This window comes from Puma concolor, chromosome D1 (genome assembly GCF_028749965.1).
Source record: "Puma concolor isolate L17-30 chromosome D1, mPumCon1.1.hap2, whole genome shotgun sequence".
NCBI lineage: Eukaryota > Metazoa > Chordata > Mammalia > Carnivora > Felidae > Puma > Puma concolor.
The window spans coordinates 14,383,114-14,455,202 of NC_141676.1; the positions used below are offsets into that span (position 1 = coordinate 14,383,114).

A 72,089-nucleotide genomic window follows, 5' to 3' on the forward strand; every position below is an offset into this window, starting at 1 on the left:
TTGCATTCATTTTGCCAGGTCTTCCGGGTTAAGAAAGATGATACTTGAAAAGAGAATCGTTATGGTGTCTAAGCAAATAGCAAGACGTTACCATTAAGAAAACCAAGTTTAGTTTGTTTCTTTGATTGATTGTATTCCTTCAAATGTTTCCCAATAAATACCAGCAACTCATTTTGATCAATTTTCAATAGTACTGGATTAAGTGATGAGTAAGGCTTTTTAAATATCTCTGTCTCTCCTTTAATATAATACTTGTTTGAACTGTTTTTGACACACCTTAATTTATCCATCTGGGTCTTTTAAAATAAAATCTAAATAGGTATGATTCTAGAAATACCATCTTACGAAAACAACATAAATGAGTGAAGACAATAATTTAAGAGCTCAGAATGTTAAAAGATAGTAACTGATTGTCAAATGTCTATACATGGTGCCAACCTAGAGAAATAATGGAAGAAAAGCTACCAAGAAAGTGGGTTGGGCATCCAGCTCTTTATTTCTGCTCAGGTCGATTCCAGAGTCCTCAGATCGAGCCCCACACATGGCTCCATGCTGAGCATGGGAGTACTTGGGATTCTCTCTCTCTCTCTCTCTCTCTCTCTCTCTCTCTCTCTCTCTGCCCCTCTCTTGCTCATGCACTCTCATGCATGTACACTCTCTTCTCTCAAAATAAATAAACTTAAAAAAAAAGAAAGTGGGTTTTGTAACAATTATGAAATGCCTCTGTTCCAGTATTCCAGTGCTACATAAAAAATTACTCCAGACCTTTTAACTTGGAATAACATAACTTTATGGTTTCTCATAAATGTATTGGGTCAAGAATTCAGGTAGGTCCTATCTAGGTGATTATTTTGTCTCATGAGGTATTGACTGTGGCCACTCAGGGATATTCAGAGGGTTATAAGCCTAACCCTAGAATGCATAAAATGACTTGACAAAAATCCAGCTTTGTGTAGCTTTTATTCTATTGTGGAAAAAAGTTAAAATTAGAAAAACACATTTGTTAAGATATTTAAGATAAAGTCATGAAACACATCAAATGCAATCTTGTGTGCAAGATTGTACTTGCAATATTGGGCTGGTCTTTAATTGGATAATCAGAAGTTAAAAAAATATTTTTCATCAGAACTGGCACTTTGCCTGTCATTTATCTCACCAATGAAACTTTTACCTAGAGAACAGAATTTTACATGTAACTACATTTTTTAAAAGGAAAAGAAAAAAAAAAGATAATTAAAAGAGGGGAAGCAACATTCTATTTTTGACATGAGAAATTGATCCCAAGCCAGGATTTTTTTGAGAGAGAGAGAGAGTGAGTGAGTGGTAGAAAGAGAGGGAGAGAAAGAAAATCCCAAAGTGGGGCTCAAGTTCATCTGATGTGGGGCTTGAAGTCACCAACCGTGAGACCACAACCAGAGCCAAAGTCAGATGCTTAACCAATTGAGTCACCCACGCACACCTCAAGCCAGGATTCTTAAACAACCTCAGTTTTGGAAACCTTTGTCTTTTCCAGAATGAAAGCCTAAAAGACACCAACTCTCTTCCTGGCATCTTTCCCACTCCCTCAGTTAGAAAATTTAAATAATTTATTATCCTACAACATGTTTGGTAGTGTTTCCACTTAAAAGTGGGTTCACACTTGAAAAGAAATTAGGGAAAGATGTCAAATGTTGTACTAGAAAGATATTCCCCCTATCAATACTCATATTGGTTCCAAAATTAATTTTTTAAACCAGGTGTAATACAGCCAACATCTAGCTCTCAGCCTGCCTTGGTGCTTGTGAAAAAAGTCAATAAATTATCAGTGTTATATGTTAAAATATTATTTGTCATCAGGACATTTATGATTATTACATAGGCAGAACGCTAAATATAGATGAAAGGATCTACTATAGCCAAGAGTCTTAAAAAATGGTTCAAAAAAAGAGTGATGGGAGCTAGTTTAATAGAAACAGAAGCTCAGGATGGAGTGTTCCTAGTAGAGTAGGAGTTGGCTGTGTGTCAATTTTGGATGATCCCAAATGATATTGCTCAGCACCATGTTCATAGGTAAGAAATAAGATGTGTTACACACTCTATTCCATAGAGAGGTTGAAGAGAAAGCGTTTTGGGCAGGGTGAGAGTTTTTGGAAAAAAAAATAAATGTAATAAATCACATAATGCCAAAGTGATGCTTTTAAACTAAAACTTTAAAAGTGTCTGCTTGGAGAGATCCAACAGGGTAAACACAACTTTTACTTAAGGAGCATTTTATTTCAGAAAGAACAGAACAATTGAAAAGTAGTTGAATGTCTTTGATGGAATAAGTGATTTCACCTAAAGTAATATAAATATTGAAAACCCTCTACAGTGAGAAAAAAAAATCAGCATCATCCTAAATGAGAAAGGTAAATATGTGCTATTTCATATTTTTATAAGTTTTAGTTCATCATATACTCAAATTTAAAACCTAATATTTAATATATGATAGCAAATGTGTCATATTAAAACAACTATTATATAGATTATATAGTTCTGATATTAAATATAATTTACAGTTGAATAATAATATTAAATAGTAATATTAAATCTCTTTGAAATACTGAAAACTTCAATAACTAATATATAAGTATGGTAAATAAATAATAGAGAAAACTTCATTTTGAACCAAGAGCTAGTAAGGAGTACACATTTATTCTACAAGTTTTGTCTTAGGAATATTTTAATAAGACTTAAAATAAAACAATCCAGGGGCATCTGGGTAGCTAAGTCAATTTCCATACTGACAGCATGGAGCCTGCTTGGGATTCTTTCTCTCCCTCTCTCTCTCTCTCTGTCTCTCTCTCTGCCCTTCCCCTACTTATGCACACATTCTCTCAACCCCACAAAATAAAATAACCATTTAAAATAAATAAATAAATTGGGGCATCCAGGTGGCTCAGTCGGTTAAACATCCGAGTTCGGTTCAAGTCATGATCTCGCGGTTCATGAGTTCGAGCACCGCATTGGGCTCTGTGTTGACAGCCTGGAGCCTGGAGCCTGCTTCAGATTCTGTGTCTCCTTCTCTCTCTGCCACACCGAGCTTGAGCTCTGTCTCTGTCTCTCAAAAATGAATAAATGTTAAAAAAAAAAGTAAATAAATAAATAAGTAAAACAATCCAGTTAATAAAATTACAACTTTAGAGGAATCCATAAAATAAAGAAACATAAATGTTTTTAAAATTAATTACAAGGTTTAAGCTGCTAATTAATATTAAATATACAAACATAACTGAAGAAGGTATGAAAATGTTGATATGACCAATATCAAACTGATTTAGAATAATATCACCCAGTCTCTTAATCATTTGGATTTTTCCAGGGAACAGAGGCTTGAGTTTTTAAAAAATAGCTGTATTAGAACATTTTTATTTTTCTTGTGTAAATACTTAAATATTTACAAGAAAGAAGAATAATATAGATAATTTTGTGAGAGCACACAGAGTGAAAATTTGCTCTTTCTACTTTGTTCCTTTATGAGAATAACATGAGCAAATCCTACATGTTTCATCTTTTACCTTGATGACTGTCAAAAAGTTGGGTTTGTTCAACTAGAAATTATGTTTTATTCAGCACTGGAGGGTGTGACATTGAAGTCATTAGAGTGAAATTATTTAAACTAAATACTGTCATTCTTAAAAGTGATACATAAACCTTAGACTCGTTTGTTCTTTCTTGTACTAATTCTCCCTACCGCCCCCCCCCCCCTTTAAAACTGATTGTTCCATTTAGAATCAGTTCATTGTCGAATCAAATGATGAGCCCTATGTTAGGTATATTGTATTTTTGTTAGATCGATATGGATCCCAAGTAAGAAAATAATTACAGCCCTTACTGCTCACATAATTTAGTGTCAGTGAAGGAAAGAAAACGAAAGGAATTTAGCAAATTACATAAGAGACATTAAGTCTTGAACAGCGATGTGTCCTGTAGGTAAAAATAATAGTACAAAAAAATATATATTGGCAGAGAATTCACGGAGCGTTTACAACTTGAGTGTTGAATGGTTTGAGATTTTTATAATATTTGATGACTGCTTTAAAATCTCATCGTGTTTGGGGGCGCCTGGGTGGCGCAGTCGGTTAAGCATCCGACTTCAGCCAGGTCACGATCTCGCGGTCCGTGAGTTCGAGCCCCGCGTCGGGCTCTGCGCTGATGGCTCAGAGCCTGGAGCCTGTTTCCGATTCTGTGTCTCTCTCTCTGCCCCTCCCCCGTTCATGCTCTGTCTCTCTCTGTCCCAAAAATAAATAAACGTTGAAAAAAAAAATTTAAAAAAAAAAAAAAAAAAAAATCTCATCGTGTTTGTATAATAATTGTGTGATAATAGAGAAGGTATTCACAAGGTATTTCTTCAAGTTGTGCAGAACTCGGAGTAAAATTCAGTAGAATAAAACTTTGTTTTTAATTATAAAAATCATCACTAGCACTTGTGTAAACTTGTAAAAATACCCAAAACTTGTATAAATGTATAAATGTGTAAACTTGTATAAAACTGCTTAAAGTTTTTGCATATATGAAATGATTTGATTCGCACAACCTGAAGCATTGGGAAAGCAACTGCCTCACTTTTAGCTGAGAGAACTGAGTAACTGGCCTGAGGTCACACAAGTAACTGTGGTGAGGCCATGATTCAATCCCTTCCATCTGCAGAGGACTGTACTCCTTACCTACATCATTGCCCTGATGCTAAATTTGGTAGGTAATGTCCAGTCCCATTAGGATGGAGACATGAGAACGGGCTGGGTGGGACTCGAGGTGAGCCAACAGACACGGGGGTATGATACCCAAGGAGACACTCACATGAGATATATCTATACAAGCTCAGGGTCATACCTGAGTATGATGGATCCCCTCTTAAATTCACTCTCTAGAGCCTCCTTCTCTTCACTAGTCCTGGCTCCAATGAAAGAGAAGAATGGACAAACGTGACCACCAACAAAGGGACACAATAACGCTATTACATATCATTTTGCTAGGCAATGCACTATAACCCTGGAGAGTACAAAGAACAAAATATAATCATAATTGTAATCATTTAATCCTAGTTAATAAGTGATCAGTGTGAGTTGATAGGTAATAACGTTATCAATATTGTCCCATTCATTTCTTTAAAAATGAAGCAGCAAAAATTAGAAAGTTTAAATAATTGTTTAATATCACGCAGATAATAAGTCATGGAGGGCACCTGGGTGGCTCAGTTGGTTAAGCATCTGACTCTTGATTTGTGCACTGGTCAAGATCTCAGTCCCTGAGATGAAGCGCCATGTCAGGCTCTGTACTGAAAGCATGGATCCTGCTTGGGATTCTCTCTCTCTCTCTCTCTCTCTCTCTCTCTCTCTCCTGCTCTCAAATAAGTAAATAAACTTTAAAAAGTTTCATGAAAATAGCATTCAGACATAAAAAAAAATTGCTAGCTTGCAATCACAAACATTTGTATAATTGGTCAACTATCTACCTTTTCTGAGATTTGATAGCCTTATCGTTAAAGAATGGTGAGTTTAAAAACAGTGATTGAAGAGTATGTTTTGGAGGAACAACAAAGAGAGTGGAGGGTAAAACTAGACAGACAGCCAACATCTTTTCTCTCTGCGCCCACACACCTTGCATACTACAGGTAATGAACACACTCTTGGTTGTCCCGATTTCCCAGGGTCAACCTGCTTTAGAGTTTTGTTTTGTTTTGTTAATCTGAATCAATGTTCTCAAGTTAATTTTTCTGAATAAAATCCTCTCACGTTTTCCACATAGTAACCTTCTACAGGATATTCTTATGGGCACGATAACAATTCTAACATATCTTTAAAAACCATTTAGTGATTTGGACTGAATAATAGGGACATTTATGCTCAAAATCAGCAAATAAGGACAGAGTAGTGAAAACCTGAAAAAGGTAGCTGAAAATATATGTGAAAAGACGCTTTAAGATAAAGTGCTACTGCATGGAGAATTCGTAGAATGTACAATAGGGTTGTGAAGAAGTGCAGTTAAGTAGAAAACCAAATGTCAAAGTAATAGGTCTGTCCTCAGTGTAGTCAATGTTCCAGAGCCTGTGCTGAGTGGGGTATAATTTTTTTATCCTGGGCTGTGTTCAGAAAGTATCATGGAATGGCCCTGAAGCAAATTTCAAGGGAGTTTGACAGTGATAAGCCACAGGATCTAAACTGGAAGAATGGGACACATATCAATGGTAGCATCCTTAAATTGATAACAACGGCAATGATCATGAAAGCCCATCTGGACATTTTGAGCCAGTCTAAAGAACAAGCAATGTCAAGGCAGGTACAGTAAAAAGCACAGGCTAGATTTCTCCTTCCACAGGTGAAACACCAGGAAAAATGCCCAGACAAAAAATCTAACCAAATTAATGGAATGTGTTCTCTTGGATTTTGCAGCTATCCCCATCTCCAGTGGTTTCTATTTGGATTGTACTTGGTTGTCTACATCATTATGCTGATGGGCAATGTCACCTTAGTTCTGACAGAATTGGACCCTGATCTCAACTCCCATGTAGCATTATATTTGCTTGGCAGTTTTTCCTTCTTGGAAATCTGCTATACAGTGTTATCTATTACCTTCCCCGAATGCTTATGAATCTTAGGACCCAAATAGAACTTTTTTTTTATAGTTTAGTCATGCAGATCTTTGATCCTAAGTACCTCCATCTATAATACACCATGAAGAAATCAACACTCAATTCAAGAAGATTATTTTAGACTAAATGGGAAATCTTATTGCAAGCACTTGATCAACACAATGATAACTTAGTCAAAATCATTTTTGTCTTTTGTTTTTCCAGACATTATGTAATGGTATAATTGCCTTTTTTTGTTTAAATTTCTATATTGTCCCCCTATATCTCAATACATGAATAGATAATTGAGTCTCTGTAGGTCTCATTAATTCCTCATGATCACAATGTACTTGCTCACTTGCTAGCTAAAATATATATTCTCTGCCTTTGATGTTTCTGGAAACTGTCTCACAATGATATTGTATAATAATCTATAGTGTTCTTTTTTTTTTTTTTTTTTTTTAATTTTTTTTCAACGTTTTTATTTATTTTTTTTGGGACAGAGAGAGACAGAGCATGAATGGGGGAGGGGCAGAGAGAGAGGGAGACACAGAATCGGAAACAGGCTCCAGGCTCTGAGCCATCAGCCCAGAGCCCGACGCGGGGCTCGAACTCCCAGACCGCGAGATCGTGACCTGGCTGAAGTCGGACGCTTAACCGACTGCGCCACCCAGGCGCCCCAATAATCTATAGTGTTCTATTATGATTTTTGTTTTTCAGTTCCGATATGTTATTAAAATGAGAATTTTTCAATGAAAGTGACCAATGGCAGTGAGAAGTCATTTGAGGATAAATTTGCTAGGCAGAGTTTCAGAAATCAAATTATCCATGTAATTCCTTCAATATTGCCATTATTAATAAGGAATAGTTCAGAAAGCATTTATCAAATATCTACTACATGTTTGTACAAGATAAAGAAAAGATCTTGCATTATAACATCTGATGACCATGTTGTTTATTTTATATTGATAAATAAATGAAACCAGAATGGTTTCAAATAAAGTGCATACACAAACAGTAAGAGCTACAGCTGTGAGGTATGGAATGGAAGGCAAGCTTGTACTTATAAAAAGCCACATGGGGGCATCTAAGTGGCTCAGTTAGTTAAGCGACTTACTCTTGACTTTGCCTCTGGTCATGATCTCACAGTCTTGAGATAGAGCCCTGCCTGGGTCTCCACGTTGGAGCATGGAGCCCACTTAAGATTCTCTTTCTCTTTCCCTTGGTCCCTCCCTGCTCATGCTCTCTCTCTCTCTGTCTCTCTAAAAAAAAAAAAAAAAAAAAAAAAAAAAAAAAGGCTTCCTGGAAGAATTGAGAAGTAACAAAAAAATATATCTCAAAATTTGGTGGTAACATACCACAAGGAAAAAGTGATGTAAAGGTTTCTGTCTCAGGATTCTGTTTGTCAACATATAAAGGATAAAATGGATTAATTTTCTCTGGACACAAACATACAAAAATTGAAAATTAACAATTCTACAACACATCATTTTCAGTCAAATTCTAACCTTGTATTACATATTAACTATGTTGATATATTTCGAATTTCTCCATTAGTTGTGTTCTTTATGCCCAGGATATGAAAAGCTGGAAATTAGTAAACAATAGAAATTTTATGTACTAATTTCCCCTAAGTTCCTTTTGTCCATAAAATTAGAAAACAGCCCCCAAAAGATAAATAACTAATTTCACTATTTTCACAGATGGAGAAAAAAACAGCAGAAGTAAATCTCACTTCAGTGACGGAATTTGTTCTTTTGGGATTTTCTGATATTCCCAATCTTCAAATGTTTCTTTTTGTAATATTTTTCTTTGTCTATGTGATAATTCTGATGGGAAATGGCATCATTGTTCTCATAGTCAGGGTTGACCAGGCTCTTCAGACGCCCATGTATTTTTTCCTTAGTAATTTTTCCTTCTTGGAAATCTGTTTTGTATCTGTCACTCTTCCCAGAATGCTCACAAACCTTTGGACTCAGAAAAGAAATATTTCTTTGTTTGCCTGTGCAACACAAATGAGTTTTGTCCTTACGCTTGGAAACATAGAGTGCCTCCTTCTGACAGTGATGGCCTATGACCGCTACGTGGCCATTTGTAACCCTCTGCACTATCCTTTAGTTATGAACCACAAGGTCTGTGTCCAGATGGTAGTGGCCTGCTGGATCACTGGAGTTCCAGTGGAGACAGGACAGACATACCAAATTTTCTCTCTGCCATTTTGTGGGTCTAACCAAATCAATCACTTTTTCTGTGACATCCCTCCACTACTCAAGTTGGCCTGTGGGGACACATTCCTGAATGAGATGTTAGTCTTTACAGTCGCTGTGCTGTTTGTTACGATCCCCTTTCTGTTGATACTTGGATCCTACATCAAAATCATCTCCACCATTCTCAGGTTGCCATCAGCAACAGGACGAACCAAAGCTTTCTCCACCTGCTCGTCTCATATCACAGTTGTTGTGATGTTCTTTGGATCTGCAATCATCACATATTTACGGCCCAAGTCTAAACATTCTTCCAGAGCAGACAAGTTTCTCTCTCTTTTCTATACCATTGTCACCCCAATGTTTAATCCTATGATATACACTCTGAGAAATAAGGATGCCATGATGGCCTTGAGAAAATTGTTACCTTAATGTTTAATGTATTAGCTTCCGATTTGAGCTCATTTTCTGTTTTCTTATTTAAGTCTGCCATATTGTAATCGAAAATTAATGTTCAGTTTGCTTTCCTACATTACTATACATTGATTATGTTTACTCATTGCTGAGTTTGTTTTATGCTGGACTCTCTGATATCAGGATTGTATCCACATGGTTGCCCTGCTGATAAGAAATTAAGAAGCTAAGTATCCATCCAGCCAATCCCACCAGGCACCACTTTACTTCTCCCCCAAAGTTACTAGTGATGGCACTTTATATTTTTCTATAGCTGACTTGAGCAGTAGTTATAGGATGTTTGCTTTGTAAGGACTCACATGGCTGATAATTTATAAATTTTTCTGCAGGCATAGGATTTAAATCAAACACAACTATGTTTAAAAAGATGGAAGAAATACATCAAAATGTTCACACATGAGAGACAGTTTTGTTGTTTTAGTTTTTTTCCTCTTTTGTCTAAATTTTCTTTAGTGAACACATTTTGCTGGTAATGAAAGCAAAAAAAAAAAAAAATACTGTTCTTTATTCTTTTAATGTCATCCTTCTGTTTTAACCTGAAAGCAAGCCAGTAAAATCAATCGCCCTTTGCTTCAAAAAATCATAATTGACCAAAAATCGTGTGATCCAACACTGGAGATACCACTGAATTGTTTTGGATAAATGACTCAAACAAGTATAATGGACATACTTAAAACACAGTCACATATGATTTCCAACATTTAAAACAAATAAAAAATAATCTCCATTTCTGGTGATAATGTACATGGTCACAGCAAGCCCATTTTCCTGATGAAACCACTAAAAAAATTTGGGTAAACTGTAAAAGTCCTCTTTGGAATGCATCAGATAGCTGTGGAAGGAAAGAAGAATAGATGACAATATCAAAATGAAGGCTCATTAAGTCAGAGTGAGATAACCCACATGATCCCATTTAGTTGGCTTTCTTTTGCAAGCACAATGGTGTTATCAAATTCAAAACTGCCTAAACTCAGGGCACCTGGGTGGCTCAGTCAGGTGTCTTCCCTGGCCCAGTTTATGATCTCAGAGTTGGTGGGTTTGAGCCCCACATTGGGCTCTGTGAAGAAAGCTGGAAGCCTGCCTGGGATTCTCTGTCTCTCTGTCTCTGTCTCTGTCTCTCTCTGCCCCTCCCCTGCTTGCACTCTGTCTCTCTCTGTCTCTCTCTCTCAAAACTAAAATAAACATTACTTTTTTTAAACTGCATAAACTCATACACATTCAAGCTGGTTTGATTCACCATGAACACAACTGAGTTAGGGGTCAATGGCTGGTTCCTATCCACAGGACTTGTGCATTTCACCTGTACAATCAGTATAAATAATGTGTTGTCCTAATTGACTGCATAAAACTGTCAAAAAAATTTTTTAATAAACTGAATCTCTACAGTTTGGTTTTTTTTTCCTTTTTCATAAACAAATTTGACCACCTTCTTATACGGTTAGAAGACGTTTCTTCATCTAGTTGGCCCATTTTTTCTTTTCTGCTGTTTTTTTTTTTTTTTTTACTTCTTGATATTTGAAACACTGAAAACTTGAATACTTGATGAATTTTTGTCAAATAGTAAATAATGAAAGAGGAAAACTTCATTCGGAGCCAAGATTGTAACAAATAAGCATGATATTTATTCATTTTCCTCTTAATGATATTTCAAGAAGAGACCTAAAATAAAACAATCCAGGGGTGCCTCGGTGGCTCAGTCGGTCTGGCTCTTGGTTTTGACTCAGATCATAATCCCAGGGTCGTGGGCTCAAGCCCCATGATTTACTCTACACTAAGCATGGAGTCTGCTTAAGATTCTCTCTCTCCCTCTGCCCCTCTCCTTTGCTTGGAATCTTTCTCTGTCTCTCTCTAAAATAAAAAATAAATTAATCAAAATAAAATAAGACAATCCAGCTAATAAAATCACCAACTCTTAAGAAATCCAAGAAGCATTTATAAAAAGAAAATAAAATATTTTATAAAGTTAAAGTTGTGTAAAATAGCGAAAGTGAGTTTTCAGTGTAATGTTGGTTTTGAAATAAATTCCGAGGTTTCAGTAGCTAATTTATATTAAGTATACATCTTCATGGCTGAAGATTAGGTCCAGATGTGGATAGTGACTAGTATCTAACTGATTTAGAATATTGTTACACATTCTGTTAATTATTTGAGTTTTCCCAGTAATTGATGCTTGAATTTAAAATAGAAATATTAGCTTACTAAATTTTATTTTCCTAGATTAATAAGGACTTCAACATTCAAAAGAAAGAATAGTAATATAGAAAACTTTGTGGCAGCACTCAGGATAAGTTTGCTTTTTCCACCTCATCTTCATGTGGAGAAAAAAATACACAAATCTTATGTATTTCATGTCATACATTAATAATTTGATTACCCAAAACTGGATACAATTACATTTCATTTAAATATTTTTTCTTTCTCTCTCTCTTAAAGAGAGTGAGAGAGAGAGCAAGCAGGCAGAGGGGCAGAGGGAGAGGGGGAGATAGAATCTCAAGCAGGCTTCATGCTATCACCAGAGCCCAAAGTGGGGCTCAATCCCACAAACCGTGAGATCATGACCTGAGCTGAAATTAAGAGCCAGATGGTTAGCTGACTAAGCCACCCAGACATCCCACAATTACATATTATTTAGCATCAAGCACTATTTTATTTAATTAATGAGTGAAACTATTTATCTTAAATGCTACCATTCCTAAAGGTGATCCATCAATACGATTTTTTCTTTTGAATATTAATTTTTTTCCCTTTTAAGAACCAGGATTATCAATTTAAGAGACTTTTATTTTAACTCACTTCAGAATCAACCTGAGCATTGTATTAGGTGAAAACATTCACCATATGTACTTTTGACAAGGAATTTGTATCCATAATACGTAAAGAATACTTGCTATCCAATAATACTGACAACCAAGGAGCGGGGAGAAGAGCAAATGGACTGAATGAGCACTTCATCAAAGAAAACCTACAAACAGTCAATAAGAACATAAAAATAGGCACATACTTAGTCACAAGAGAAATGCAAATCAAAACCATAACGAAAGACCACAACCCATCCATTAGTATGGCAAAAAGTGAAAACTTTAATGATGCCAAATGTTGGGGAAGGTCAAGCTATTATCCTTACCCCACACTGCTGGTGGAAGTGCAAAATGTTGTAACTATTTTGGAAAATATCTTTACAGTTTCTTAAAAGACAACATCACACCTACAACCCAACCCAACCATTTCACTCTCATTTACCCCAAATGGAAATATACGCCCTACTCCAAACTTGTTCAGAAATATGCACAACAATCTATGTGATAGAAACAACTAAAATCCCATCCCCAGATGAATGGATGAACACACTGAAGTGTATTTATCCAAGGGGAATTCAATTCTGCAGTGAAAATCAATGTGATATACACAATACAGATGAATTGAATCTTAAAGTTTTACACTAAGCAAAGACTCCAGTAAAAAACAGAGGACATTCGAATTGATTATGAATGATCAAAAGCTACAGAAATCTGATCAGTGGTTCCCTGGAGTTGGAGGTGAAAGGAAAACAGATTGTGAAGCTGCACAATGGAATGTTTCAAGATGATGTGAATGTTCTGTATCTTGATTGTGGTAAGAGTTTCACAAGAGTATATGCTCATCAGATTTCATCAAATTTCAAATGTCATTGAATGTATTTTAGAAGTTGTACTTTATTTTATGTAAACTATGCCCCAATAATGTTGCTAATTTAAGAATGAAATTGGGGTGCTGGGGTAGATCAGTTGATTAAGCATCCGACTTATGATTTCGGCTCTGATCATGATCCCATGGTCCCTGAGATTGAACATAGAGTCTGCTTGGGATTCTTTCCCTCCCTCTTCCTCTAACCCTGCTCCACACTTTCTCTCTCTTTCTCTAACTCACTCATTATCAAAATAAATGAATAAACGTTGGAAACAAAGAATAAAATAATATTATATTGGATTAGACATAAAATATATCTTTTTAAAAAGGTAAAATATAGATATGTACCACCAATAATTACTGTTATGTAAATGTCATGCTAGAACTTCAGTCTAAAAGCTTACATATGGAGGTATCTGGGTGGTTCAGTTGGTTAAGCATCAGACTCTTGATTTTTAGCTCATGTCATGATCTCAGGGTTGTGAGATCAAGCCACACTTTGGGCTCCACACTGAGTGTGGAACCTGTTTAAAATTCTGTCCCTCTCCTTCTGCCTCTTCCCCCTGACTTGCATGTGTGCACTCTCTCTCTCTCCCTAAAATAAAAAAAAAATATATTAAAGGTTTACAAGTTATAGCATGATACAGCACATTGTTAGTGTGAACACTGTGGCAGAGCCTGGCTTATTGCTTTCCAAATATATTCCCATTTCTTTGATATATGATAAACAGTATTCCCTAGCCCTCTCATATCTACATTAGACCATGTGATTAGTTTCTACAATAGTACAAGGAGAGAGGTGATGCGATTATTCTGTGTTGAGACTCTTAAGAGTTTATTTGTTTCCTTATTTTCTGTATATCTTTAATTCTCAGCTGTGTGAATACTGAAGATCCAATAGGGAACTCCAAAGATAAACAAATTAGGGGAAAATGGGATTCTTAGATAAAAGGAACCAGCTTCTTTTTATTTTAAGTGTATTTATTTTGAGGGAGAGAGAGAGAGAGAGAATGAGCAAGTGCATGAACAGGGGAGGGGCAGAGAGAGAGGGAGAGAGAAAATCTCAAGCAGACTCCATGCTGTCAGTACAGAGCCCAATGTGGGGCTCAACCTCAGGAACCATGAGATCATGACATGAGCTGAAATCAAGAATCACATGATTAACCAACTGAGCCACCCAGGTGCCTTGAGGAACCAGAGTTCCTTAATTCCTGACCACAAAATTGTACTGTGGTAAGAGTGGAAGATGCTTCTTTATTTTGTTAAGCCACAGACATATCTAAGGCATTGTTTCAGTTTTAAATTAAATTTTTTTGTGTGTGTGATGATGATATTTAGTTGAATAAAAAAGCCCTCAATTCTCTGTCTTAAGAATAAGACAGGATAGGGATTAAATTGGTCTACTCCAATAGGAAACACAGATTCAATTCGTCCCAGCCTATAAGTAACTGACATCTTATTTGAGGCAAATCATGAATGGACGTCCTATTTGTATATAAACATGAAGTCCCTCAGCTATACCAAATCAGTTACAATAATAGGTACAGAGGGCTACTGTATAAGAAGCATGCCATAGTGAAGATAAGCAGGCTTACAATACAGAAATGAAATGCAGTTTTGGAAACGTACTATTTTGACAAATAGAAAAGCACTATTTTGACACATAGTCAAAAAGCTCCGAAAAGGAAGAAACAAACGTAATTGCAAGTACAAGTAGATATTGGATTTGCAACTTTATGCATGATAATTGTATTGTAATGCCTACCTAAAAGTAGGTGAAATAAGAAAACGATTTTGACAGGAAATTTTGATTTTTGTTCTCTTTCTTTCCTAAATAATTTAGTTGAAAATGATTATTTTTGAGGTGGATCCCATTTGGAAGTAGCCAGATACTTTCCCTGATGTCTGAGTGGACACCATAATATGAATAGAACCATCTAGATTTTTGTCACCAGACAGGACACGCTTCAGTTTCCACAAAACTTAATCCAGGAACCGAGCTCTTCACTCCTGAAAAGGGATCGCACCACCTAATGTATTTAAGAACCAAGCATACCATGGTCATGTGATAAAATATATGACAGATTTTTCTAAGGCTGTGGATGATCCAGATTTGAGTTAGTTATGGGAATAAAGGTAAGAAAAGCAAACCCACACCAATTATGAAGGATCCGAAATGCAATAGATAGAAAGATTTTTTTAACTTTTTTTTTTCCAGAAAGTAATACTAAACAAGTAAGTGGAGTTTTTCCACCAGGGGACTCCCCCTTAGCGAGGGAGCTTTGTGCCAAGAAGGGTTATCTACAGAGAAGAAAAGAGAAGAAAGGGTTATCTACAGAGAAAGTTAAAAAAAAAAAAAAAGAACTATAATGACCGCAAAGCAGAAGCAGTCTCCTAGAAATCAAAATGATACACGAGAGATGTCCCCCAGGACGAGCACGACTGCTTCCTATTTAAAAGCACCTAATGTTGGAAGGTAGCAAGAGTACTGGAGAATTACAGCCACTTACTGGCACAAAAGAAGAGCTGAAAACATTTGCAGTTTACAAAACACCTAGAGTCACATAAATAGCCTCATGAAAATCCATGAAGGTAAGCTATAATTGTGCTACTAGACTCTTTTATTTAAGGATACTTCTGTGTTTTTTTTGACATTTATTTATTATTGAGAGACAGAGTGTGAGCAGGGGAGGGGCTGAGAGAGAGGAAGACACAGAATGTGAAGCAGGCTCCAGGCTCTGAGCTGTCAGCACAGAGCCAATGTGGGGCTCGAACTCACAAACCACGAGATCATGACCTGAACGGAAGTGGGAGGCTTAACCAACTGAGCCACCCAGGTGCCCCATGAAGGATCCTTCTAAAGTTGAGGCTCAAGATACAAAGAACAAAAATAGAAAAGCATAAAATTCTGAGATTTTTATCTGAAAATCAGCTAACTGCTCTTGGAGAGGAAATATCTTCCATACCCTTCAAGATTCTCCTGGCTGGTCTAAGCATTAAATTAACACAACACAGATTGAGAGAAGAAAATGAAGTTTAATTATGTGTGCACAGAGGCCCGATAAAAAAAATTAAGACCCCCCCAAAAAAACATAGTCACGTTACTTTTATACATTTTTAAAAATGTTTTACTTTTATTTATTTTAAGAGAGAGATTGCACACAAGTTGGGGAGGGAGAGAGAGAAAGAGAGGGAGAGAGAGAATCCAAAGCAGGCTCCATGCTGTCAATGTGGGGCTGGATACCGGTCTAGATCCCACAAAGTATGAGATCATGATTGGAGCTATAATCAAGAGTCAGTCACTTAAGAAACTGAGCCACTCAGTTGCCCCATTTTTTTACATTTTAGACAAAGGAATCCCAAACAGTATTTGGGCTGGGGTAGTGAATTGCCAAGTGTAACAAGGTTTGTTCAAACAGATTCACTGAGCCCTGAATTTCCTATTTCTGAAGACAGGAATGTCTCTCTAACTTTTTGTGCAAGGAGGGTAGCTTTCACATCAGAAATGTATTTCCTGATGTCTAGAGACAAAAATAGGGGATTTCAGCCAAACTATTAAGGCAAAACATCAGCCGACAAGGATATAAGATGGAGATGGGAGTAGTAGATTTGATGAAGTAGGAAAACACATCATATTTGTTTTCAAAAGTTGAAGAACAAGTATCAATAAAATGTAACACAATTGTTAAGCAATGTTGACTGCCTGATGTTAGATGACATATTAAGTGAAGTAAGGCTGTGTATGCATATGTGGTGTGTGTGTGTGTGTGTGTGTGTGTGTGTGTGTCCCATTATTGTACTCTAGCCATTTGCATGCCCTGAATAAAAAATAATTAGGTTTAACCAAGGTTGCACTTTAATATGTAAAATTAAGAAAATAATATAAAGAAAGGGAATTGCAATTGACTGCAATGAAATTAATGACAGTGGATCATAGACTCTTACTTAGATAAAAAGGAATATATGGAAAATACTGTGAGGAATGGGGGTTACTTTTCTTGATTGAATTAAAGGTTAAGTGATACTTATCATGCATTGCATAGGATGTCTTAATAGGGAAAGTTATGGATGAGATGGGATTAATGCTTTCAGTATTTAGCAGTATTTAATGGGAAAGGTACATAAAGTAGAACAATAACCTCACATATATTTGTTCCCACAGGAACAAAGGATTGGTTTAACTAATTGATTCTCATTAGAATAAAAATGGGAAGACTTAATACTCATTTTGAATAAGAATTAAACAACCTTTTAAGGGGAAAGGCTTGAAATGAAAGAAGATGGTACAACCCAACCAACACAGGGGAAAAAAAAATGAATCCAGTCAAAAACAATAGAAAAAGCCTGTCTGATAATTCTACTCATAATAGGGGTGCAATAATACATATTATTTCTGCATGATATACTAAAGAATCAATGCATATTTCTCATTATCTCTATTATTACGTGCAAGTATAAAACATATACATTAGGATTTTCCTTCTTGAATTGATTTTAAGTGCACATCAATTCATTTTTGAGATTTCACATCTCATTTTCTGGAAACAGAGTCAAGAAATAATTTAAGAGAATGCATAAATACATTAATGCATCTACTGCAGTTAACAGGAAGGAAAATGTGGTTGGAAAATGTTAATGGACTGACCCTCTTTCATTTACTATGTCTGCAGATGGAGAATCGATTAAAAACAGGAATTTCAAATGTTACTACACTGATGGAATTTGTTCTCTTGGGGTTTTCTGATATTCCCAATCTCCACTGGACTCTTTTTGGGATATTTTTAGTCATCTACCTAACTATCCTGATGTGCAATAGCATCATAATATTGGTAACAAGAATTGACTCTGCTCTCCAGACCCCCATGTATTTTTTTCTTGGCAATCTCTCCTTCTTAGAAATCTGTTACGTAACAGTCACTATCCCCAGAATGCTCATGGACTTACTGACTCAGAAAGGAAGTATTTCTTTCTTTGCCTGTGCTGCACAAATGTGTTTTGTCCTTATGTTTGGAGGCTCAGAGTGTCTTCTCCTGACAGTGATGGCCTATGACCGCTACGTGGCCATTTGTAACCCTCTGCACTATCCTCTAATCATGAACCATAAGGTCTGTGTCCAACTGGTGACTGTCTCCTGGATCAGTGGAGTCCCAGTTGTAATTGGGCAAACATGCCAGATTTTCTCTCTGCCCTTTTGTGGGCCTAACACAATTAATCATTTCTTCTGTGACCTCCCCCCAGTACTCAAGCTAGCTTGTGGGGACACATTTGTGAATGAGATAGCAGTCTATGTAGTTGCAGTGATATTTGTCATGGTTCCATTTCTGTTGATTGTTGTCTCCTATGGCAAAATTATCTCCAGCATTCTGAAATTGTCGTCAGCCAAAGGGAGGGCTAAAGCCTTCTCCACCTGTTCTTCTCACCTGATAGTTGTCGTCTTATTCTATGGAACGGCTACCATCACGTATTTACAACCCAAACCAAATCAATCTGAAGGAGTTGGGAAATTGATCTCTCTTTTCTACACCGTTTTGATCCCAACTTTGAATCCCATTATATATACTCTGAGGAACAAAGACATCATGGTGGCACTGAGAAAATTACTAACGAAGATTTTAATATGACTCAAACACTTGAAATTGTGGAAAGAACTTGCTTATATGCTTGTCATGCAGACAACAGAAACATGTCTTCTAGTTTTATTCTTCAATAACGTTCATTAATAACATCAATGCAACCTCACACTATGTTAAGGAATCTTAGTTTCATAGGATTAACTTAAGGACTTTTGTAAAAAGTACAAAAATTATTCCAACTGCAGCAATCCAATCTGAAGATTCATCTTTCCTCTACTGTGAACTAGTGAATTAAGAGATTGCCTGAGCAATACGATGATAGTTCAACTCGGTGTATTTTATAAACAGGAATTAGAGCCATGTGTTGTGATCAGTTTTTTAACCTTCCCATTTCTCCAGATATATTTACTGCCCTTCTTTGTACCTATGTTTGAATTTAGCCAATGACAAACACCAACAGTAGGCAAGGTGGAGGAAGCAGGAGTACCTTCATGTTTTCTTTGCATTACTGTTTCTTTCTATCATTTGTCACTGGTCATGCTGCTTTAAGACTACAAGTCCTGAGAATCTCCCCTTTACCATTCCAGTACACACTGTTTTCTGGTGACATCATTCCCTCCCCTGGTAGCTTCAGGTTTTGCTCTGTTAATATCCATTCAGTATTACATCTGTCTGGAATTTTCACTGTAAACTATCAACATTAATGTGTAGCAGGTTGAATGTGGGTGCATCTAAAACATATGGCTGTTTAGAATCTGCAAATGTGTCTTCTTTGGAAAAAAAAAAAGACTTTGTAGATGTAATTAAATTAAGGAAATGAGATCCTCCTGGTGTAATGTGGGCACTATATCCTCTGAGCAGTGTCCTTATGAGACAGAATGCTAAGAGGACGTTTAAAAAATAGATAAAGACACTGATAATAACATCTTTTAAAGGTGGAGACAGAGGGCCGCCTGGGTGGCTCAGTCAGTTGAGCTTCCAACTTCAGCTCAGGTCATGATCTCACTGTCTGTGAGTTCGAGCCCCGCATCGGGCTCTGTGCTGACAGCTCAGAGCCTGGAGCCTGTTTCAGATTCTGTGTCTCCCTCTCTCTCTGACCCTCTCCCATTCATGCTCTCTCTCTGTCTCAAAAATAAATAAACGTTAAAAAAAAAAAAAAGGTGGAGACAGAGACGGGAATGATACAACCAAGAACAAAGAAAGGTCAAGAGCCATTCAACACTGGAAGAAGCAAAGAATGATTCTCAGAGGCCGGAGTGAAGAGAAGGCTGACAACATTGTGACTTTAGACTCTGGATTCTAGAGCTGCGAGAGATTCCGTTTCTGTTGTTTTAAGCCACTTGTGCTATTTTGTCACAGCTGATCGAGGAGGATAATGCACCACGTAAATAGTCTTTTCATTGAGTGCTTCTATTTGAATCCTCTGAAAGAAATTGTCCTTCTCAGGCAGTAATTTGGCATTTTTTTCTTTTGATACAAAATTCATAATGCTTTCCCTTTTATTTTAAAAACTGTATCAATGAAAACTCATCTCGTAGAAATATTTGTCCAAGAATGATTATTACCTGTGTTTGTTTAAGAATTTTTATTAACTATGTTTGAGCAAGAGTGTTCTTTTCACAGTGCAAAAGAAAGCAGGAAGCAAAGGGAAGGCGCTGTCAGTTGGAACATATTAAGACAATGGAGCGCATCAACACCATATAATGCAGCACAGCCACTCAAGACGATGTTTTAGAGCCCCTTCATTGAAGAAATTCCAAGCTTTCCAGACATGTGAGAGAGAAAGTAAATCTATGTATAAAATGTAGCTAGGCTTAGAAAAGAAATATTGGCTTCCTGACGGTGTTAGGATTTCAAATGATTTCAGATTTTTAATTATTTTTTTGTAGTTTGGATTTATTACAAAAAGAATGTATCATGTAAATTACAAGAAATAATAACTTCTTAGGCAGAAAACATAAATGTTCCCAGTAAAGAACATTCTTGAATCACTCCCTTTCTTATTGTTACCGGATGTCAAATAGAATATGTATCAGTCAGCAGAGAAATTTCAGTATCTGCCAAATCATCTTTTATTTTTGATATGTACGTGATGCATCACTAAATTCTATTGCTGAAACTAATAGTACACTGTACGTTAACTAACTGGAATTTAAATGAAACATGAAACAAAAAAGAAAAGAAAGAAAGAAAGAGAAAGAAAGAAAGAAAGAAAGAAAGAAAGAAAGAAAGAAAGAAAGAAAATAGATTTTTGTTATGAACTAAAAGGAATCGGGAGGGGCGCTTGGGTGGCTCAATTGTTTGAAGGTCTGACTTGGGCTCAGGTCATGATCTCAGTGCTCCTGGGTTTGGGGTCTGTGCTCACAGCTCAGATCCTTTGGCCTGCTTAGGATTGTGTCTTCATCTCTCTCTACCCCTCCCCCTGCTCATGGTCTGTCTCTCTCTACCTCAAAATTAAATAAACATTAAAAAGAATAAAAATAAAAGGATTCAGGATATATAATATTTAGAGTAATTTCTTTATAAAACTAACTAAAAGGCCGTGGGACACCTGGGTGGATCACTGGGTTATTTCCGATTCTAGATTTTGGCTCAGGTCAGGATCTCATGGTTTCTGAGTTTGAGTCCCATGTTGGTCTCCATGCTGATAGTGTGGAGCCTGCTTGGGAGTGTCTCTCTCTCTCTCTCTCTCTCACCCTCCCCTGCTGTCTCTTTTTCTCAAAGTAAATAAATACACTTAAAAAAAAACTTATTAAAAATAACTAAAAGGACTTCAACAATAGACACAAAAATGGATAAATTTAAGATTATAAAAGTGGACATAGTTAAAATGAATGCCTGTCAATGATTATTGAATGATGATAATCTTCAAAAGCAAAAAGGAAGGAAAGAGAAAAATGTCAATGAGTGTAGAATTAATGAATGGATTCTAGGATTTGACAAATCAGAAGGATAATATAGAATATAAAAAATATACAAATATTGATGAATAGGATTTTTTTTGGGATTTTTACAAATTAAATTAAAAAAAGAATGTGCATGATTATCAGATTTATGTAAATGGTAAATTTATAAATTGGGCATATCTCTCTTTCAATTCCAAAAAATATGTATAAAGGTGCTTTTACTTACTTGCTGACAATATTAATCTACAAATTAAAAAATAACAGAATAAAAAAGCAAAAATTTAAATACTTTAAAAACACAGAAATTTAAAAACACAGAAAATGTTGGAAATTAAATCCCATTAAGTAAGGCTTACATGAAATAAATGAAGATAAATCCAAAGTTAACTGTACTAAAATAAATAGGTTAATATTCGAAATTTCACCATAGTGATCCAATTATGAAAATATATATGTCTGAATAAGCCAAACCATTAATCAAATATGTTCTACCTATTAAAAATGTTATTATTAACCCTAAAAGAAAATAAACACATTTGCATTGTTTTCTCCAGTTTCATTTTGGAAAAATTGATCAGACACCACAGAATGTGCTTCCACAAGGATTTTATTTAAGGCAACGTAACACAAGTTTATTATTTCACAGTCTCTATTTTTTTGTTTATTTATTTATTTTTGAGAGACAGAGAGAGAGAGAGTTGAGGAGGGGAAGAGAGAGAGGGAGAGACAGAAAATACCAAGTGGGCTCCACACTGTCAGCATGGAGCCCATCGTGGGGCTCAAACTCACAAACCCTGAGATCATGACCTGAGCTGAAATCAAGAGTCAGAAGCTTAACCGACTAAGCCACACAGGCGCCCCTATCTCCCAGTTTCTCTAGGTCAGAAGCCCAGCATGGTATGGCTTGTTTTCTCTGCTGAGAGTCTCAGAGGCTGAAATTCAGGTACTACCTGGGTGACATTCTTGTCTGGAGCCCCCAGAGAAAAATATTTGATTCTAAACTCTATTAGGTTACTGGAAAAATCCAGCTTTTGGACATTGTGAGTGTCAGGTCCATCTTTCCTTACTGCGTGTCAGCTAGGAACAACTGTCAGTTTCCAGAAGCCAAAGGCAGTCCACACTCTCTGCCTTCTTCCACTTCACTCACCTCGAATCTCTGATATTTTTTTCTGTCTCTGGCTGCTCTACATACATGTATATGTACATGATTTATGTCATTAGGTCAGGCCCAGCTGAGCAACCTCCCTAATTTAAGGTCAAGTAATATTCAACCCCTAATTATATCTGCAAAATGCTTTTACAGTTATTTTAGGGTCTTAATGATTAGTTTCTTGCAATAATAACACAAAGAAATAGGCAAAAGATTTTATTGAAAAATATTGAAAGTCAGTTGAAACTATATCTTGCTTTCATTTCAAATCTTAGAAACTAGGGGTGCCTGAGTGGCTCAGTCCGTTAAGCGACCGTCTTCGGCTCAGGTCATGATCTCAGGGTTTGTGAGTTTGAGCCCCGCGTCGGGCTCTGTGCTGACAGATCGGAGCCTGGAGCCTGGAGCCTGCTTTGGATTCTGTGTCTCCCTCTCTCTCTGCCCCTCCCTGCTCACACTCTATCCCTGTCCCTCAATAACAAATAAACGTTAAAAAAACATATTAAAGTCTTAGAAACTGAGGCAAGCCTGGGGAGTTAGAGAGAGAGTGAGCAATGGGGGAAAAAAAGAAAGAAAGAAAGAAAAGGATCAGTGAACCAAACATTTCATTGCAAATCAGAGTGTGATACAGGGGTAAGTTTGCACATCTCAGTTATAGCTACCAAACAATTTTCACAGGGATTAGGGAAGTAGACTGGAAACAATAGCAGGCACTGTAGGGTTTTCTAATTCCAGTCTGATATATTTTCCTTGTAAAATATTTATTTTGAACATAGATTTGAGGTATTACTTGCAATCGATCCCATTTGGTCTGATGGCAATTAAAAAAATTAATATTCCTTTCAGGATTGTGTTAGTGTTAAAAATTAAAAAAAAAAAAAAAGGAAAATAAGCAGATCACAATAAAGAAAGTCTGCACGTGTAATGATGATAGAAGTCTAGGGTTGCTACATTTAAAGTCCCAGGTGGAAGATAGGAGAGAAATCTTAAGGAAAGTGGACATAGGAAAGGGTCCCACGTGCACTATTTTCTGTTTGGATTTTCTCCAGTAATATTGGTAGACAACTATTGCTGCTTTCTCAAGAGCATTCTTGCTTCCTGTCCAGATCTGATGTGGGAGGGGGGTGAGGTGGATGACCAGGGGACTTGAATTCCATAGGGTGATTGCCCTCAAAGATGTTCCAGAATGTCTGGAAAAACACATAAGAATGAGTGGCAAACAGAAGCATAAAGTTGAGGTGATACATGGAAAAGAAATAAAACCAGTAGAATCGGGGGGATATTTTCATTTGAAGGGAGCTTGCTATTTTTAAAGCATATATTTTGAAATAAATATGACTTTCCATTATGAAAAAATATCAACTTATTTTCTTTTCTCAATGTTTACTTATTCTCAGAGAGAGAAACAGAGACAGAACATGAGTGGGGGAGGGGCAGAGAGAGAGGGAGACACAGAATTGGAAACAGGTTACAGGTTCTAAGCTGTCAGCACAGAGCCCAACGTGGGGCTCGAACCCACCAACATGAGATCATGACTCGAGCCGAAGTCGGATGTTTAATTGAACTGAGCTACCCAGCCCCTCAATCTCTTATTAAAACAAAAGTTTCTTGCACATATGATTATATAATCATTGTATATAGAAATATATGCATATTTATTGTACATAAGCACTTGTACTTACACTGTTCTACTGAGGGAGGAAAAACAGCTATAACAGAACCCAGAAGAGAACGCATGAATTATTTTATGTTAATATGATTTTGTGTTAAAATTCTTCACTTATTTTAGAACACTGTAAAATTCGGAGAACCAAGATTTGAGCAATAGTCAACATGTACTGAAGAATTTTTTAGCACAAAATTTGCACTCCTGTCAAAGCCTAGAATTTGTATTTGTCACTTTCATCATGATAGAGAAAATTGAAGCAAAATTGGTAGTAAAATACTTTGGAGATCACAGAACACTACATAAGTACAGCATGTTTATGATAATAATCCATGACATAAATAACTGAAGTATATTGAAAATAAACCCTTTTTAATAAGCAAAGTACTGGTTTATCTTAATATATATGCTTCTATGACTCACTGTAGAAAAAGATGTATGCTCTGTTAAGGGAGATTAAATTTATAATTTGTCCGTAAAGCATACAATTTCTTAGAACTGATTTTCTCATTAAGAACGGTCAAATTAAAATAATAATCTTCAAACATGAGACTTCCCACATTTAGTTATTAAAAAAATTTTTTTCTCCTCATAAGATGGTTCTTTACATCTTAAAAGGAGAACTAAAACTTTTTTTTTAATTTTTATTATTTATTTATTTTTGAGAGAGAGAGTAGTGTGAACTGGGGCAGGTCAGAGAAAGGGACAGAGGATCCCAAGTGTGCTCTGTGCTAACAGCAGAGACCCTGATGCAGGGCTGGAACTTACGAACCGTGAGATCATGACCTGAGCAGAAGTCAGACACTCATCCAGCTGAGCCACCCAGGCACCCCAGAGAACTAACAACTTTAAGCTAGCACCTCACCATCTGCTATTTTGGGTCAGTGTCTAATAGTTATATTACAATAATTTAGGCTATGAAATTTCCATAAACTTCATTCCAGATATATTATTAAAATAAGAATTTTTAAATGAGAACAACAAATCACAAATCACAGGTAGCAAGACACTTTGAGTTATATGAGGTAGACAGAGAGTTCCAGAGAGCATATCATCTATACAATTTATTTCATAAAGACATCTTTAATTAACCAACCAATGGTTTGGAAAACATGAATCATGTATCTGTTGTATGGTGGGTTATGGTAAATGAAAGATCTTGAAAGATCTGGTAATAATGATTTTGATTTTGATAGATCAATTAAACAGGAATAAATTTCGAAGCAATGGAACACACACACGTACTCAACCAGAAGCAAATTTCACTTCAATGATGAAATTGAAAGTTTCAGAATTTTCTCATATTTCCAATATCTGAATGGTTTTTTTTTTTTGTGATATTTCTCTTGTCTGTGATAGTCTTTATTGGAAATGTCATCATTGCTCTCATAACTAGAGTTGAACAGGCTCTTCAGACACCCATGTGTTTTTTCCTTAGTAATTTTTCCTTCCTGAAAATCTGTTATGTATTTGTATTCTTTCTAGCATACTCCTAAACTTTTGGACTCAGAAAAGAAACATTTATTCTTCTACCTGTGCTACAAAAATATTTCTTTCTTTTTATGCTTGCAAACAGAGACGATTTTCTCCTGACAGTGATGGCCTATGATCACCACATGGCCATTTGTCATGTTCTGCATTGTCCTCTAGTTATGATACTTGGATCCTACAGTAAAATTGTCTCTGCCATCTTGAAGTTGCCATTGGCAACAGGACCAGCCAAAGCTGTATCCACCTGCTCATCTCACATCATAGTTGAAGCTTGATTCTGCAGATCCAAAATCATTACATATTTTTTCACCCAAATCCAAACATACTTTTCAGAACAAATTTATTTCTCTTCCTTTACCAGTGTCATTCTGATGTTTAACCCCATGATATACAATCTGAAGAATAAGGATATCATGATGGTCTTGAGAAACTGGCTACCTGAAAGTTTACTGCATTAGCCACTGATTTGAACTCATCTCTTTTTCCACTTAATTCTGCTATTGTCTAATCTGAGGTTGTTTTGCAGTTTACTTTCCTGCTTGAATATGAATTGATTATTTTTACTTATTCATTAACCTGCCATTTTATGCTGGACTTTCTGGTATCAGGATTATATCCTGAGTGACTGTATTCAAAACAAGAGAGTGGAGTACCTGGGTGGCTCAATCAGTTGAGCATCAAACTCTTGATTTCAGCTCAGGTCATGATCTCAGGGTTTGCGATATTGAGCACAGAGTTTACTTCAGATCCTCTCCCACTCTCTCTGCCCCTCCCCACCTCTCTGAATAAATAAATAAAATTTTAAAACAAACAAACAAAAAATAATAAAATAATATATTCCACGAGACATAAATGTATCTTTTTTAAAAAGCTAAAATATAGACATGTACCACAAATAATTACTGTTATGTAAATGTCATGCTACATCTCCAGTCTAAAAGGTTTACATGTTGGAGCATTTGGGTGGTTCAGTCCTTTAGTATCAGGCTCTTGATTTTGACTCAGATCATGACATCAGGGTCATGAGATCAAGCCCCAAGTTGGGCTCCACATGGGCATGTGACCTGTTTAAGATTCTCTCTCTCTCTCTCTCTCTCTCTCTCTCTCTCTCCCTCTGAAATCAAAAAGAAGATAAAGATTTACATGTTATAGCATGCTATAAAACACTCTAGTGACTGAAAATGAGTTCTGTGGCAGAGTCTGGCTAGTTGTTCTCTGAATATATTTCCATTTCTTAGACATACAGTAAACAAAATTCCCTAGCACTCCCATATCTACATTAAACCATGTGATTAGTTTCTACAATAGCACAAGGATAGAAGTGATGTGCCTATTCTGTGTTGAGGCTCTTAAGATTGATTTTTTGCCCTTATTTTCTATCTCTCATTCTCAGCTGTCTGAATACTGAAGGTCTGATAGGGAACTAGAAAGATGAACAAACTAGGGGAAAATGGAATTCTTAGATGAAAGGAACCAGTTTCTTCTTTTTCTTTAAGTTTATTTTCAGAGAAAGAGAGAGAGAGCATGAGCAGGGGAGGGGAAGAGAGAAGGGGAGAAAAGAAATCCCAAGAAGGCTCCATGCTGTCAGTGCAGAGCCCAATGTGGGGCTCAGTCTCAGGAACTGTGAGATCATGACCTGAGCTGAAATCAAGAGTTAGATGGTAAACCAACTGAGCCACCCAGGTGCCCTGAGGAACCAGAGTTCCTTAATTCCTGACCACAAAATTGTACTGTAGTAAGAGTTGAAGATGCTTCTTTATTTTGTTAAGCCACTTATATATCTAGGGCATTGTTTCATTTTAAAATTAAATTTGGTTGGGGGGAGGGGGCACCTGGTGGCTCAGTCAGTTAATTGTCAGACTTCAGCTCAGGTCATGATCTCACAGTTTGTGGGTTCGAGCCTTGAGTTGGGCTCTGTACTGACAGCTCAGAGCCTGAAGCCTGCTTCGAATTCTGTGTAGCCGTCTCTCTCTGCCCCTACCCCACTTGTGCTCAGTCTCTGTCCCTCTCTCTCTCTCTCTCTCTCTCTCTGTCTCCAAAAATAAATAAATGTAAAAAAAAAATTAATTAAATTTGGTTTGGTGATGGTGATATTTAATTAAATAAATAAGCACTCAATTCTCTGAAATAAGGAGAGGATAGGGTTTCAATCAGTCTACTCCAACGGGGGGTGGACATTCAATTTGTCCCAGCCTATAAGTAACCGACATCTTATTTGAGGCAAATCATGAGTAAAGTTCCCATTTGTATATAAACATGAAGGAAGTCCCTCAGCAATACCAAATCAGTTACAATAATGATTAGAGGGCCAATTTATAAGAAGCATGCTATAGTGAAGATAAGCAGCCTTAAAGTACAGAAATGAAATGCAGTTTTGGACACATACTATTTTGGCAAATAGAAAAGCACTATTTTGACAAATGGTCAAAGAACTCCAAAGAGAAAGAAGCAAATGTAATTGTAAGTACAAGTAGATACTGGGTTGGCAACTTTATGCCTGATAATTTTATCGCCATACCTACCTAGCAGTAGTTGAAATAGGAAAAAGGATTTCGACAGGAAACCTTCCTTTTCCTTTCTTTCCTAAATAATTTTGTGGCAAATGCTTATTGTTTGAAGTGGTTTACATTTGGAATCAGCTGGATACTTGCCTTGATGCCTGAGTGGAGACCATAACAGGATCAAAACCGTCTAGATACTTGTCAGCACACATGCTGACACATGCTGACATGCTTCAGTTTCCACAAAATTTAATCTAGGAACCCAGCTCTCCACTTCTGAAAAGGGATCTCACCACCTAATGGGTTAAGAACAAAGCATACCATGTTCATGTGATAAAATATAGGGCAGATTTTTCTAAGGCTGTGGATGATCTAGATTTGAGTGAGTTATGAGAATAAAAATAAGAAAAGCAAATTGACGCTAATTATGAAGGATCGGGAATGCAATAGAAAGATTTTTTTAACTTTTTTTTTCCTGGTAGTAATATGGAACAACTAAGTGTGATTTCTCCACCAGAGGACACCCTCCCACCCCAAGTGCCAAGAAGGGCCTAAAGAGAGGGAACGTTTATCTACAGAGAAAGTTTTTGAAAAAAAGAACTGTAATGACTGCACAGCAGAAGCAGTCTCTTAGAAATCAAAATGATGCATGAGAGATGTCCCCCAGGACGAGCATGACTACTTCCTATTTAAAAACAGCTAATGTTGGAAGCTAGCAAGAGTACTGGAGAATTACAGTCAATTACTGGCACAGAAGAAGAGCTTAAAACATTTATGGTTTACAAAACATCTACAGTCCCATAAATAGCCTCAGGCAAATCCATAAAGGTAAGCTATAATTGTGCTACTAGACTCTTTTATGTAAGGATACTATAAATTTGGGGCTCAAGATGCAAAGGACAAAATAGAAAAGCATAGAATTCTGAGATCTTTATCTGAAAACCCGTTAACTACTCTTGGAGAGGAAATATTTTTCTCTACCCTTCAAGATTCTTCTGGCTGGTCTAAGCATTAAATTAACATGAAACAGACTAAGGGTAGAAAATAAAGTTTAATTTTATGTGCACAGAGGTCTGATAAAAAAAAAAAAACAAATTTGAGACTCAAAGAAAACATGGTCACGTTGTTTTTACATATTTTTTAATTGTTTTATTTTTATATATTTTGAAAGAGAGAGAGTGAGAGAGAGGGAGCACACACACACAAGCATCAGAAGGACCAAACAGAGAGAGAGAGAGAGAAAGAGAGAGAATCCCAAGCAGGCTCCACACGGAAAGAAGTTCACAACAAAACATGAGATCATGACCTGAGCTGAAACCAAGAGCTGGTTGCTTAACCAACTGAGCAGCACAGGCACCCTGCTTTTACACATTTTGGACAGAGGAATTCCAAATAGACTTTGGGCTGGGGTAGTAAAATAGCAAAAGGTACAAGGTTTGTTCAAACAGGTTTATTCCACCCCGAATTCTCTATTTCTGAAGATAAGAATGTCTCTCTTTCTTCTGGTACAGGGAGGGTCACTTTCGCACTGGTAATTTATTTCCTGTTTCTGGAGACAAAAGGAGGAAGCGTCAGAGGGTTCTTCTTGCACTGGCTGGTTCTTTTTTTTTTTTTTTAATATAACTTATTGTTAAGTTGGCAAACATACAGTGTACACAGGGTGCTCTTGGTTTTGGGGGAGATTACTGTGATTCATCACGTAAATGCAATACCCAAAGCTCATCCCAACAAGTGCCCTCCTCAATACCCCTCACCCATTTTCCCATCTCCCCCGCCCCACCCCCACCACCATCAAGCTTAAGTTCCTTCTCTGCACTGAATAGTCTCTTATGGTTTGCCTCCTTCCCTCTCTGTTTGTAACTATTTTTCCCCTTCCCTTCCTTTCCCGTGGTCTTTCTGTTAAGTTTCTCAAGTTGCACATACGAGTGAAAATATATGATATCTTTCTCTGACTGACTTATTTCATTTAGCATAATACCCTCCAGTTCCGTGCATTTTGCTGCAAATGGCCAGATTTCATTCTTTCTCATAGCCAATTAGTATTCCATTGTATATATAAACCACATCTTTATCCATTCATCAGTTGATAGACATTTAGGTTCTTTCCGTAATTTGGCTATTGTTGAAAGCACTGCTGTAAACATTGAGAAACATGTGACCCTACGTGTCAACACTCCTGTGGCCTTTGGATAAATTCCTAGTAGTGCTATTGCTGGGTCGTAGGGTAGGTCTATTTTTAGTTTTTGAGGAAGCTCTACACTGTTTTCCAGAGTGGCTGCATCAGTTTGCATTCCCACTGATAGTGCAAGAGAGTTCCTGTTTTTCCACATCTTCACCAACATCTGTTGTTTCCTAAGTTGTTAATTTTAACCACTCTGACCAGTGTGAGGTGGCATCTCAATGTGGTTTTGATTTGTATTTCCTTAACGATGAGTGATATTGAGCATCTTTTCATGTGTCTGTTGGCCATCTGGATGTCTTCTTTGGAAACGTGTCTATTCATGCCTTCTGCCCATTTCTTCACTGGATTATTTGTTTTTCATGTGTTGAGTTTGGTAAGTTCTTTATAGATTTTGGATACTAACCTGTATCCAATATATCATTTGCAAATATCTTTTCCCATTCCATCAGTTGACCTTTAGTTTTCTCGATTGTTTCCTTTGCAGTGCAGAAGCTTTGTATTTTCATGCGGTCCCAACAGTTCATTTTTGCTTTTATTTCCCTTGCCTTTGGAGAAGTGTCGAGTAAGAAATTGCTGTGGCTGAGGTCAAAGAGTTGTTACCTGTTTTCTCCTCAAGGTTTTTGATGGTTTTCTGTCTCACATTTAAGTCTTTCAACCATTTTGAGTTTATTTTTGTGTATGGTTTAAGAAAGTAGTCCAGTTTCATTCTTTTGCATGTTGCTGTCCAGTTCTCCCATTTGCTAAAGAGACTGTCTTTTTTCCATTGGAGACTCTTTCTTGCTTTGTCAAAGATTAGTTGGCCATACATTTGTGGGTCTAATTCTGGGTTCTCTATTCTATCCCTTTGGTCTGTTTATCTGTTTCTGTGCCAATACCATACTGTCTTGATGACTATAGCTTTGTAGTAGAGGCTAAAGTCTGGGGTTGTGATGCCTCCCACTTTGGTTTCCTTTTTCAACATTACTTTGGCTATTCCAGGTCTTTTGTGGTTCCATACAAATCATTCTTTAGGAACTTTAATACAAAATCATCATTTTACCATTGTGGCATGTTTTGAGGCAGCCTGCCCTGAACCCTTGCCCTACTGAACATAATCCATATAGTTCTTGCCTTTCTTAATGATAAAGTAAAGTAAAATTAGACATATGTCAAATAACAATAATATTGATACTTATAATGAAATGATTCATTTAATGTCATTTTGAAAACTATTTATATTATTAGATTTGATGAAGTAGGAAAACATAATATTTTGGGGGGAAATCTGGAGACCAAGCATCTATAAAGTATAGTAGAATTGTTAAACATTGTTAACTGCCTGATGTTAGACAACAATATTAAATTATATGACAGTGGATCATAAAATCTTACATAGATAAAAAGGATTATATGGAAAGCAGTGTGATGAATGGTTTATTTTTCTAGATTGAATTAAAGGTTAATTGATATTTATCATGCATTGCATAAGACGTGTTAATAGGGAAGGTTATGGATGGGATAGGATTAATGCTTTCAGTATTTAGCAGGAGTGATGGGAGAGGTACATAAAGTCGAATAATAATAATACATATATTTATTCCCACAGGAACAAAGGGTTGGTTTAAGTAATTGATTCTCATTGAAATATAAATGGGAAGACTTAAAACTCATCTAAATGAGAATTAGACAACATCTTAAAGGAAAAGATTTGATTTGAAACAAGATGGAATACACACACACACAAATGAACCCAGACAGAAACAATAGAAAAAAGCCTGTATCATAATTCACTCATAAGAGGGGTGCAATAACTACATATAGTTCCTGCACAATATGCTATAAGTCTCAATGCATACTTCTCATTGTCTCTAGGATTCGTACATGCAAGTATAAAATATGTATGTTTGGATTTTCTTTCTTGAATTGATTTTACTAGATTGTATGTTCATTTTTGAGATTTCACATATCATCTCCTAGAAACAGAGCAAAGCAATGGCAGAAATAACTTAAGAGATTACATAAATACATTAATGTATCTACTGAAATTAACAGGAAGGAGAATGTGGTTGGAAAATGTTAATGGACTAACCCTCTTTCATTTACTATGTCTGCAGATGGAGAATCGATTAAAAACAGGAATTTCAAATATTACTACACTGATGGAATTTGTTCTCTTGGGGTTTTCTGATATTCCCAATCTCCACTGGACTCTTTTTGGGATATTTTTAGTCATCTACCTAACTATCCTGATGTGCAATAGCATCATAATATTGGTAACAAGAATTGACTCTGCTCTCCAGACCCCCATGTATTTTTTTCTTGGCAATCTCTCCTTCTTAGAAATCTGTTATGTAACAGTCACAATGCCCAGAATGCTCAAGGACCTATTGACCCAGAAAGGAAATATTTCTTTCTTTGCCTGTGCTGCACAAATGTTTTTTTTCCTCACATTTGGAAGCTCAGAGTGTCTTCTCCTGACAGTGATGGCCTATGACCGCTACATGGCCATTTGTAACCCTCTGCAGTACCTTCTAATCATGAACCACAAGGTCTGTGTCCAGCTGGTGACTGTATCCTGGATCAGTGTATTTCCATTTGTAATTGGGCAAACATGCCAGATTTTCTCTCTGCCCTTTTGTGGGTCTAACACAATTAATCATTTCTTCTGTGACATCCCCCCAGTACTCAAGCTAGCTTGTGGGGACACACTTGTGAATGAATTTGTGGTCTATGTAATTGCAGTGGCAATTGTCATGGTTCCATTTCTGTTGATTGTTGTCTCCTATGGCAAAATTATCTCCAGCATTCTGAAATTGTCGTCAGCCAAAGGGAGGGCTAAAGCCTTCTCCACCTGTTCTTCTCACCTGATAGTTGTCGTCTTATTCTATGGAACGGCTACTATCAATTATACACAACTGAAATCAAATCAATCTGAAGGAGTTGGGAAATTGATCTCTCTTTTCTTCACCGTTTTGATCCCAACTTTGAATCCCATTATATATACTCTGAGGAACAAAGACATCACGGTAGCACTAAGAAAACTACTAACGAAGATTTTAATATGATTCAAGTACTTGCAACTGCAGAAAGAATTTGCTTATATGCTTGTCATGTAGAGACAACAGAGAAAAATGTCTCCTAATTTTGTCCCCCCATAATGTTCATTAATATCATCATAGCAACCTCACATCGTGTCAAGGAAACTTCCTTTCCAATGATTAAGTTGAGAGCTTCTGACAAATCGAAGTGCAAATTATTTCAATTGCGACAATCTCATTTATAATATTAATCTAATTTGTAATTGATAATCTAATACCTGTGTTTGTTTACGAATTTTGGGAAAACACGTTTCTTCAAACGTGTTTCTTAAAGGTTTCTTCACAGTGCAAAAGAAAGCAGGAAGCAATGGGAAGGCGCTGTCAGTCGGAACATATTAAGACACTGGAGCGCGTCAACACCATACAATACAACACAGCCTCTCTAGACCATGTTTTAGAGCCCCTTCACTGAAGAAATTCCAAGCTTTCCTGACATGTGAGAGAGAAAGTAAATGTTTGTATAAAAAAAAATATTTTTGAAAAATAGAGAAGGTAGGCATTTCGTAATGTCATACAACAGTTTACATGTGCCAGTGGTAGTGATTGTGATGCCCATTAGCCCACTTAGTAACCAGGAGGCTGTGGAACAGAAGAAAATATTGGCTTCCTGACAGTGCTAGGATTTCAAATGATTCCTGAGTCTTAATCATTTTTTTGCAGTTTGGATTTATTACAAAGAGAATGTATCATGTAACTTACAAAAAAATAATAACTTTGTAGGCAGAAAACATAAAAGTTCACACAAAGAAAATTCTTGCATTACTCCCTTTCTTATTGTTACCGGATGTCAAATAGAATCCAGCAGAGAAATTTCAATATCTGCCAAATCATCTTTTATTTTTGATATGTAAGTGAGGCATCACTAAATTCTATTGCTGAAACTAATAGTACACTGTACGTTAACTGACTGAAATTTAAATGAAACATGAAACAAAAAAGAAAAGAAAGAAAGAACAGATTTTTCTTATGAACCAAAAGGAGTCGGGAGGGGTGCCTGGGTGGCTCAATTGTTTGAATGTCTGACTTGGGCTCAGGTCATGATCTCAGTGCTCCTGGGTTTGGGATCTGTGCTCACAGCTCAGAGCCTTTGGCCTGCTTAGGATTATGTCTCCTTCTCTACCCCTCCCCTTGCTCAAGGTCTGTCTCTCTCTATCTCAAAATTAAATAAAAATTAAAAAATTAAAAATAGAAGGATTCAGGATGTATAATATTTATAGTAATTTCTTATAAAACTAATTAAAAGGCCTTGGGCACCTGGGTGGCTCACTGGGTTAGTTCCGATTCTAGATTTTGGCTCAGGTCAGGATCTCATGGTTTCTGAGTTTGAGCCCCACGTTGGTCTCCATGCTGATAGTGTGGAGCCTGCTTGGGAGTGTTTCTCTCTCTCTCTCACCCTCCCCTGCTGTCTCTTTCTCTCAAAGTAAATACACTTAAAAAAAATTATTAAAAAGGCCTTCAACAATAGACACAAAAATGGATAAATTTAAGATTGTAAAAGTGAACAATGTTAAAATAAATGCCTGTCAGTGATTACTGAATGATGATATCTTCAAAAACAAAACCTGTGTCGGTAGTCAGAGGCAGAGATCAATATGTGTTTCTTATTCATATCATAATATCACAATGATACACTCATCAAAAAGACAAAAAAAAAAGACTAATCCTGTCCCATGTGTAAAATATCTGGAGCCATGGGACCTGTCACCCGACGCTCAGATGCGAATGGGTACACTATTTTGGCAGACAGCTAAAGAATCCTTCTTGGAGAATTGTACCCCTAGGTGTGTACCAGCAAAACTCCAACTGTATGTGTGCCAGGGAACATCTCCAAGAATGCTCATCTTTGGGGCGCCTGAGTGGCTCATTCGGTTAAACGTCTGACTTTGGGGCAGGTCATGATGTCACGGTTTGTGGGTTTGAACCCCGCATCAGTGCCTTTAGCAACAGCGTCTGTATTGTTGGCAAGGAGCCTGGAGCCTGCTTCAGAGTCTGTGTCTCCACCTTCCTCTGCCCCTCCTCCACGTGTGCTCTCACCCTCTCTCTCTCAAAAATAAATAAACTTAAAAAAAAAAAAGAGGCCCATCTTTGCATCATTCATAGTAGCAAATTCTTATCAAATTAAATTGAGAAGTGATTCTGATTCTTAACACAGAGGTAAACTATAAAGAGATAAAAATGAATAAAACACAATTATATACAATACTGCTGAAGGATATTGCGTAAAACCAGTCGTAATCATATTCTACACAACATTTTAGTTAAGGTTAAAAGACAGTACTTAGGAAGCCCATCATTGTTTTTAATGTTTTTTTAAGTTTATTTATTTATTTATTTATTTATTTATTTATTTATTTATTTTTAAATGCAATTTATTGCCAATTTAGCTATCATAAAGTGTATACTGTGTGGGCTTGGTTTTGGTGGTACATCCCCGTGATTCATCGCTTACATACAATACCCAGTTGACAACAAGTGCCCTCTTCAGTGCCCATCACCATTTTCCCCTCTCCTACACCCCCCCACCAACCCTCAGTTTGTTCTCTGTGTTAAGAGCCTCTCGTGGTTTGACTCCCTCTCTGTTTGAAACTAATTTTCCCCTTTCCTTCCCCCATCATTGTCTGTTAAGTTTCTCAAGTTCCACATATGAATGAAAGCATATGATATCTGTCTTTCTTTGACTGACTTATTTCACATGGCATAATACCCTCCAGTTCCATCCACATTGTTGCAAATGGCAAGATTTCCTTCTTTCTCATTGCCAGGCGGTATTCCATTGTATATATAAGTCACATCTTTATCCATTCATCTGTTGATAAACATTTGGGCTCTCTCCATGAGTGGCTATTGTTGAAAGCACTGCCATAAACATTGGGGTACACTTGCCCTTATGAATCAGAATTCCTCTGTCATTTGGATAAATTCCTATTAGTGCTATTGCTGGGTCATAGGGTAGTTCCATTTTTAATTTTTCAGGAACCCCCACACTGTTTTCCATAGTGGCTCTAACAGTGTGCATTGCCACCAACAGTGCAAGGGGTTCCCATTTCTCCACATCCTCACCAACATCTGTTGTTTCCTGAGTTGTTAATTTTAACCACTCTGACTTGTGTGAGGTGGTATCTCAATGTGGTTTTGATTTGTATGTCTTGGATGATGAGTGATGTTGAGCATCTTTTAATGTGTCTGTTGGCCATCTGGATGTCTTCTTTGGAAATGTGTCTATTCATGCCTTCTGCCGATTTCTTCACTGGATTATTTGTTTTTCATGTGTTGAGTTTGGTAAGTTCTCTATAGATTTTGTATACTAACCCTGTATCCGATATGTCATTTGCAAATATCTTTTCCCATTTGTCAGTTGGCTTTTAGTTTTGTTGATTGTTTCCTTTGTTGTGCAGAAGGTTTCTATCTTAATGAGTCCTCAATAGTTCATTTTTGCTGTTATTTCCCTTGCCTTTGGAGATGTGTTGAGTACAAAGTTGATACAGCTAAGGTCAAAGAGATTGTTGCCTGTTTTCTTCTCTAGGGTTTTGATGGTTTCCTGTCTCACATTTAGGTCTTTCAACCATTTTGAGTTTATTTTGTGTATGGTTTAAGAAAGTAGTCCAGTTTCATTCTTCTGCATGTTGCTGCCCAGTTCTCCCAGCACCATTTGCTAAAGAGACTGTTTTTTTCCATGGGAGACTCTTTTCTGCTTTGTCAAAGATTAGTTGGCTATAACATTTGTGGATCTAATTCTGGGTTCTCCATTTTAGTCCATTGGTCTGTGTGTCTGTTTTTGTGCCAATACCATACTGTCTTGATGATTACAGCTTTGTAGTAGAGGCTAAAGTCTGGGATTGTGATGCCTCCCACTTTGGTTTTCTTTTTCAACATTACTTTGGATATTCAGTGTGTTTTGTGTTTCCATACAAATTGTAGTGTTGTTTGTTCTAGCTTGGGAAGAATGCAGATGCAATTTTCATTGGGATTTCATTGCATGTGTAGATCGCTTTGAATAGTATGGACGCTTTAGAAGTATTTGTCTTTCCAATCCATGAGCATGGAAAGTTTTTCCATTTTTTTGTGTCTTCTTCAATTTCTTTCATAAGGTTTTTTTATATAAATTTAAGCACACAAATCTCTTACATCTTTTGTTATGCATATTTCCTGGTATTTTATGGGTATTGGTGCAATTGTAAATGGGATCGATTTCTTGATTTTTTCTGTTGCTTCATCTTGGTGTATAGAAATGCAACCGATTTCTGTACATTGAATTTATATCCTGTGACTTTGCTGAATTCATGTAGCAGTTCTCACAGATTTTTGGTGGAGTCTTTTGGGTTTTCCATGTTGAGTATCATGTCCTCTGCAAAAAGTGAAAGTTTGCCTTCTTTGCCTATTTGGATGCCTTTTATTTCATTTTGTTGTCTGATTGCTGAGGCTAGGACTTCCATCACTAAGTTAAACAACAGTGGTGAGAGTTGACATCCCTGTTGTGTTCCTGATCACAGGGAAAGCTCTCAGTCTTTCCCCATTGAGGATGATATTAGCTGTGGGCCTTTCATATATGATTTTTATGATGGTAAGATATGTTCCTTCTATCCCGACTGTCTTGATGGTTTTTATTAAGAAAGGAGGCTGTATTTGGCCAAATGCTTCATCTACATCTATTGACAGGATCATGTGGTTCTTTTCCTATCTTCTATTAATATGATGTATCACATTGATTGATTTATGAATATTGAACCAGCCCTTTAGCCTAGGAACTAAGAAATAGTCACGAGTAATTAAGAAATAATGTAAATGAGATGCAAAATAAAATGAGGTGCAGTGACATCAAGGATGGAGGAAGCAGAGGGGAGAATAAGTGAAATAGAAGATAAAATTATGGAAAATGATGAAGCCAAGAAAAAGAGAGATAAGAAAATACTAGAACACGAGGGAAGAATTAAAGAACTAAGTGATTCAATAAAACATAATATTCATATAATAGGAATTCCAATAGAAGAGAGTGAGAAAAGGACAGAAGTTTTACCTGAACAAATTATAACTGTGAACTTCCCTAATCTGAGGAAGAAGCAGACATCCAAATCCCCAAGCCACAGAGAACTCTATTCAGAATCAACAAGAATAGGTCTCCACAGTATCTCATAGTGAAACTGGCAAAATACAAAGATAAAGAGAGAATTCTGAAAGCATCTAGGGAAACAAGGGCCTTAAACTACAAGGGTAGACACATAAGGGTAGTAGCAGAACTATCTACTGAAACTTGGAAGCCAGAAGGGAGTGACAGGAAATAGTCTATGTGCTGAATAGGAAAAATATGCAGCCAAGAATCCTTTATCCAGCAAGGCTGTCATTCAGAATAGAAGGAGAGATAAAGGCTTTCCCAGACAAACAAAAACTGAAGGAGTTCATGACCACTCATCCAGCCCTGTAGATCCTAAAGTGGCTCTGTGGGTGGAATGCTGCAAAGACTGGAAAAGCCTAGAGGTATCACCACAACCTCGATACCTACAGATAACACAATGACATTAAGTCTGTATCTTTCAAGAATCACTCTGAATGTAAAAGGACTAAGTGTGCCAGTAAAAAGTCATAGAGTATCAGAATGGATTAAAAAAAAAAAAAAAAAAACAAGATCCGGGGCACCTGGGTGGCTTGGTCAGTTGAGCATCTGACTTCAGCTCAGGTCATGACCTTGTAGTCCATGAGCCTGCTTCAAATTCTGTGTCTCCCTCTCTCTCTGCCTGCCCCCCAGCTTGTGCTATGTCTCTCTCTGCCTCAAAAATAAGTAAATATTAAAAAAAGCCAAGATCCAAGTATATGCTGTCTGCAAGAGAATCATTTCAGACCTGAGAACACCTTCAAATTGAAAGTGAGAGGGTGGAGAACACCTAACATGCTACTTGAAATCAAAGAAAGGTAGAGTAGCCATACTTATATCAGACAAATGAGATTTTAAACTGAAGATTGTAACAAGAGATGAAGAAGAACATTATATCATAATTAAGGCATCTATCCATCAAGTAGAGCTAACAATTGTAAATGTTATATATTTAGGGAGCACCCAAATATATAAATGAAGTAATCACACCATACACATACAATTACCATGGTAATTGTAGGTGACTTACAATTTTTCGACTTACAGTGGAGTGACTTACTCCACTTACAACAATGAACAGATCATCTGGGCAGAAAATCATAAAGAAACAGTGGCCTTGAACGATACACTGGACCAGACGGACTTGACAGATATATTCACAATTTTTCATCCAAAAGCAGCAGAATACACATTCCTCTCTAGTGCACATGGAACATTCTCCAAGATAGACCACATACCGGGTCACAAAAAAGTCCTCAATAAATATAAAAGAATTGAGATCATACCATGCATATTTTCAAATCCCAATGCTATGAACCTTGAAAAGAACCACAAGGAAAAAACTATGAAAGTCTCCAAATTCATGGAGGTTAAAGACCATCCTACTAAAGAATGATTGGGTCACCCAGGAAATTAATGAAGAAATTTTAAAATATACAGAAGCAAATGAAAATGAAAGCACAACAGTCCAAAGCCTTTGGGATGCAGAAAAGGCAGTCCTGAGAGGAAAATACATTGCAATCCAGGACTATCTAAAGAAACAAGAAAAATCCCAAATACAAAACCTAACCTCACACCTAAAGGAACTAGAAGCACACCAGCAAAGAAACTGCAAAAACAGCAGAAGAAAAATTGTGAACATTAGAGCAGAAGTAAATAATATAGAATACAAAAGAACAGTAGAATGGGTCAATGAATCAAACAGCTTATTTTTTTAAGAATAACAAAATTGATAAGCCCCTAGCCAGACTTCTTAAAAAGAGAAAAGAGAAACCCAAATAGATAAAATCTCAAATGAAAGAGGGGAGATCACAACCAACACCACAGAAATACAAACAATTATCAGAGAATACTATGAGAAATTATATGCCAACAAACTGGACAACCTGGAAAATGTGGACAAATTCCTAGACACCCACACACTACCAAAACTCAAATGGGTAGAAATAGAAAATTTGTAGAGAGCCATAACCAGTGAGTACATCGAATCAGTTATCAAAAATCCCCCCAAAAATAAGAGTCCTGGGCCAGATGGCTACCCAGGGAAATTCTACCAGACATTTAAGCCAAAGTTAATATCTATTCTTCTCGAGCTGTTCCAAAAAATAGAAATGGGAAGAAAGCTTTTGGACTCATTCTATAAAGCCAGCATTACCTTGATTCCCAAACCAGCCAGAGACCCCACTAAAAAGGAGAACTATAGGCAAATACCCCCAATTAATAGGAATGCAAAACTTTTCAACTACATAATATCAAATTGAATTCAACAGTATATTAAAATAATTATTCACCATGATTGAGTGGGATTCATTCCTCAGTCAACACTTCTATAAATAGAAAACCAAGCCACGTATAATTTCAAACGCTGAAATCAAATAAATAATTTCCATTCCTGTTTAAGATGTGATAGCTCACGGCAGGCCAGTCTTATTGCAAGCCCTGGAAAAAAAATGGATACATTATAAAATTCCTATTTTAGATGCATCATAGAGTTGTGAGAGAAAAACTAGAGGAAAATATCAAAATTAAGTCTCCTTAAACAGAGGATAATAACTCAGAGAATTATTCACACTTAGGTGGCTTACAGTCTTTTGCAAGTACACAATTGTTGCAATATCGTGCTATTGTGTAACTCCATGTATGTACATATATTGTTGATTGATACAAAAAAGAAACACAGTCATGTTTTGGGTCCATGGTGCCGATTTCCTCTCCATAGATCAATGCATAGGGAGATGTCTCTAATTTTTTAAACTAAATCATTATTTAAATTAATTTTTTTCATAAATGAATATATCCTTGCTTAAGGCATTTTTTTTTCCTTTATTACTTCATCTGTTTAGTATAGTTTTCTAATTATATTTTGGACTTTTTTATTGATATTTAAGAACAAAACAAGAGCACTTCATTTGAGACATCATGTGTAATTATTTTTCTCATTGTATAAATTCTATCTGACTTTACTTTGGGCTCTTGTTTCTTTTATCATGCAGAATTATTTATTTTGATAGAGTATTTTTTTCTATTTTGAAACATAAGACCTTCTTCTCAGAATGCTCACCTCACTTCACTCTCTTAAGTACTTGAACCTGGGATAGCATTGGGAGTTTTCCTGCTGTAATGCGCTTTTGACAAAAGTTAAACTTTTTTTTCCTCTATGGCTGCCCAACTGTTCCAAGAGCATTTATATGTCCATATCTGGCCAATTTGGTAGACTATCTTTACTGAAAGACAAATTATCATTTGCATTTGAGTATTTTTTTTTCCTCAAGATTCTACTCAATGGCATCAGATCTCTACCCATGCCTAGTAGTCCACCTTACTGATGACGAGGCTTTGAAGTCCTCAGCAGATGCTTCTTGGATGCACATCCTCAGGAACTCCAGCCTGGACCACCTTTCACTCCCTTGCTGAGCTCTGTCACATCTGGCTCCCCTATACATTCTCTTCCATGACCTTGGGCACCTGCTCCTGATATATTGTAATTATCTTCCTTAATCACTCCCTGTTATCACATTGCTGTAGGAGTTTCTTATCTCAGAAATATTTTTTCTTCCTAATCATCAACCCCTAGTAATCACTATTTGCTAAATAACAGGAAGCAATATCCTCTTTTTGACATAAGAAATTGATCCCAAGCCAAGATTCTTAAGCAGTCCTTTGGGGATGGGGGAATGCCTTTCCCAAAAGTGAAGCTTAGAATTCACAGACCATTTGCTCAGAGTCTTTCCCATTATCTCAGCTGAACTTATTTCAGATTCTCATTTTATCCTAAGTAAAGCTTGAAAATATTCACACTTTGAAAATGTGACATGAAATTGGGAAAAGACAGTGAGGGATATGCTGCAAAAGAAACAGTTCCCCCAGTTCAGATTAACCTTGGGCTAAAATTTTAATTTTTGAACCATGTGTAATGCATTCAACTGCTAAATCTCAGGTTGCAAAGGTGGCCATGAAGAAGCCAATAGTATAGTAGTTTTGTATGTAATTATAACACTTGTCATCAGAACACTTAATACAATGGTCACATAGGCCAGCCTCTAAGTAGTGACCAAGGAACTTATTCTACAGGAGAACACAAGATAAACAGTTCAAGATCTCAATCTAACAGGAACAGAGGCTCCATACAGAGCATTTATAATAGATCAAGTGAGAATTGGATATGTGTCGATTTTGGGTGGTCTCAGGTGTAATGCTCAGCACCCTGTTCATGTCTAAGAAATCAGATGTGCTATGCACATTATTCCAAGGAGCTGTTGAAAAGAAGGTATTCTGGGTAGACTAAGAGCTTTGTGGAAAAAAATAAATATAACAAATCAGAGAGTGCCAAAGTGATGCTTCTAATTAGAAATGTAAGTTTTCCAGGTGGAAGAGATCCCTGGGGTAGAGATAACTACTTTTATTTAAAGAGAGTTTGTATTTAGAAAGCACAGAATATTATAAAGGTGGCTTGAGTATCTTTGATGAAACAAGTGATTTTCAACCACAGCAATCGAGTTGAATCATTAAACCCTCTACAGTGAGAAAAGTCAACATTCCAAATAAGAAAGGTAAATGTAAACTAATTTATACTGATTTTAGGCTTTAGAACCTACTTTTAAACATAAAATTAGTATTAAAGTAGCAAATTTGTCATTTTATTAGAGTGATTATTTTATATTTCTGATTCTATTAAATAAAATTTACAATGAAATGATAATAAATAATGGTATTCAGTCACTTTGTCATACTGAAAACTGTAATAATTGAAGCATTTTTCTAGGTATAGATAATATTATAGGAAAATTCATTTTGAGCAAACACATTGAACAAATAATTGTCACATTTACATATTCAACCTGATATTGTAATCAGAAATGTGAAGCAAAACAGTCTATGAAACAATGTTATAACCACTGGGGAATCCAAAGAACATTTATTTTAAGGAAAAAATGATAAAATTAAGAATTAGTAAAATAATGAAAAAGAGTTTTAAATTCAATATTGTTTTTAAATTAATTTAAGGTTTAAGTAGCTAATTTATATCAAATACACAAATATAGCTGAGACTTGGTTGGCTCCCAATATTTAAATGACCTAGAATGTTGTTATACATTTCCTTAATCATTTGGAGTTTTTCAGAGAGTAGAGGCTTGGATTTAAATAAAACCACATAACTACATTAAGTTGTATTTTCCCTTTATCAATAATAATGTAAATGTTTACAAGAAAGGAAGTATATAATTTTATGAGAACACCCAGCAGAGCAAATCTCTGCTCTTTCTACCTTGTTCCACTCTTGAGAACTACATACACAAATCTTACTATTTCATGTTATGCATAGATGATACCATCACCAAAATGTTGGGTTTGAACAATTAGAAATTATATTTTACTTAGCACTGAAAGTAATTTTATTCTAATAAGAATCATGGGGAAAAAAAGAATCATGAAATAATTTATATTAAATATGTGCCATTTGTAAAAAGTGACACATGAAGATTGGACTTTTGTATATTAATCTGTTTCTCCCCTTTAAGAGTAATAACTTTATTTGAAACATGTTTGCTGCCTTACTTAATTTCAGAATCACATACTAAGCACCACCATAGGTATAGAAACATTTCATAAGATTTATATTGATCCTAACTGGGAAAATAGTCACAGTCCTTACTTCTCAAGTCAAGAGTATTAATGAAAGAAAATGCATATGAAAGATATTTAGCCAAATTGTGATGCTTTTGGTTCAATGCTGATATGCACTCTTGACATTAGGTTCACAGAGCAGAGATAATAATGTAAACATAAATATTGGCAGAGAATTCATGGAGAATTCACACCTTAAGTGCGTGACATTTTTATTAAATTCTGTTGATTGCTTTAAGATCTCATTCCATTTCCGCATTAGTCATGTGATACATAGAGAAAGTAGAGAATTTCTTACATGACACATAAAACAGAGAGTACAATTTAGAAGAATAAATTTTAATTTTCTTTTTTTTTAACTTTTTTTTAACGTTTATTCATGTTTGAGAGACAGAGCATGAGTCAGAGAGGGGCGGAGAGAGAGGGAGACACAGAATCTGAAGCAAGCTCCCGGCCCTGAGCTGTCAGCCCTATGGTGGGGCTCAAACCCACAAACTGTGAGATCGCGACCTGAGTCGAAGACGGAGTCAGTTGACTGAGCCACCCAGGCATCCCATAGAAGAAATAATTTCAGTGTTTAGTAACAGTAATAACTGCAGCCTTTAAAGACACTTTTACGAGCTCCAGAACTTCAAGTTGTTTGACAGATACGAGATCAATTAATTAACATAAAAATCCTAAGTGTTGGTGCGGTATTTAGCCAATCACGGAGTTGACTGAACCACAGCACAAGGAGATTAAGCATCTCTCATGAGGTCACATGGCTCGCAGGTGGTGGAGCCATAATTTAAATCTGGCCCATCTTGGCAGGACTGTATTTTTTTTATCCATGACACTATATTATGCTGTGTTTGGTGGACAAAGTCTAGACCCACCGGAATGGAGAGGCGAAAGGCATGGCTCGGACCCATCTTGAGCCAAGAAATTCCAAGGGTGCAATATCGAAGGAGGCATTCACTTTCTGGATTATGCAACACAGAATCACCCCTGAGAGTGAGTGAATGCCTCTTAAATTTTGTACCTGAGGAGTCTCACTCACCTTACCTTAGTAGTCCTGACCCTGATGAAAGGAAAGAATGAAAACATAGCAGCGATCACCCACAAGTAACTCAATAATTCTAATGAATACCATTTCTCTAAACAACGTGGTACAGTCTTAGGGACTAAAGACTTAAGAGCATAATATCATATTCATAGCATTTTCATGATTATAGTTATAAAACCATAACTAATAAACAATCCGAATAAAATTGTTAGGTAATTTTACCAATATTATCTCATTTAATTATGATGAATAAGGAAGCAAACCCTAAAAATTTTGAACAGTTGCTTAATGTCACACAGATAATAAATCACACAGTCAGGATTCAAACGTAAGCCCAGTAAAAAAAATAGGCAATGACTTGTAATCACAAAACCTATGTGCACATGATCAAATTATCAATCGCTGGTAAGTCGCGATGTTCTTGCCTTCAAGAGAAGTGAGTTTAGAAACTGTTGCTTGAAGTGTTTTGTGAGGAACAATAGAGACAGTGGAAATACAAGTAGCACACAGAATCGTTTCTCCCCCTGCCCACTCACATACGCACAGGTAATGAACACACTTCACGCCATCCCTACTTTCCCGGGGTTCACCGCTTGGCTGTTTCTCAATCTCTATCTACACTCCCAGGCAACTTTTCCCAAATAACCGCGCCCTCCCCCCCGCCCCGCTCTCTCCACCTTGTTCCACTCTTAATGTTCCCCACTTAGTATCTTACCAAAAGGTATTTGTTGCATTCCCCTATGTGTGATAAAATATTCCTTTTTGGGGGTAATTTGCCTAATAATGTGAACTGTATAATAAGAAAATGTATGATCAGGATCAACAAGTATTGTAGGGTAACGACAGTGTTCAAGCAGGCAGTTGAAAATGTACGAGGAAGACAAAGTCTGATAGACTACTATTGAATGGTGGTGGAGAATAATCATAGAGAACAATAGGACTGTCAAGGAATGAAATGAAAAGTGGGACCAAATGGCAAAGCTGGAGATCTGTCTTCAGTGATTGCCAATTTTTCCACTGTCTGCGCTGAGTAGGGCATAGTTTGGTTTATCCTGGGCTGTATTCAGAAAGTGTATGGAAGAATCTTCAAGGACATTTGAAGGGAGTGTATACAGTGATGATCCATAGGATCTAAACTGAGAAAGTGAGAAATACACAAATAGTAACATTATTAAATTAGAAACAATTACAATGGTTAAGAAAATCAATATAAATATCCTAATGCAATTTAGAAAACAGGTATTGATCTCTTAAGGTAAACTAAAAGTAGAAGCTAAATTTGCCCCTTTTGCAGATGCAACACAAAGAAAAACCACCAGAAGCAAACCTAACTGAACTGATAGAATTTGTTCTCTTGGACTTTGCTGATGTTCCCCATCTCCGGTGGCTTCTATTTGGATTGTTCTCGGTCATCTATATCGCTATTGTGATGAGTAATGGCATCATATCTCTAATAACAAAATTGGATCCTGCACTTCAGACTCCTATGTACTATTTCCTTGGCAATTTTTCCTTTTTAGAAATCTGCTATGTGTCAGTTACTCTCCCCAGAATGCTTATGAACCTTTGGACCCAGAGAAGAACAATTTCATTAGTTGCCTGTGCCACACAGATGTGCTGTATTCTTGTGTTGGGAGCCACGGAGTGTTTCCTGCTGACAGTGATGGCCTATGACCGCTACGTGGCCATCTGTAACCCTCTGCACTACCCTCTAGTCATGAACAATAAGATCTGTATCCAGCTGGTGGCTGGCTCCTGGATCAGTGGAATTCCAGTCCAGATAGGGCAAACGTTCCAGATTTTCTCTCTGTCCTTTTGTGGCTCCAATTTAATTGACCACTTCTTCTGTGACATCCCCCCAATCATCAAGCTTGCTTGTGGGGACACATTTGTGAGTGAAATGTTGATCTACATAGCTGCTGTGTTGATTGTCACCATTCCCTTTCTGTTGATACTTATCTCCTATAGCAAAATCATCTCCACAGTCCTTCAATTGCCATCAGCCACAAGTCGGGCCAAAGCCTTCTCCACCTGTTCTTCTCATCTTATTGTCGTGGTGTTGTTCTTTGGATCAGCCATTATCACTTACTTAAGACCCAAACACAGTCACTCAGCAGGAATTGACAAAGTACTTTCTCTTTTCTACACAATTGTGACTCCCATGTTTAATCCCATGATATACAGTCTAAGGAACAAGGATGTCATCATGGCATTGAGAAGATTGCTATATAAGTAATTCACTTCATTAAAAATGTTATAGGAATTCATTTCTTATATATTGGTACTGAAATTTCAACAGATATTTATATCAAACTGTAATATTTGTCTATACAGTGGTAGCTTTTTTCCAAATTAAAAATTACTTGTAATGTGTAATGCATCAAGTCATAATATATGTATGTGTTATCAAATAAAAAATCATTCTATTGGTAATTTTATAGTTTTATTGTGTTTTATTTTCCTCTCTCAGTAATAACTCTTGACAAAGATTGATATCATAGACTTAACTGTAATATAAACACAGTTATATCACTTATTGGAACCCATGTCATTCATTTATATAGAATTGTAACAGTCATTTTAAGAACCAGGTTGACAATGAACATTAACAACGACTCTACAAGAAATAATTTCTTAAGGAAAAAGAGCACCTGTCACTGAAAACATAGTTTTATAAATGATTTTGGTACAGTAATACCAGTCAATAGTAAGCATGATATATACTAATATCAGATTAAATATATGTATATAGTATAGTCCTATGATTTGACAAAAGTGAATATTATTATTAAAATGTTTGCTTCTACTTAAAAGAGGGGAGAAAGTCATAAGAATGTATTTTTAATACACTTTTCTAGAGATGATAGTGTGATGGGAAAATTAGGGAAATGGAAATAAAGTTTCACAAAATATATGTACTATAAAAACACAGACATTGCACATATAACTAGTATGCCACATACACACAGACTCTGCAAATGATCAATAAAAATATTATAACCAGTGTCAACTGTGGATATCTCAGAGAAAAATATTCTATCATTTTCTCCTTCGTTTTACTGACAGTTACAGTTTATTGCAATAAGTTTGTGTTGTTTGTGTAATCATGAAAATTGCATATGTATTCATAAATATGTATTTATTGTGTATCAAGATAATCATTATGATCAGTTGCTTGTGTTGTTTCTCTGTTTGTACTTATACAAATAACTTTATTGATTTTCAATATTTATGCCTATCTAATAAATCCTTTGTAAATGTAGGCAACGGATCTCTAAGGAACCATTACCTGTCAGAAATGCTTCCTTCTGGGGCGCCTGGGTGGCGCAGTCGGTTAAGCGTCCGGCTTCAGCCAGGTCACTATCTCGCGGTCCGTGAGTTCGAGCCCCGCGTCAGGCTCTGGGCTGATGGCTCAGAGCCTGGAGCCTGTTTCGGATTCTGTGTCTCCCTGTCTCTCTGCCCCTCCCCCGTTCATGCTCTGTCTCTCTCTGTCCCCCCCAAAAAATAAATAAATAAATAAATAAATAAATAAAAAGTTTGTAAATCAGACTTCTCTGAGATTGACATGTCCAGAGAACTAAAACACAAGCCAAAGATGGAAAGACTTGCACATCACACTTCCAAAAAGAAAAAAAAAAAGGATTGAGAATATACAAAGACCTCCCAAAACTCAATAGCAAGACAAGAAACAGCCTAATTAACAAATGTGCAAAAATCTGAATATATATTTGCTAAAAGGGATATACAGAACTCAAATAATCATGCAAAAGGTGCCCACCATCCTTAGCCACTATTAAAATGCATCCTAGGGGTGCCTGCTCTCTCTCCCTCTCTCTCTCTCCCTCTCTCAAAAGTAAAATGAAATTAGATTAAAATTAAAATGCAAGCTAAAACCACAATAAGATTATGCTACACATATATTTTAATGGCTGGAATTGAAATAAAAATATAACTCAAAATTGGTGAATAAATATATAATCCTTGAAGATACGAGCTTTTATTTTCTTGATGTTTCTTTATTTTTGAGAGAGAGAGAGAACATGAGTGGGAGAGGGACAGAGAGAGAGAGGGAGGCACAGAATCTGAAGCAGGTTCCAGATTTTGAGCTGTTAGCAAAGAGCCCGACACAGGGCTCGAACCCACAAACCATGAAATCATGACCTGAGCCACAGTCAGACACTTAAAAAAACCGAGCCATCCAGGAGCCCTAGATAAGAGCTTTTCAATGCACAGGACTTGATGTTTCCAAAATCTGTTTTCCATCCCTCTATTCATTAATATTCATAAACATATGAATCTACTGCTTCCTTCAGGTGGACCTAATACTCCTTCCAATGTATTTTGTGAATGTGTGTCTATATGTGTTTGTTTGTAGAGGGTGTTATAAAACTTTTTCTCTTGTTTTATAATTACTGCACTGAGAGGAGCCACAATGAAGATATCCTTGGCTGAGAACCGGATGCCGCAACTCAGCATTTTAGGTTTTGACAAAGGAGGGGAGTTAATGATAGTTAGTCTTAGCTCGTCCCATGGCAGTACCTAGAGAAATATTTTCTAGCTTCTCTTCCAGTTTGGAGAAGGGGTGTCTTATGACTAAGTTTGACATAAGGGATTATGCCTGGAAATTCTGCATGGAGTTTTCAGTTTGCAAGTCTAAAAAGGAGTGAGTGCTTACCTCCAGCCCCCTGCCCACCTTCTGCAGTGTGGGAGGAGGCGATGCGGCCTACTTAGCTAACTTGAACATGGAGATGGGAGATTCACGCTGCAGGTGACATAATGGTCCCCACAGCCCTTGACTTCGTACTTCTGAATTTTTATTTTTATTTTTTTAAGTTTATTATTTATTTTGAGAGAGAGAGAGGCAGAGAGAGACAGAGAATTCCAAGCAGGCTCTACACTGAGAGCTTAAGGGCTTGAACTCACAAACCATGAGATCATGACCTGATCTGAAGTCGGACGCTTAACTGTGTGAGCCACCCAGGCGCCCCTTAAGCTTGCATCTTTATTAGAACATCTTAGTTTATAAGCAATATGTAATTTACTTTATGTAATTTAATAATTTATAATTTAGTGATTTAATATTACATATTTAAATAAAATTATATTCATATAAATAAATATTTAAATGAATAAAAATATTTAAATATTTATATAAATAAACGTTTAAATATAAATATTTATATATTTATATAAATAATACTTGGATACAATTATTAAATATTAATGATTTAATAATTTATGTAAATTTCTGATTGTACAATGCTTATATTTCTTAATGATGACAAATAAAGTAAGAGACATAGAGAATTTAAAGAAGGAGTAATGTGGCCAGATATGCTTCTGGTTATTGTACCAAATTCCTTGAGTGGCAGGCAGAATGGTTTAGTTCAATTAGAAAGTGACACGGGAAAGGAACTGATCCCAAGGGCAAAGAATGAGTCCTCCTTAAAGAGCACTAGGTGTTGTGACAGTAGACATATTTTACCAAGTGGTTGACTTCAGTTTCAAATAAAAGTAAATTACCTGCCAAAACTACCGTTCTCATTCTCTCTCTTTTTCAGTCAATAAAGGTGAGCGTTATATTTAACCTCAATCCAAACAGGTAAGCATGAATTTTTGTCTGATACTAAGTTCAGTTTTACTAACAATTGTATTTTCAGGGCATCAGCAAACACTGATTTAAGAAAATTTAAAAAGGAATCTGTTTTTGTTATTGCTACTGTGGTTTAATTACAAAACATTGATTCAGATAGTCTGTTTGCTTTTCTGACTTTCATTATTGTAATAGAAAGGAGAATGCAAAGTGCTTTGTAACATAATGGACAAATATACCAGAGATTATTGACATTCTATTATCATCAACATAATCATCACTGTTACCATCTTGGATGCCAACATGTAAAACTACTGTGTGTTAAGCATGTATTTAAGTAGTTTGAATGCATTAAACCTGGAAATCATATCCCCTGAAAATTTAATTATACATAACTAAGGAACGAGATAGTGAATGGACCTTATGGAAATGGGTTTGCATCCTACTAATACCAAAGGTATTCTTTGCTTGTTAAGAGTTAGGTTCCATGATAAATGAATCTGAAGATGCTACAGAGATATCGGCATGTTTTCACTTTTATCTTTAGAGACTTCTAAAGGAAAAAGCCTTCTGAATTGCATTCACCAAATTCTGATTATTTCTTACCTCCCATTTGATTTTATAAACTTGTTCTGCATATAAGCATTACATACATTGTAATGATAGTTGTAATTGTAATGATAGTTGTAATTGATATCACGAGCTCTCTATTAAAAAAAAAAAAAAAAGAGTCATTATTTTAGTGGGAAGACCAGAGAAAGAAACAGAAAACGTCTGAATTAAAAACAAAGTTGGCTAGGGGGCACCTGGGTGGCTCAGTTGGTTCAGTGTCCAACCTTGGCTCAGGTCATGATCTCACGATTCGTGGGTTCAAGCCCCATGTCAGGCTTTGTGCTGACAGCTCAGAGCCTGGAGCCTGCTTCCGATTCTGTGTCTTCCTCTCTCTCTTTCTCTGCCCCTCCCTGCTTATTCATTCAACAAACAATTTAAATAACTGTTCAAATACTGGATTGGATTTTATGTTGACTGAAACAGGTGAATAAAATATGATTTGTGGTTAAAGGTGTGTAGGATGGCATAGTGAAGGCAAACACACACACACACACACACACACACACACACACACACACACAAACAAACCCTGGCTGTGTCATCTTGTATGCCACCTAACAGCTACTAATTTCTGACCATCTTACAGACTCACCTATAGCTTTTTTACATTCCTTGGAATCAAATTTACATTGGGAGAATTGTATAATAGCAGGGCAAGGTCTACACGCCTTTATCACTTTAAATATGTAGTTTGGAATATTGTAGATTGTAAAAGAAATTATCATTTAATTTTCCTTTTCTCAGCCACAGAAAATCCTCAGTAGTGTCAGGTTTTGCATGGACTATTGTTCCTGCCCCATTTCTGCCTACATTTTTGTACTGACATTTTGACTATTGTCCATATTCAATACCCTTAGAGTATGGTTATAGGTATGTATTTTCTTTGCAACGAGTTAGTCTCTATTGGCTTTCAAATTAGTTAACTCATTATATGGAAGTTATCTAGGACACATTGAAAGCAATGAAACAATTTGCTATTTCTACAAGATTGAATGAAAAGAGTATAATTCACACACACACACACACACACACACACACACACACACGCACCACAGAAAACATGCTTAATCTATATATACCAGGAGGGAGAGAGGCAGGGGAAGTCTGCATTTTGGGTAAGAACCCATACTTACACCAGAGGGGCTATTCCAAAGAAACAACCAATTCGACTCCTTTGTAATTTATTCAAGAAGTTAGTAAATCACATTTTTGGGAAAAAAATATGCTATGCATTTCATAGAAAAATGTATAGAATATCAAAACAAGCTTCCAATCTAGTTATACAAATGACAAAAGTACATAATAAAGATAAGAAATTCACCCCAATACACTCATGTACATGAACACAGACACATATGTGTGCAAGGAAAAGACAGGATGGATTAAATGGAATCAGCAGAATAATTGCAATTATTGAGGATATGGGTAATTTAGAGAGATCTCAGAGATGAGTTTTGATCAATATTTCTTTTATATGGGAAATGTGTGAGGGGTATACATTGTAATTGGGATTGCTTTTTTGAACAAAAATGTCTCTGAGTATTTCTGAACACATAGACCATTTTAGACCTCCTTTTCTCTCCACTGCAAAATATGAAAAAAAAATATGACTGCTTATTTCGTGGATCTTACACCGAAACACGCATTTTTAAAGATTAAATAACACCCCATAATATTTAGCGGTCAGCTCATCAATTTTGTCTTATAGTAAAACAGCTGAAATATGCAGAATGTCAAAGCTAAACCCACAAAAACCCACTACTTTGAGAAATGAACTACATTCGTTCATAAAACCTATTCAGGTGACTTAAAAGATATTGACTTGTGAAGTGAAATTAATTTTGAAATTGATATTCACAGAAAACAGATTTGAGAGGAAAACACAATAGAGTGAAAGCATGAAATAATTGTCAGGATTGAAGATAAATTCAGATTTTGCAATTTCGAATGTTCAGATGGAGAGCAAAATTACAATGACATATCTTCAGAAACAAAAAAAAATATGATAATTCATAGCAGAAAAAAAAAGACTAGGGGCATTTTTCTACTTACAAATACATTTAATAATAATGAAAAATACACCTCACCACACTTTTAGAGCGCTGGAAGTTATAGATTTGTTTTAATAGGTAACTGGGAAACTTGGGAAGCATGCCATCCTCTTTGTGTATCAGAAGAAAACAAGAGCCAAAGGAATAGGAGTAACCTGTACTTCTGATTAAATCATTCCCACAGATGAAATGTGAAGAGGTGAAAGCAGATGATAATACTTCCACCATAAAGCAATTTGTGCTTTTGGGATTTTCTGACCTTCCAAACCTCCAACGGTTACTATTTGGAGTGTTCTCCACCATTTACGTTATTATCTTAATTGGAAATAGCCTCGTAATAACAATAACCAGGCTTGACAAGGCACTACAGAAACCCATGTATTTTTTCCTGGCGCATCTTTCCTCGTTGGAAATCTGTTACGTGTCCGTCACTCTCCCTAGGATTCTGGTGAACCTTTGGACTCAGGATAGAAGCATTTCTATGCTGGGCTGTGCCTCCCAGATGTGCTTCTTCCTCGCGTTGGGAGCCACTGAGTGTTTCCTCCTGACAGTAATGGCCTATGACCGCTACGTGGCCATTTGTAATCCTCTGCACTACCCTCTAGTCATGAACCAGAAGATGTGTATCCAACTGGCTGTTGGCTCCTGGATCGGTGGAGTCCCAGTCCAGATAGGACAAACATGTCAGATTTTCTCTCTGCATTTCTGTAATTCTAACCAAATCAACCACTTCTTCTGCGACATACCCCCCATCCTCCGGCTAGCCTGTGGGGACCTCTTTGTACATGAGATATCGGTCTATGTAGTAGCTATGTTGTTTGTCACACTTCCTTTTGTGTTGATACTTGTCTCTTACAGCAAAATCATTTCCACCATTCTCAAGTTGCCAACTGCCAGGGGACGGGCCAAAGCTTTTTCCACCTGTTCTTCCCACCTGCTGGTCGTGTTTTTATTCTTTGGATCCGCTACCATTACCTACTTAAGGCCCAAGTCCAATCATTCTGCAGGAACTGACAGACTGCTCTCTCTTTTCTATACCACAGTGACGCCAATGTTTAATCCCCTGATATACAGTCTTAGGAACAAGGATGTGACTGCAGCCCTGAGAAAACTATTACTTAAAAAAATGGCGTGATGAGTTTAGCTGTCCACGTTTTAGCTGCTCGCCACACGGGTATCAGGGAAACATTTCAAATCTCCACACTCCCTTTAAGGAATTAACCACTTCCAGCTTATGATAGACTTCGAGATGCAATAAGTTGTATCCAGCCTACAATTTATTGTGCTTGGACACATACCAGGCAAATTAATCTGTCTTCAGTGCACCAAGCCTAACGAGTAATCCCAACCCAGGAATAAAATAGTAATGTGCACCACAGATTTCATATGAAATTAGAACATAAATGAAATTCATATAAAATAGAACTCCATCTTTCAAGATTTTTCACTTGATTACGCTAAACAATGTATGAGATTATTTACCTAAATCATTTCTTCAATCTTCACACTTGTATTTGTTAACATTCTTTGATTCTAGAGGTGCCTGGGTGGCTTAGTTGGTTATAAGTGCCCAACTCTTGATTTTGGTTCAGGTCGTAATCTCATGGTCATGAGCTCGAGCCCTGAGTCTGGCTCCGTGCTGAGAATGGATCCTGCTTAAGAGTTTCTCTCTTTCTCTGCCCCTCTTCCACGTGCGTGCTCACCATCTCTCTTTCTCTCTCTCTCCCTCTCTCTCTCTCTCTCACAAAAAAAAATAATAAAAGTTAAACAACAATAATGGAAAACTTTCTTTGATTCTATAGTCAGAGACTGGAAATGGCACGTAAACAATAAATGTTGAATGAGTGAATCTATTAAGTGAATAGGTGAATTAATATGGTTGTGATATACCTCAGATTTTTGGCCAAATAAGAGATTTCAGAGCATCAGCGAACATTGAAAGCATATTTATTTAACCTACTATGCAGCAACGTGGAGTCACTCCGATCATAATACCAAAAGAAAATCTTACATTCAGTTCACTTTCTTCCTAGTAACTTCCAGCCAGAAGTTATTGCACATATTTCTTAATGTATATTTACTTTTTAAGAGAGACAGAGTGTAAGTGGGGGAGGGGCAGAGAGAAAGGGAGACACAGAATCTGAAGCAGCTTCCAGGCCCCCCCACCCTGTCAGCTCAGAGCCCAACTCGGGGCTTGAACCCACGAACCGTGAGATCATGACCTGAGCCAAATTCAGGTGCTTAACCAACTGAGCCACCCAGGCACCCCTGAACATATTTCTATGTTTAACCCAATAATTTTCAAAGTAATTTGCTTTTAATTTTTTCATTTATTCTTTAATAGAACTCTGAACAGCTACTGCTATGCCAATTCATATTTTAAAAGTAAAGTATCTGTGGGGTGCCTGGGTGGCTTAGTCCTTTGGTTCAGTTAGTTAAGAGTCTGACTTCGTCTCAGTTCGTGAGCTCACAGTTCATAAGTTCGGTTGAGCAACCAGCTTCAGCTCAGGTCATGATCTCGCAGTCCGTGAGTTCAAGCCCCGCGTCGGGCTCTGTGCGGACTGCTCAGAGCCTGGAGCCTGCTTCAGATTCTGTGTCTCCCTCTTTCTCTGCCTCTCCCCTGCTCTCTCTCTCTCCCCCTCTCTCTCTCAAAAATAAATAAACGTTAAAAATTTTTAAAGAAAATAAAATATCCATGAGTTTGAAAGTGAAGGAATGTGTTACAGGTTATTTCAGATTTATGCAAAGTCCTTACAGTAGCATTTACCTTAGTGTGCCTATTCTTTTATGCCTTCCACCCTTTCTAAAATGTTGGAAATTTTTAAACCTTTGAACTGGTTTTATCAAGGAAAGGGATCACCTGTCAATAGAACCACGAATGCCTGTCTCCCAATCCCAGATCTCAAGCCAGTCACTGGCATGAAGAGATTATTGCGTGCATCGGTCTCTGAGACTTCTGTTAGTAGTTCTTGGACGATTATTATGTTCAATAGTTTTAGCGGTAATTGTACATATACTTATAAAACAATATTAGCTCCCGTTCTTTATGTTTTAATGTGTTTATTTATTTTTGAGAGAGAGAGCATGAGCAGGGGAGGGGTAGGGGGGGGCAGAGGATCCGAAGCAGGCTCTGTACTGATAGCAGTGAGTCCGATGCAGGGCTCAAACTTATGAACCATGAGATCATGACCTGAGCCAAGTAGGACACTCAACCGACACAGCCACCCAGGTGCCCCTTGCCTCTTTTTTAGATGGCTATATTTTATGTCATTAACCTTTTACATCTTCTGCAATCTAACATAATGTACTACCTTTATTTATTTAGGTATTTTATCCATGAAGTATATGTGTTTATATCCCTTCCCATTAATGTTTTATATACCAATTTTTATATGGTTATGATAAAGCCCATTGATGGTGATAATTATGGTGATGATAGTGATGATAAAGATACGAGTGGTGGTGTTTTCTGTTTCTGACATTTAGCAAAGCTCGAATCACAATATGATGGAAATAGTGTTATCCCAAGAGTTCAGACAACTAAATTTTAATCTTTGCTGTACCCATATCTTGAGCAATTCATTTAGCTACTTTTTCATTACATTAAAGAACAGCAATTCAACTGAGTACATCTTAAAGTTATTATTGGCTTTTGTCAGTAATTCATGAATTGAGTAGTATCCAATTCAACAGGTAGGAAGGAGCTCCAAAGAGGTATACAAGGCAAGGGGACTTTACAGGCACGAAGAAGCAAGAACAAGGAAGTTATGCTAGGCAAAAATTGAATTGGTTACGGCAAAATTACTTTCCTTATAAGGCATGGAGGGATAGATCAGGCAGATTACCAAGCTTGATTACCTTGATTGTGTGGTTTTAGATTACATTTTTGGGAAAGCCAAAACTGGAGCTAAGTTTTCATTTGGTGATGTGGGGCTTAACATAAGCGACTCTATTTTGGGCCTGTTGTCTTGTCTTTAACAATTCACAATTAATAAAATGGGAAAAACACACTATTTTCTATGAACTCCCAGGATTATTATAAGGATCAATATATACCTGGCATGGAGAAGCATTTGGAAGAGTTTAAAGCACCAAAAATGGTAGTGTTGGCTGTTTTTCTCAGGGAAATCACTAGCTGTGTTGTATTTTATATTCAAATACATAGAGATAATCAATATATGGCTATTTTTGAGGGAATGGGATATTCCACAATATGAATTACCTAGGGAATAAAACCTATTTATCTACAAATTAGAATTATTTTCCTATTACTTTGTTTATGCTCAGTTTTTAAAAATGTGTTACTTAATTCCTTGCTCATCTAAACAAGGATTATGGAACAGAGCTAAATATACATTAACACTCAAATGAAATATAACATTTATATCATTATGAACTCAGTGTCAATTAAGAATTGTATGATTAAGACTTCCTTAATACTTTTACAAAATTCCTTGAAACCTTTGTTTTTTCTCTTTTTGTATCCCTTGGCTTCCCAATCTGTTAATTCACAATGAGACAGACTCTGGAAATTACTATGTGGATTCGTTTAATTATATATGATATCCCTTAAGGCTAATATAATTGAGGCTGATTGAAATTTATGAGCCACAAACTATATTTAGCTTATAAAATTGATAATCTGACCTTACACATAATTCTCTGACTAACTCATGCTTGTTAGTGAGGGCTCCACACATTTTTTTGATATAAAGACTAAGAAATTATTCTCATGCACCTTCCTTTTTTTTCTGATTTTTATATCATACCAGTCTTCTAGATAGTGCCATTTTCTGACTTCTGGCCCCTCAACATATGGGGAATGCAGTATATAACTTGGCACGCCATTTGCTAAAGATTTACATTGTTATGTCAAAATAGGTGTGTCAGTATATACATCATCAAGAATATGTATATTTAATGAGAAAGGAAACATGCACATTCCTGTCTAAACTTGTATTGGATGAGTGTTACTATTTGTAGAAGATTGCCTCTTCCCAAGGGCTATTTACACATTGTTTTCTCAACAAAGTGACAACTTTGACATAATGTTCCTCTGAAGAAAACACTATTAAAAAATAAGCAGACAGACACCTGGGTGGCTCAGTCAGTTAAGCAACTGACTCTTGTTTTCGGCTCAGATCATGGTCTCATGGTTCATGGGATTGAGCCCCACATCGGGCTCTGCGCTGACAATGCAAAGCCTGCTTGGTATTCTTTCTCCCACTCTCTCTGCCCCTTCCCCTCCTCCGCTCATGTGCGTGCACGCGCGCACACACACACACACACACACACACACACACACACGTTCTCTCTCTCTCTCTCTCTCTCAAAATAAAGAATTTTGAAAAATAAGAATAGTTACCTAGAGGAATGTAGTAGTTATATTTTACAAAAGCTTATTTTATCAAAGGATGGTATGACATATGAAAAATATGTGTCTTTACAGGATATATAAAGGATTTTAACATACTGCTTTCAGTCACAAAGTACTACGTGGCCTATTTTCTCTAGTGACTTCTAGAGGCTAAGCATACTACTTGGCTGGCCGATGGCCAGAAAGGAAACAAGTTCTTCAGTCCTGAAACCTCAGAGAACTGAATTCTGTTAATAGTCTAATAGAGCAAGGAAATGGAGTACTTACAAGAGCTCCGGAAAGAAGTGCAGCCCTGCCCATACCTTGATTTTTGCTCATTGAGACCCATGTAGCACCTACGATCCATGGAGCTCTAAGATAATAAGTGTGTGTTATTAGGGGCACCCGGGTGGTTCAGTCAGTTAAGCATCTGACTTCATCTCAGGTCATGATCTCCAAGACCCACATCAGGCTCTCTGCTGGCCATGCAGAGACCACTTGGGATCCTCTTTCTTGATCTCTCTCAGCCCCTCCCCCACTTGTATTTTCTCTCAAAAATCAATAAGCATTAAAAAAAATAAAAGTGCGTTATTACAAGTCAACCCATTTGTGACAATTTATTACAATAGCAATAGAAAACGAATACGGAGATTCACCTATAACGTGGGAGATGTTGTAGCCTGCCTCAGAACATACTGATGCAAGTCTTCTATCCTATAACGAATGTAACTACAGAGTTTGAGAACTTTAAACGCGCAACCTTCCAGCCCCCTTCCAGCTAAGTATGAGCGGATGACTCAATGTTGACTGAGGTGATAAATGTAGATCTCAGCTAGTGGCTCTATCTTTTGCTTCCATTTTCTTTCCTTCCTGAAAGGTTGCAGACGTCATATCTAAGAATGGAAAATCAGGAAGATGAGAGAAACAGGGCTTCCTGATATCATGTTAACAGCCCTGGACTAGTTCCCCCATTCCCCAGAAATTTTGATGTGTGAAGAAAATAAATATGTTTTATTGTATATGCCTAAATACAACCCTAGCCCTGCAGTCTGTTAGCCGGCCCGGGAAGTGGTGACAAATTAGATGGCTGGGACGTCGCAGAGCAAAACGTTCTCTTGAAAAGGGTGTGAAAGCCAGGGAAGGAGGGGGCCACCGAGGGGGGCGGGAGGGAGGCCGGGGGTGGGGGTCGGGGGCGGGGCGCGGTTCGGCCTCACAACAGGGGACAGGGGACAGCCATGGGACTGAGCAAGGAGTCGCCCAACTGGGACGCACCCGACACAGCCCTAGGCAGGCGTTGCCCCGAGGGAGAAGCACGGCCTTTGCATCCTCCTGAGATCATTTCGAACCTAAGTTTGAACAGGACCATTTTAAGCATCTAGAATTTCTCATCATGACTTTACTTAGTTGTAAGCATTGTAACTCTTACCCTGTTGACATTTCATGGACATTTAAAAATATACCTGGTTGCGTCACTTTAAAACGCATCAAATAGAATCTAGCTACCTGACCCGGATCATCATTCGTTTAAAAAATACATTTATAAGCTCTTAAAGGTCGAAAGGTTTATGCTGTTCTCTTTTCTCCTTGAACCCCGCAGAATTTTATCTGTGCGTAATTATTTTTATGGCAGAAAACGTTTTATTGATCATCCTGTTATGTTTCTCTGCCGCAAAAGTATGTGTATAGGTTGAAATGAAATTTTCCCTATGACTTTACACAATATACCTAGTTTTATAATGATTAAATAAAGGGTAAACTTTTATTGGAAATTAATTGGAAATTTTTATTCTCCATTAGGCCATGTTTCCGCTGATGCATATTACTTATGTGACTCAACATCCATTCCATTGGGATTTTTCACTTTTTTGGACATTTTGTTCACGTAAAAAATAGATGACAAGGGAAGAAGTTTTATTATGGCAGAGTCACTCAATTCTTTAAATGAGTTCCAAGTTATTCGACAAAACATCACATCGTGATGTGTCATCAAAACTATGTTCTGTCAGTTGATGATTTATCAACTGATAAGTTATGTCCTCCACCAATATGTTGAAAACAAAGAAATAAAAACCATTTGACTTAAAAAAAAATAATAAATAAATAAATAAATAAATAAATAAATAAATAAATACAACCCTAAAGGAGAATACACCTATAATATTAATGTTTCGCAATGTTTGGCGGTGAATAGTACCTCTTTCATTTATTCTCGGCTTGTGAAGAAGTCCTTTTTGTGGTAGGCAATGTTTCTCAGAAATGAAAATTCTTGGTACTTTTAATGAGTTTGATCAGATTGAACCCTTTGGGTGTTTAAAGGATGCTTTTCTTCACTTCGCGTGTATTTAAGACATCTTGTGATGTACGGACTTCTGTAGATATAGAAGGTTGGGAATACAAACACATTTTATTAGTACTTGGCAAAAATTTAATATACGACAAGTATCAATAGGAGAGTAGCAAAAAAAGTCTAAGAATGACCCATTGAGATTTCAAAGAAAAGATGTGTGTATTTCTCTAGGTATGGCTCTTCCAATTAAATCATATGCCAGACATTGGATGATTTGGAAGCAGTTCCTTCACAAATCTGTCACATTAAAAGAAATATATTTCACTGTGTCTAATATCAACTTTGCTCCACTCCTGGATGATTTTGGCATTAGAAAAACATCGCTAAATCTGTGGATTTTACAGATATTCTTTATTCCTTGGCTTCCAAAGAATATGACGTCTTCACCATTATTTGAAAGAGTATCCCAAAGTAAGGAAAACTATTTCAAGATCCTATGATTAATAGTACCTCTATCAGGGGCACCTGGGTTGCTCAGTTGGTTAAGCATCCGACTTCAGCTCAGGTCATGATCTTGCAGCTCGTGAGTTCGAGCCCCACGTCAGGCTCTGTGCTGACAGCTCAGAGCCTGGAGCCTGCTTCAGATTCTGTGTTTCCCTCTTTCTCTGCCCCTCCCCCACTCACACTCCTTCTCTCTCTCTCTCTCTCTCTCTCTCTCTCTCTCTCTCTCAAAAATAAAGATTAAAAAATTTTGTTTAAAATAGTACCTGTATCAGTACTGACTTGTGGTTACTTTTTAATCTATGTTTCCTTTGAGCATTCATGCAACCATGATAAGTTCCTATAACTAATATTTCATCAAGATAAAGTCTGCTAAATACTGACAAATGGTCTCATAAGGAAGTATGATTTATCGTCTTGACTTGATGGGCTTCAATTTCTTGTATTTGAAATATAAGACAAATTTAACAGTTTGTGCAAATGTTTTAGTAATATTTGTGACATAAAAACCATATGTGCTCTGTTCTATCATTCACCATTGTCTGTGCCCGTTTCTACAGCTTCTGTTGACTACTTGAGAATGTCCGTGACAAACAAAAGTCAGTTCTGGGGAGCAAGAAAGACCTCCTTCCAGTATCTGAGATTATTTTTAAATATGCAGGCTGACCTTGGAAAGAGTTTCTTAAATGGAGTTTCCAAGAGAGATTGTTTGTAAAATGGGGTTAAAATATAATCTTTAGACTGGATCAAGGAAATGGAATATACAGCCTCTTAGTGATGCCTTTGTCAACTGGTAGCATTATAAGATTTATTTTTAGTTTACACACAGTAAGTTTTAAATTTATATACAAAGTAAAATTCTTTCTTTTCAGTCTAAGTTCTCTGAGATTTGACACATTCATGGAGGTGTATAATCACAAACATGATTAAGGCTCAGTCCCAGCACTCTCCAAAATTCTCACCTGTTGCCTTTTTGCAGTTGACAATTCCCACCAATGGTATCACCAGGCAACCTTCCTCTGTCCCTATAGCTTTCTGTTTTTCAGAATGTTGTATAAATAGAATCAGACAGTAAAATCTTTTAAGTCTGGCTTCTTTCACTTGGCATAAAGCATTTGGCATCTACAATGCTGTTGCATGCATTAATAGAATCTGTTCATTTTAATTGCTGAGTAGTGTTCCAATGTATGAGGTACTGAAGTTTGTTATCCATTTCCTAGATGGACAGCATTCGTGTTGTTTCCACTTTTTAGTTGTTTTAAACAAAACTACCCTGAATGTTTTGTCTATATAGTGTGTGTGTGTGTGTGTGTGTGTGTGTGTGTGTGTGTGTGTGTAAACACAAATTTTCACTTCTCTATGATAAACACCCAACAGTGGGACTTTCGGGTAAATACATAAGGTAAATGTATAGTGAACTTTAATTTCAATTTAATGAAATTCAATTTCTTTTTTTCTTCCTTCATGATTCATGCTTTTGGGGTTGTATTTATGTATTTTTTGCCTAACCCAAGGGTCACAGGGTATCTCCTATGTTTATTCTAAAACAGTCACAGTTTTATATTTACATCTATGATCCATTTTAATGATATTTACAAAAAAACAAGCTTTTTATTTCATTAATTTTCTCTGCTCTTTTTCTGTTTTCAATGTCATTGATTGCTGCTCTAATCTGAGTTATTTTCTTTGGTCTGTTTACTTTGGATTTATTTTTCTCTTGTTTATCTAGTTTCTTATCATGGAAGCCTAGATTATTGGGCATTTTTTTTCTTTTCAAATGTAAGATTTATTTAATTCTTTTGTTATAACAGATAAATTTTTATCTTAGTAGGATATTTTTTATTATGGTAGGATTTATATGGCAGCTTTCTGGTGTCATCAGGGAACAGGATTGCAGGAATAAGAAAAGGCAGATGTCTCTATCCCCCTACCAATATTTTAAATTGAGAAAATTGTAGAATCACATGAATTTATGAGAAATAACACAGGGAGCTCATTTTTATAATTTTCCCAGTTTCTTCTCTTGGCATATTTTACAAAATTATAATATAATATCAAAACCAGAATACTGACATGAATACAATATTGGTCTTATTCTAACTTCCTCAGTTTTTAAAGAATTTTTCTTTAACGTTTACTTATTTTTGAGAGACAGAGAGAGTGCAAACAGGGGAGGGACAGAGAGAGAGAGGGAGACACAGAATGTGAAGCAGGCTCCAGGCTCTGAGCTGTCAGCACAGAGCCCAACCTGGGGCTCAAACTCACAGACTGTGAGATCATGACCTGAGCTGAAGTCGGATGCTTAACTGACTGAGCTCCCCAGGCGCCCCACACCAATCTCCCCAGTTTTACCTGTACTCAGTTGTGTGTGTGAGCACACACATACACCTGTGCTCCATGTTTCCCTCTTATATCATCTCCTTCATTCTGAAGAGCTGCCTCAGTATGTCTTCTGGAGCAGGTGCACTGGTGATATATTCTAATACTATTCCCTCATCTAAGAGCAGTGGGGATGTTTACACCATGGAAATTATCAAATGCTACAAATCAGGGTTTCCTTTTACTTTTCTTTCTTCCTTTCTGGGTATGTCTTTATGTCTCTGTCATCTCTCATCTCTCTCTCTCTCTCTCTCTCTCTCTCTCTCTCTCTCTCTCTTTCTCCATCATTATCTTTTCTATTGGTTGTGTTCTGATGGAGACCCCTGTCTAACATACCTTCAAAACTCTCCGACTCCAAATACCATCACATTGATCACAGCTTAAATGCCTTTTTAGGGGTACACAATTTTCTTCATAGTACCCACACATTTAAAATAGTTAAAATATCCCCATGCAAAATAAAATGAGATCCTTAATGATTTAAACTTATTATACAAGACTTATTTAGAGAAGGGGTGATTATCCCCAGTACTTCTCCATCTTAAAGCCTAATTTGACCTGTTTTTAAACTTGGAAATAATGGATGCCATGATATTACCACAGCCTTAATACTGTGCTCCCCCTCTTTAAGGTCCCCATGTGCAATATTATTGAAATTACTTACTCATTCAAACAACTACTGTTAAATATTTTGAAGCTGTAGTTTTAGCTAATATGTTCTGTTTAGTGCCTATTTTGACAGTCTCTTAGAAACAGTTTGCCTTCAACTCTAAAAGGATATAATTCCCTTTGCTTGGCCATCCGTGGGGTATCTCAATAGCCCTGCCATCACATACAATTTTTTGGGGCAAGATTTTAACAACATCCAACTGTCTCTGCAAACATAGGTATGATATTATGTATAAAGTGTCCTCCTCCAAAGAGATTCATTTTACAGAATAATTTAAGACACACAAACATTTACTAAGGAGCTCATAAAAAGGGGGTGGACCATTATCCCTTACACAGTAAAAGACCCCACCAACTCAGTTAAAGCCTTGAAGATTATTTGGTAGACCAGAGATTATTCTATCCATGCCACTGTAAAGAAATAGCTATTGGGGCGCCTGGGTAGCTCAGTCGGTTAAGCGGCCGACTTCGGCTCAGGTCATGATCTTGCGGTCCGTGAGTTCGAGCCCCACGTCAGGCTCTGTGCTGACCGCTCAGAGCCTGGATCCTGTTTTGGATTCTGTGCCTCCCTCTCTCTCTGACCCTCCCCCGTTCATGCTCGCTCTCTCTCTCTGTCTCAAAAATAAATAAACGTTAAAAATTAAAAAAAAAAAAGAAATAGCTATTAATCATCTTAGCACTCACAATATTAAAACACAGACAACATCTTATAGAACTTTGGGGATTCTGGAAGCAATATATGTTTGATTTTACTTAAGACAATTTATGCATTTACCTGCTCATTGTTAATAGGGCTTCTTTAAAAAAAGTTTCTAAAACCCGTCCCAATCACGATACAACTGGCTGTCCTGTTAGTGCCTCCCAGAGTGTCCTTCATTTAGAGGTTTTAGCAACCTCTTCATTGGTCCTAGAAAGCCTGGATCACCAATGGTGGCCATAAGTGTCCCAAGGACTTCTGATACAAGAAACTGCTCTCCTCAGCTCCATGCTACGTACCATTAAAGTGGCCATTGTGGGTGCATAGTTACCTGGGTTTTCACAGGCCCTATTCCCATGTCCTTCTATATTTAGCTGCTCCACTTTGTTTTGTGTCATGGAAACAGTACCCCCACAAGATTAGGGAAGCTGCTGAGGCCGCCCTGCTACAGGATAAAACCAAACTTGGACCCACAGGTATATCCCACATGCAGGAGTATGTGGCCTCCCGTGCTCAGTCCCTTGGCAGAAACCGTGGTGCTGAGTGAGTTATTTTGGATAACTTAGAGGCAACTGGAGTCAGCTGGATGTACAGGAAAGGGACTTTTTACACTTAAAGACAACATCTCAACCATTGCACATGATGGAGCTCCCCAGAACAGTTGCTTCTTGTCCCTTATCAAGACATCCCTGATCACAGATGAGAACTCAGAATGGGCACAGCTGCTCAGACTTCAGGCAGTCAGTCATCTTAGTACTCTGGCCAATCATCAGTCCCATCTTTACCTTTTTATAAACTCTTGGACCACTGCCAATAGTTTGACTGTCCAATCAGCGTAATAGCAAGAAAATTGATTTCTTATCTGAAGTTGCCACTTCTTCTGGCGAATAGCCAACAAAGAAATAGGCTCTTTTATTACCATGGTAAATAAATTAGTTTTGCCAGGAACTTGAATGATCATAAACATAAATCCCTCCCCAGTCAAGCATTCGGATGATGCCCCAGCTCCAGCCAAGGCTTTTTTTTCACAGCTTTCTGGGGGACCCAGCTAAACCCTGTTCACAATCCTGTCCCATAGAGACTGTGAGATGGTAAACAGGCACTGACTTAATCTTCTACGTTTCTGGTAATTTGTTATGCAGCAATAGATGAGTAATATAGATATTCTTTATCAGCTTGAGGAAGGCTTCTTTTTCTAATTCATTAAGATAATTTACTTTGAATGTGCATTCAATGTGTCACATTGTTGGGGTTATTTTTTCCTCACTTATTGAAATAATCCTCTGGCTTTTCTCCTTTAATTTGTTCACACAGCTAAATAAATTGATTTTTAAATGCTCATCAACACTGAATTTCTGAAAGAAACTCTTCTTGGTCATGTTATATTATCTGTGTTAAGTAGCATTGGATTTGATTTACAAATATTTTGTCAAGGGCTTTTTGTATCTATTTCTAAAAGTCATATCATATTAGACTATAATATTCTCATTTTTTAAATGTTTATTTGTATTTCATTAAGAGAGAGAGACAAGCATAAGTGGGGGAGGGGCAGAAAGAGAGAGAGACACATAATCTGAAGCAGGCTTCAGGCTCTGAGCTGTCAGCCCAGAGCCCAATGCAGGGCTTGAACCCACAAACCATATCATGACCTAAGCACCTGAAGTATGATGCTTAACCAACTGAGTCACCCAAGTGCTCCTATTCTCATTTTTGCAAGTTCTTCTAAGGGTTTTTTTTTTTTTTTTTTTTTTTTTAGTGGGGTGTCTTATTTGTTTGTTTGTTTTGAGAGAGAGAGAAAGCTCAACTGGGGGAGACGCAGAGGGAGAGAAAGACTCTCAAGCCAGCTCTAGGCTCAGTGGACAGCCCAACGCAGGGCTTGATCCCATGACTGTGAGATCATGACCTGACTTGAAATCAAGGGTGGACGTTTAATTGACTGAGTCACCCAGACGCCCCTAAGTTCTTCTCAGGTTCCTCATTTTATGGTTATTTTGGTTTCATACAGAAGGTATGAAAGTGTGCTACAGCTTTCTATTTTCTGAACTATTTTGCATAATTTTAAATTATTTCTTGCTAAAATATTTAGAATTCAGCAGATAAGCCCTGTGGGTTGGTAACATTTTTGTAGGAAAGTTTTGAGTGTTATTATTTTCCTGAATTTGGAATAATGGCTTAAATTTTTAAACTTCATCTTTCTAACGTTGGTGTTCTAATGTCTTTTGTCTATATTCTAATTGTTGTTTTGTTGTTGTTTTGTTTCGTGTCCTTTCACTTAATTTTTCTATGCCTAGATTTGATTCACTTTGCATTCCTCATATGTTCACCAAGATTATAGATCTGAATATCGATGTCACTTATCTATGTTCCTATAGTATTGATTTTTTTTTTCTTTTTAGGGATCACATTTTCCTGCCTCTATACATGTTCCATTATTTTTTTTAATTTATTTTATACTGGATTTTTTTAACTTATATTACACTGGATATAAAGATTTAAATAGATAATATTTGCCTTCAGAATTATGAACTTTCCAGGGCGCCTGGGTGGCGCAGTCGGTTAAGCGTCCGACTTCAGCCAGGTCACGATCTCGCGGTCCGTGAGTTCGAGCCCCGCGTCGGGCTCTGGGCTGATGGCTCGGAGCCTGGAGCCTGTTTCCGATTCTGTGTCTCCCTCTCTCTCTGCCCCTCCCCCGTTCATGCTCTGTCTCTCTCTGTCCCAAAAATAAATAAAAAACGTTGAAAAAAAATTAAAAAAAAAAAAAGAATTATGAACTTTCCTCTGCATAACTGCTATGAAGAGGTGCTAAGTCAATCAAATCTATAGTTGAGCTTGGTTTGGACTTTGCTGCCACTTTAATTAGATTCATTTTTCACTCTAAATAGTTCTTTTATTTGTATGTAGTACTGTGATGGGGATTTTTCCTTCTTTAGTGCTCAGTTTGAGAAAAGATAGAATTTCTTGACTATTCTTTGATGCTTTTGTGTAAATTTAAAATAACTTCATTCTTTTATTTCAGTATAATGGATGGTCTAAATATCTAAGGCTGTCATAGTCCCAAAAGAAGAATCTAGTTTCTTATGAAATACTTGCTCATTCATGTAAACTAGCTTTTCCCAAAGTTTTGACAGTTTTTCCAGGACTCATTTATGAGTTATGTTTTATATATTATAAAATATATATTATATTATATTATATTATATCATATTATATTATATTATATTATATTGATTCAATATATTATATTTAATATATTATATATTATTATATATATTTAATATATTTTTATATATAGTTAATATATATTTAATATATTATTATATATTATATATATTTAATACATATTTTATATATAATATATTATATATTAATTTAATATATTATATTTAATTATTTAATATATTAAATAATTAAATATATTAAATATATGTTTAAATATATTAAATATATATTTAAATATATTAAATATAATATTTAAATTATAAATATATTAAATATATTTATTAAATTATAAATATATTTAAATATAATTAAATACATTAAATATTAATATATTTAATATATTAAATTAATATATAATATTAATATATAATATAATTAATTATTAAATTATTAATATTAAATATTAATATTAAATTACTATAATCTATTATATTTTAGCTGCTCTGCCACAAAAATCAGTTCAACTTATTGGGGTATTGATACAAAGGATGGGAAACCATAGAATCAGGATTTATTGTTTGATGATGCTTTATGGGTAGCTGAGGGTCAGAATATCAGGTGCAGAGAGAGAAGAGATATATCTTACCCAAGTAATAGAAATGTTCCTTAAAAGAAAATAACCAGGTCTGAAAAACACTTCCACAGGATGAGAAATCAAATACTGACCAGCCTAATGAAGTAACAATTACACCAAAGATCTGTAGGAACTTCGAAACATTAGGAGTCCTTACTACTGAGGTGATTACATATTTGTCTCTGGTGCCATCTAGTGTGTGGAAGATGTAACAACTCTAGATTCTGGGGCAAAAGGAAAGCACTAAATTCATGCACTCCCAAGCAGCCCCAGGGTGAAGAGACTTGCTGAGGAAGTCTGATTTCTTAAGAGCTGGTTCAAGGTGGGTATTCTAAGTATTTGAGTGACAGAGCATATATTTTTCTGATTACTTTCTCTGCCACATTGGTTTCAGTTTCTAAGCAAAAGATCCTAATATACGCTCACTGACCCTCATCACTTTTCATCCATTTCCGTTATTTAATATTCAATGCACCGCTCATTAAGTTAAATTAGTTCAATAAGTTGATCATTATAAATATATTTTTTCAATCGATTTAATTTTTCTGTGGATTCCAATTCCTCAGTGAATTTCTCCACTCCTTTGCCATTTTCCAATTAAACACAATTTTTAAAGCTACTTTTACAATTATTTTAAAGTCCTTACTTGCCAACTCCAATATGTGGTACAGTGTGCATTTGCTTTTAGCCTGTTTTCCCCGTGTTTGTTGCTCATAATGTCTTGCCTGTTCTCTGTGTTTGTTTATTACTTGCCATATAGTGACTACACAGAAAAATGTTCCAGATGATTTCACCACCAAAGAGTTTTCAATCATTCCTCCGATGAAGTTAAAGCTGAAAATCTCAATGCAATCAGAAACTGATCTGAGTTGATTCTCCCTTACAGTTTTGACAAGATGCAGTGTACCCCCAGTTCACCCCCATTTTTAGGGCATGGCAATCCAGGACTTTTACTTAAGAACTTAGACTCTGTCTCTTCTGCAAGAAGAGAATGAAAAATGTCACTCCTGTGTTTCAGAGATTTCTGGTTTATGTCTTTAAATTTTCTACCCCAACCAACTTTAGAATCGGCAAGTGCCATGAAAAAAGAATCACTATGTGTTTGAGCCCACACAAATTTCCAATGTTGCACTAATCCCATGCAAGTAACAAAAGTTCTGAAAGTTTTTCTAAGTCCAGCTGAAACACTCTTCCAGGGACCATACCTGTATTCTCAAATGCTTTTGTGTGCCTAGCTTCTCAGAGAAACGTGGTTTATGATTGTTAGATCAAATGACAAATCCCAGGGCGCCTGAGTAGCTCCATTGGTTAAGTGTGATGGACTTGGGCTCAGGTCATGATCTCGCGGTTCATAAGTTTGAGCCCCACAACCGGCCATCCGGCTCTGTGCTGACAGCTCAGAGCATGGAACCTGCTTCAGATTCTGTGTCTCCCTCTCATTCTGCCCCTCCCCTTTTCTTCTGTCTGTCTGTCTCTCTCCCTCCCTCAAAAATGAATAGACATTAATTTTCTTAAGTGACAAATCCCTCCAGGGATTTATTTTCAGAACCCAAATTGATAGCAAGTCTTTGTATCCTCAGCACTAAGAAATTGCGAGAAATTCCACTTAGCTTATCCATTTTTTTTTTTTTTTGCGCTTTTGTCTATTACATGCTAACGCTTTGAATTTAGAAACGGTCTGGAATAGGAAATCTACCATTTGTTTGAGGTTTCTCACATCTTCAGTTTTGATATTCCAGCACTACATAACTGCCGAAAGCTCTGGAAAACCCCGTATTCTCAGTATCTTGCCCTGAGTATGCTCAGTCATGCTTGATAAATTCTTACAAGGACATCTGTAAGCTTTCAGCTCACCTTTAAGGTTAACAGTTATAGCCTTTCTTGAAGGTTCTCTAGTCCATAATGATGAGTTTACATATATGATGCAAAAGGTGATTTCCTTAAATATCACCAAAACAAACGGTTGATAACAAAGGTAAGCTTACTGCTCACCTTAGTAAGGGAGGAAAGAATTTATTAAGAAGTGAAAGTTTGGTTTAAAGCAGGGCTTTCAAAGGAAGGATTTGATAGTATTGGCTAGAGGTCAAGAGACAGCAGTTCAGGTTGGGGGGAACAAGGAAAGGATTTTGCGGCAAGAGATTCACAGAATTTAAGGAGTAAGTTATTGATGTTTTCCATTAAAGAGTCTGTGGGTTGTTCTGGAAATTTCTGCAGTGAGCAATCGAAACATTTACCGGGGCAAAAACTTAGATAATTTTTTTTTGCATTTCTAACAAGTTCCATATTTTTTTATTTTTTTAATTTACATCCAAGTTAGTTAATTAACATCCAAGTTAATTTACATTCAAGTGACATCATAGCGCAACAATGATTTCAGGGATAGATTCCTTAATGCCCCTTACCCATTTAGCCCATACCCCTTCCCTCAACCCCTCCAATAACCCTGTTTTTTCTCCATATTTAAGAGTCTTTTATGTTTTGTCCTCCTCCCTGTTTTTATATTATTTTTGCTTCCCTTTTCTTATGTTCATCTGTTCTGTGTGTTAAAGTCCTCATATGAGTGAAGTCCTATGATATTTGTCTTTCTCTGACTGACTAATTTCACTCAGCATAATACCCTCTAGTTCCATCCACATAGTTGCAAATGGCAAGATTTCATTTTTTTTGATTGCCAAGTAATACTCCATTGTGTATGTATGTATATATATATACATATGTATGTATATATACACATACATACCACATTTTCTATATCCATTCATACATCGATGGACATTTGGGCTCTTTCCATGCTTTGGCTATTGTTGATAGTGCTTCTATAAACATTGGGGTGCATGTACCCCTTGGAACCAGCACACCTGTATCCCTTGGATAAATACCTAGTAGTGCAAATGCTGGGTCATAGGGTAGTTCTATTTT

General features: G+C 36.6%; 5 protein-coding genes across 5 annotated transcripts; all 5 read left to right on the forward strand.

Annotated features, from left to right (window-relative positions):
• Positions 1-8,292: 8,292 nt before the first annotated feature.
• Positions 8,293-9,225, forward strand: LOC112865149 (olfactory receptor 10AG1-like). Its single transcript, XM_025928190.2, has one exon. It carries the CDS (start codon positions 8,293-8,295, stop codon positions 9,223-9,225), a length of 933 nt encoding a protein of 310 aa, XP_025783975.2.
• Positions 9,226-17,585: 8,360 nt separating this feature from the next.
• Positions 17,586-18,554, forward strand: LOC112865379 (olfactory receptor 10AG1-like). The gene has a single exon (XM_025928454.2). It carries the CDS (start codon positions 17,604-17,606, stop codon positions 18,552-18,554), a length of 951 nt encoding a protein of 316 aa, XP_025784239.1. The 5' UTR covers positions 17,586-17,603.
• Positions 18,555-32,474: 13,920 nt separating this feature from the next.
• Positions 32,475-33,443, forward strand: LOC112865384 (olfactory receptor 10AG1-like). The gene has a single exon (XM_025928459.2). The coding sequence runs from the start codon at positions 32,493-32,495 to the stop codon at positions 33,441-33,443; it is 951 nt and encodes a 316-aa protein (XP_025784244.2). The 5' UTR covers positions 32,475-32,492.
• Positions 33,444-46,511: 13,068 nt separating this feature from the next.
• On the forward strand, positions 46,512-47,468 carry LOC112865381 (olfactory receptor 10AG1-like). The gene has a single exon (XM_025928456.2). The coding sequence runs from the start codon at positions 46,527-46,529 to the stop codon at positions 47,466-47,468; it is 942 nt and encodes a 313-aa protein (XP_025784241.2). The 5' UTR covers positions 46,512-46,526.
• A 6,186-nt stretch (positions 47,469-53,654) lies between these two features.
• On the forward strand, positions 53,655-54,623 carry LOC112865151 (olfactory receptor 10AG1-like). The gene has a single exon (XM_025928191.2). It carries the CDS (start codon positions 53,673-53,675, stop codon positions 54,621-54,623), a length of 951 nt encoding a protein of 316 aa, XP_025783976.2. The 5' UTR covers positions 53,655-53,672.
• The last annotated feature ends 17,466 nt before the right edge of the window (positions 54,624-72,089 follow it).

Excerpts from the sequence above, each read along its gene's own strand:
- LOC112865149 (XM_025928190.2), top strand. The coding sequence starts at position 8,293 with ATGGAGAAAAAAACAGCAGAAGTAAATCTCACTTCAGTGACGGAATTT.
- LOC112865379 (XM_025928454.2), top strand. The coding sequence starts at position 17,604 with ATGGAGAATCGATTAAAAACAGGAATTTCAAATGTTACTACACTGATG.
- LOC112865384 (XM_025928459.2), top strand. The coding sequence starts at position 32,493 with ATGGAGAATCGATTAAAAACAGGAATTTCAAATATTACTACACTGATG.
- LOC112865381 (XM_025928456.2), top strand. The coding sequence starts at position 46,527 with ATGCAACACAAAGAAAAACCACCAGAAGCAAACCTAACTGAACTGATA.
- LOC112865151 (XM_025928191.2), top strand. The coding sequence starts at position 53,673 with ATGAAATGTGAAGAGGTGAAAGCAGATGATAATACTTCCACCATAAAG.